The following is a 72,089-nucleotide window of genomic DNA, read 5'->3' on the forward strand; positions in this document are numbered from 1 at the left end:
ATACACGCATGTGCACACACACACAGCAGCTTCTACACCAAGAAATTATCTTGTCCCTGAATAATGACTTAATCATCTTAATATACTCACATACTCCCAATTTGAAAAACCATTTCAGCCTCTCTATCCAGGGACGCTTATGTCATGTCATTTGTATATACAACTTGAACAAGATGTGCTCTATTGCCTTAGTGTGGAGTATCATATCTACTCCCTTAAGGAAATCCAAATATTCCTGAAAAAAAAAACCACATTATAGTAATGCACTTACCAATGAGAACCTCCAATGATTCAAAAAATCTCTGGTTCTGATTGATTCTGTTTTCCAACCCTTGACATTACCCAGTCCTTTTCACACATTTTTTTAACATAATACCTTCTCCAGCATCTATAATTCAAATTTCACTTTGGAAACTTTCTCAGCTGCTTGTGTTTGAAAGTGATGGGTCTCAATGATTGTGGCTACAATGAAGGTCCAGAAGAACTCTAAATTTTGGCTCTTCTTTCTGTGTGTGTAATTCGTAAGGGAGCTCAGTTCAACAGGACAAAACTATGTACTCTACATGGGTAGTGAAACCTCAAGAACAACATTTAAGGTGAGATGTCTTTACCAGAAGGGTGGAGATATGTCACAATGTAAAAAATGTCACTAACTGCTACAATTTAAAACAACCCAGTACAAATATGTGGTTAAGTGGTAACAATATGGTAATTGCTCTTCTCTGTGTTTCTCAATTCCAAGGTCATAAACAAGCCTACAAATCTAACCTAAAACCTACATATCTAAGCTAGATATCTTGTCTAGAACCAAGAATATTTTATTGTGCTGGAACTGTTAGTTCCTAAAAATAGCATCCACCTTATTTTTGAATAAAGAATTCACCATCCCTGAGTTTAATTTGAACCGCATCTTCTTTACCTAGAAGCAAAACACACCAGCCTAGTTGCTCAACTGATTTGCTGCTATTCACATTAACTCCTATTTGTACTCATAAACATATTCCATTATTAGTTCCATTATTAATATTCTTCTGTATGTACATTTCTGTCTTATTGTCCTTTCCACAAAGGCCCATAGATACCAACTCTGGTTGTGCCACAGCCTCACCTGGAACCATCATACATTGCACAATATTTTTCTGGAGTTTTCCTCACCCTTATTTGCCTTCTGGTAATTCAGTAGGTCCTAAGTGTGATATTCATGCCTAGAGGAAAGACTACTTTGAAAAACACCAAAGCTTTTCCTATTCTTTGTGCCAATATACATGACACACCATAAGGGAATGTATTAGTAACTTAATTGCCTTTGTCCTAGACTCAACATCATAGTCTATTTCAAAAAAATGATCCATTTGATATCCTGCTTGAAAGTAGCCACCATAGTCAAATGTTCTCTATTTGATATTGATAGATCCAAATACACAGCCTCACAGAGCAGATAATTAGAATTACAGGACATGGTCATTTTCTATTTGTGATAGATTCTTATAAATAACCCCAAATTAAAGTTTCTCTTTAATACCAAAATGCCTATAATTTCTACCCGGTCTTATGCACATAAATGATAATTGTTAAAATATATAATACCCACAGCAAATATAATTTAAAATATTTAACAAATAGTTACTAATTGCACACAATGACATCAAGTGACAATACAAAGAATCAATAGTGAGGGAATAATTTGGGTGTCTACTAGCATAGAATTTAGGTAGTAACCAATAAATTATCAAGAATAAGTAAATGTGATTTTAGCAACAAACCAGAGGAAATAGGAAGCAAATGATGCTATAGGAGCATGTGATGGAAATACATGTGGATGGAAGGGTGGAGGGTTATTATGAGAAACTTCCCTTAAGAAGCAATGCTTAAATTGGATCTGCAAGAATTGGACAATTATCAAAGGAGCTGGGGTGAAGCAGCGAGATGGAAAGAATTTATGTTCCAAGCAGAGGGATTAGACTAGTAAAAAGTCTGTAGGTGAAAAACAAAATGACAAACTTGGAGAACCTAAGGAAATTCATTCTAGTTCCACAAAACAAACCACATGAGAAGACAGAGAGAACTCGGGTGAGTACATAATAAAAATCAGAAAAAGACATGCTTGAGGAATTTTATCCCAAAAGCAATGGAAAATCACCATTGCATAAAAAATGTTTTTATGCAATGGTACAACAAGATTTGTGATTTAGAAGGAAAATGAGAACACAGGACTTTCCCCATCACTGATATAACAAATTCTGTTGCTTGTAGAATCGACTTTCTCCTGCCATTGAATATAGATGCATTTCTTGCAGTATGATGAACTAGAAATTAAAAAGCCTTCAAACTAAAAAAGCAAACAAACAAAAAACCCAAGCACATTGGGTAAATATAAGAACCATTTTTTAAAAAATACAGAGTAGGTTACAAGAAACTAAACATAATTCAAGAAAATTTGGGAGAAAAAAGTGAAGAGTAATGCAAAAGTGAAGAGTAAACTGAAATCCAGAACTAGAAACACCAAGTCAGTAGTATATATTGTGGAATGTACTACAGCTCTTAGTTAAGAGCCTTAAGCCCTTGCCCCTCCTCCATGAAACTAGGACCCTCAAAAAGAGCACTTTCATGTAAGCTATAAAAAATACAGCCATTTCTCACCAGAGAAAAATTAAAAACTAGAATATCTATCCTCATCTGGCTCACGATAAAGAGGAAAGAAAAATTTCTGCCAAGAATTTGTAACCACTAAGTTGATCTCAGTCAAGTATGGTGTTTGAATTCCCATCGGTTGCTGTATCCAAATCTCTAAAGCTTAAAAATCAATATAAATTATTGCTCTGAGGCTAGCTAGTCTTTAAGGCTGTTAGTAGAACTAAGTGCAAAATTATTCTTAAAATGTATACCCTAAATCCAGGCAACAAAAGAGTGCCTACTAAGGATGGGCAATCTAACATTACAAAGCACATAAGGAAACCATCCACCAAGAGCAAGAATCAGCAGATACTACACACAGCAAGTAACACTCCTTTGAAAAGTATTTTATTGTTGTTCTATTACAGTTTTCCCAGTTTTTCCCCCTTTGCCCTCCTCTGCTCAGCCTACCCCAGCTCCCACAGTACATCCCGACACTGTTGTCCATGTCCGTGGGTGATTCATACATGCTTTTTGACCAGTCTCCTCCCCTTCTTTCCACCATTATCCCAACAGGTAACACTCTTAAGACTTCAGATAATAGAACCATCTTATGCAAAATACTAAATATATTTAAATGACTAAGTATATAAAGAAGGGAATGGAAACCCTGAATAAAAAAATGTATAGATACAATTAGAAAAATCCAGGCATATTTTAAAAAGAGTGAAATAGAATTCCTATGTTAAAGTTTTAATAAAGAGTGAAAACAGAAAATTAAATGAAGCTAAAAGCATGATTAGCAAATTGTTAAAGTGTTGAGAAAGGCACTGAGACAGCAATGGTTATAAACAGAAGTGATGGTTGTATTAGGGGATACAAAGTCAAGGTGGGACTGAGGTCATTTGATTACAATAATGTGAAATTCATCCTGGGAATTATTATGGAGAAAACATTCTAACTCAGTTATATTGTTAGGGAAAGCAAAAATTCTGACTTCTTTAACATTTGTTAAGTTGTGTTAAAATTTTAAGGGTAACACCTAAAAGAAAACATATAATTTTCTTTAAGTGGAAATACATAATTTCCCAATGAATACAGAGATTTAAAAATATAAAGTAAATTTTACCAATCTAATATAATACATAAGAAGGAAAATGTAAGCATAAAAATAGCATAAGATAAAATGGTTAAAACAAATAAAAATTAACATAATTACAATAAAAATAAATGTAATTTTTAAGTACCTAAAATATATGAACCGCAAACAATTGCAGCTGAAAGAATAGAAAAAATACAGCAACTACCATCAAATACTGATAGCAAATATTAATCAAAAGAAAGCAGGCAGAAGACAAAATAGACTTTATGGGTAAAAGAGAAAAATATACAAGTATTATTAAGCATAAAGAGTGATTCAACAATAAAAGGTAATATTCACCAGGAATGTATTATAGTTATAAACTAACTATGTACCTAATAATATAACTTTAAATTATCTTAATTATTACAACAAACTTATAAACTATTGTACTATTATGTACAATTTAAAAATTAAAAAGTTGAATTAAAAGGCATAATTTTCTAAGAATTACACATCTAGTACATGATAGAACAGAGACATACCCATTCATACCACAGTCACTCAAAATTCAAGAGATCATAAAAATATAGAGTTGAAATACAGAGTCGAAGCAACTCTTGCAATTTATAACAACAGCAGAAAATTGTTAATATTTTAGAGAAAAGTATTACAAAATGAATTTATGCTTACTGGGTATCAAGTGACAAGCTGACCTGAGAGAATTAGTGAAGTCCTTTCTGACAACTTGTACAGCAATCATCTCTGCTTCTCAGACACAACGTTCTCTTATATGATTAATCTCCGTGAATACATTACAAGGTCTTGAGTTCAGAAGTCATGGCTTAGATTGTTTGTTGCATCCAGAGCACCTTATAGAATATATTTCACGTGAAATATATATATATATATATATATACACACACACACACACATATATATACATATATATACACACACACATATATATATCACGTGAAGAAGATATTGATATATCTTCTATTGTATCTGACAATAGTAGATAGTCAATAAACCTTAGTTCCCTGAACATCAGAATAGGATGGTAGGAATGATTTTAGGAGTCAGTTAGGTTTGAATGCCACTCTTCTATTTCTGAGCTATGTGATGTAGGTCAATCTCTTTAATTTATTTGATATGTGATTATCTCATCAGTTAACAGCCATACAGTAATACCCACCTTATTGCTGTACATTGACAATAGTGTATAATAGACATTGTCACATAGTAGGTACTCAATAAATATCAATTATACTTTCTCTCCATTAGATGATTGATTTTTTTAATACTTTATTTATTTTTAGACAGAGGAGAAGAGAGGAAGAGAGAGAGGGAAAGAAACATCAATGTGTGGTTGCTTCTCATGCCCTTGTACTGGGGACATGGCCTGCAAACCAGGCATGTGCCATGACTGGGAATAGAACCAGCAACCATTTGGTTCAAAGGCCAGTGCTCAATCCACTGAGCCACACCAGCCAGGGCAGATGATTGCTTTTTATATGGTCTTGATCCTAGAGTTTTATATTTGTCAGGATTCTCCAGAAAAACAGAACCAATAGAGGCTAAGAAGTGCCATAATCAGCCCTGTGTAAGCTGGAGACCCAGGAAGGTCAGTGGTATATAGTTCAAAAGCCTGAGAGCCTGGGAGTCTGAAGGCCTGAAAACCAGAGGAACTAAGGATAGGAGAATATGGATGTCCCAGTGCCATCAGCCATACAGAGAAAGGCCAAATTCAACTTCCTTCTGCCTTTTTTATTAAATGCAGGCCTTCAATGGATTAGTTGATATACATCCACATTGGGAAAGGCCATCTACTTTACTCAGTTAGCCAATTTAAGCACTAATATCTTCCACAAACACTCTCACAGACACACCCAGAAATAATGTCCTTCCAGCTATCTGCACATCCTGTGGCCCAGTCATGTTGTCACATAAAACTAGCCATCACAAATTTATTACAGACATCATATCCAGAGTCAATAAGGTATTGCTCTTGAATCATTCTGAGTACAAAATGTAAAACACTGATTGCATCAACAGTGCAATCTTGGACATTAATAGTAGTCCATTAACACTAAAACAGTTTTCTGAAACATAATTTTCATGGGCATAATATAAATTCAGATAAGATAAAATAGTATTGAGACCACTGATTTTTAGCAAAATGAAGCTACCTAGACAGACAAAAATAGGCAGCTCAGACAGAAAACAAGTACTTTAAAAAATATTAGAGGAGCCCTGGTTAGATGCTTAATTGGTTGGAATGTCATCCCATATACCAAAATGTAGCAGGTTCATTTCCCAGTCAGGGCACATACCTAGGTTGCAGGTTCATTCCCCCATTGGGGTGCATATGGGAGGCAACTAATCAATGTTGCTCTATCTGTCTCTCTCTCCAAAATCAATAAATATATCCTCAGGTGAGAATTTAAGTAAATATTAAAAGAACAAGATACCGGAGAATAACTTTGAAAGGTATAGCATAATGCAACCAGAGGAAAAGTATGCACCAGAAAATACTCACTAGCGTGCTACAGTGGGGAGTAGGAAGTTTTCTGTGTGCACCTATACTTTAATTAGGTACTGTACATTAGCAGATAGTGGATGTAAAAGTTGGGTAATACAATTTACAAATTCTACAAATGGCAACCTGCTGAATAAAAAGGAAATATTGTGCATCTTTTCAACCTGAATTCCTCCAGGTTAAAATTCCCACAGCAAAACCACAAATTCTATTCCAAAAGTGTAAACTGTCCTTGTAATAAAAGAGTAGGGTCCTCAAGCAGTAACCCTTCTGACCTCTGTACCTTTAGTCTGATTCAAAGCCTAAACCAAAATCCAGGAAAGATTATTAATGGTCATGAAAAATAGAACTTAATCTCTTTTATGAAATTACATACTTAGCACTATTGTTTGTGTCATACATCTTTGCCTCCAGCACTTGTCATCACATGTGGTGGGGTTGTTCTTTCAATGAGTGAGAGAGTTTAATTATGTTAGAAGTCAATCTCTATACTCACACCATTTGAAATTCAAGTCAAACTCTGAAATTCATGTTTCAACAAAGAACAAAAATCTTTGAATCTATTATACCAATTGATTTGTCAACCTGAAGAGAAATGTTAAATATTTCCCTTTGGTATCTAATCATTCCTTTTTTTCCTCTGATGAATCACAGATTCCAATTGTCCTTCTTTAGATATATTTTCACCAAAATGTAAGAGGCAAACATTTACTAATGGAATGCCTAGCTCAAATATACTTGAAAAGCTTTTTCTTAGCACCCAATAACAAGTCATTTTGTTGTTCTCTTGCTATGGTTGCTATGCAACCATAGTGAGAGAAAGGGAATTTTCAAGCCAGAGAATATAGGCACATGAATTAAGGTGTTAGGATAAAATTAGTTGAATGTGTATATGTATGTGTAGGCAAATACTGTATAAATTATCATACAGTAATATGCTGAAAGGATAAAGCAATTTTTCTACAAGGAAAAAAATGATCCAGAAGAAGCAGATTTTCCAGTTAGAAGCTCAAAAAATTCTTACAGTTAATTAGGCCTGTTGTTTAATTTGATCACTTCAACTGCAGCATGGGCATAAGGTGCAAAGAAAAGAACAGTGGGTGGACAGTTAGAAGCTAAATTGGGCAGGCAACAGATACCAGTATAACAATCTTTTTTTCTTTTCCCATTGTGAGTAGGAAAAATATAAGAATATATAGAACTAGAGCTTCATACTAAACTATGTGTGACAGTCATTGTAACAAGATGGAATACATGAAATTCATAACCTCACACTTTCAAGCAAGCAAAAAATAAAGACACACTAGAAATATATGTGAGCACAGCCAATGTGATATATGAAGGCAAAAATAAAACAGTGATGTTCAAATAGAAGAATACTTTTCTCTCCTACAGAAATACTTGTAAGTCTCAACTTCAGATGGTCTTCCTCCCTAAAAAATCCCAAAGCTTTATGTACTAAACGGATGTTTTTAAGTTTTTCTGACTTAGGAAAAAAGTAGCACAAGTGAGATTGTGCTACAAGTGAGATTGTACCACCTTTATCAATGCCCTTCACCTAAAGACCACCAGACACATACCTGTAATTGAACAAGTTTGAGTTGATTATTTGCTGAAGTGAGGGAAAAGACATAAGGGGAATTGTGGATCATTTCAGTAGAGGGTGTCAGAAAGAGTCTATTAGAGGATTTGGGCTTTGGTTTGGTGCTTCCAAGGAGAATCTAAGGAAACAGGGGTTCACTTTAGATGTTGTTAGAAAGCAGGGACAATTCTGTATTGGGTATCTCAACAAACCTTATCTATGTAGGTCAGTGTTTTTCAATGGGTGTGCCACAAGAATTTTTAAAACATTTATTACTTGACTATTTAGTCAGGGGCACTGACCTCTTTCCCCTTAGATTGTAAAATTAAAAAAAAAGAATGACAAGAGCCAATATAACAATAGTTATCTGGTGTGAATGAATCAAAATTAAACCTATTTTTTGTCAGATTGGCAAAAAGTATAATATATTTTTGGTGTAACACAGAATTTTGGTAATTAGTTTATGTGAGCCATGAGATGAAAAGGTTAAAAGTAGCTGATATAGGTAGCAAGCAAGAGTAGCACTAAAGCTTTAATTGGTAATGAAGTAGAAGTTGCTCATTTCAGCAAGAAAAGGGCATGTATTGTTTTCATGGGAGACTCAGTGACCTTGTTTCTGTATGTGCTTAAAAAACTATGAAGTGGAGGCTTCGGGTCAATATGGCAGTGTAAGTAAACATGGTACTCACATCCTCTCACACCACATCAAAATTACAACTACAGAACAACTATTATTCAGAACTGCCTATAATCTAGCTGAACAGAAGTCCTACAAGCAAGGATATAAAAAAGAAGCAACATCAAGAATGGTACGAAGGGCAGAGATGCAGAACTGACTGGTCCCACATGACATGTGATAGATATAAATCAGGAGGATATCTCTGCTACAGAGATCCCCCTGTGGGATGAGGGGTTCCAGCCCTGCACCAGGTCCCCCAGCCCAGAGTTCCAGTGTCAGGAAGAGTAGTTCCCATTACTTCTGTCTGTAAAAATAAGTGGGGATTATGGCTGAGTGAGCCTGAGGACTTCTAAAATCGCAGGCAGCTCCACGTAAAGGGCCCACACACAGACTTACTAGTCTGAACTCTCTGAGTTCAAGAGCTGGGTCACAGATCAAAAGGCACTAGGGACATATGGGGAGAAACTGAATTGTCTGGCACCAGGATGAAAGCATGAGGCACAGCTTTCTCCAAGACAAAAGTGCTTGACAGAGCCATAGGTCCCTTTCTGAGCCCTCACCACACACAGCCAGTAGGTGAGCAGCATATCTGAGACTCTATCAACCTGGCTATCCCTGTCTGCTCTGGTGATTCCCTTAGACTTCTCCCCACTGATGTGCAGGCCCACTCAAGCTATTCCCAATGGGTTTTCCATACAAATGGCCTGTCCTGGGTCATACTTCCACTTTTCTAAAATCTCTCAGACAACAGCATCTGGCCTCAGCAAGCCCCATACCTCTTGCTAAGTAGCCCCATGCCTAACAGTATTGGCAGCATGCCTTGGTTCACAGTTTGACCTCTCACAGGTACCTTCAAGCCTAGCCCAAGTAGCAGCCATTTGCAGCTTACTTTGTAGTTCATGCTGGGTGGCCCCAGGAAGACCACAAGTGGTGACTGATCTGGGCCTGTACCTCCCAGGAGGCCCCAGAGCCAGTGTACCTGATATACAACTTCAGACCACATCAAAGCACCACCCAACCACCTCCACAAGCAGCACAATCTTCTTCTTCAGACTCAGCAGTGGCACCAGAGCCCCACTAAAATAAGTCTTGCTCCATGGGGTGGGTCTCTGCATAGCTGGTTCTCCATAGTGGTCAGAGCCAGTCCTTGTAGCCCATTGATCTATGGTTAATCCCTCCCATTGACAGGACAACATCATTCAAGTATCAACAATAACAGGTCAGTGCCCATGGCCCTCACAGTAGATGTGCTCAGAGTGCCAATCCTTGGGTGGCCAGAGAGGCTGTACCAGAGGACCCTATAAGACACCTACTATGTTAAGCCACTCTACCAAGTTCAGAAGATGTAGCAGCTCTACCTAATACATAGATACAAACACAGAGAGGCTGCCAAAATGAGGAGGCAAAAAACATGTCCCAAATGACAGAACAGAACAAAACTCAAAAAAAAGAACTAAACAAAATGAAGACAAGCAATCTACTAAATTCAAAACATTGATTTTAAAGATGCTTGAAGGCCTTAGGAGAATAGTAGATGGGCTTACTGAGAATTTCAACAGCATAAAAAAGGACATTTATACTGCAAAAAGAACCAGTCAGAAATAAAGAAAGTATACAATAAGTGAAATGAGGAATAATTTGCAGGGAATCAACAGCAGAGCAGATGAAGTTGAGAATCAAATCCATGATTTGGAATGTAAGGAAGCAAAAAGCACCCAATCAGAACAGTGAAAAAGAAAAAAAAATTAAAAAAATAAGGGTTGTGTAATGAGCTTCTGGGACAACTTCAAGCACACCAATAGTTGAATCATGGGGGTGCTAGGAGAAGAGAGAGAGCAAAAAATTGAAAATTTATTTAAAAAATGATGAAAAACTTCCCTAACCTAGTGAAAAAAATAGACATACAAATCAAGCAAGCTCTGAGAGTACCAAACAAGATAAACCCAAAGAGGTCCACACCAAGACACAACATAATTAAAATGCCAAAGCTAAAGACAAAGGGAGAATCTTAAAAGCAGCAAGAGAAAAGCAGTTAGTTACCAACAAGAGAACTTTCATAAGACTGTCAGCTGATTTCTCAACAGTAACTTTGCAGGCCAGAATGGATTGTCAAGAAATATTCAAAATGATAAAAGCAAGGACCTACAACCAAGATCTGTCTATCCAGTAAGGCTATCATTTAGAATGGAAGGACATATAAGGAGCTTCCCAGACAAAAAAAAAAAAAGCTAAAGAAATTTATCACCACCAAACAAGTTTTATATGAAATGAAAAAGGATCTGAAGAAGAAGAAAGGAAGGAGAAGGAGGAGGAGAAAGAGAAGAAGCAGAGGAAGAAAAGGAGGAGGAGGAGGAAGGAAGAGGAAAAGAAGATCAAATAAATACATATCTATCAAAAATTCAATCTAACATACAAGGCCACTGTAATCAAAACAGCCTGGTACTGGCATAAAAATACAGGCACATGGACCAATGGAACAGAACAGAGACCCCATAAATAAACCCAAGTCTCTACAATTAACTAATATTCAACAAAGGGGGCAGCAACATAAAATGGAGTAAAAATAGCCTCTTCAACAAATGGTTTTGGGAGAATAGGACAGCTATGTGCAAAAAAATGAAACTCGAGCACCAACTTAAACCATACACAAAAATAAATTCAAGGTGGATAAAAGATTTAAATATAAACCATGGCACCATTAAAGTCCTAGAGGAGAACACATGCAGGAAAATCTCAGGTATTTCATGCAGCAACATTTTTACTGATATGTCCCCTATAGTAAGGGTCATAAAAAAAAGAATAAACAAATGGGATCGCATCAAAATAAAATGCTTCTGCATGACTAAAGAAAACAGTATTAAAATAAAAAGAGAACCAACCATATGGGAAAACATATTTGCCAATGATACCTCAGACAAGGGTTTAATCTCCAAAATATATAAAGAACTTACACAACTCCACTCTAAGAAGATAAGCCACCCAATTAAAAGATGGGCAAAGGACTTGAACAGACACCTCTCCAAGGAGGACATACAGAGCATCCAGAGACACATGAAAAGATGCTCAATATCGCTAGCTATCAGAGAGATGCAAATTAAAACCACAATGAGATACCACTTCACACCAGTCAGAATGGCCATCATAAACAAAGCAACCAACAAGTGTTGGAGAGGTTGTGGAGAAAAGGGAACACTAGTGCACTGTTGGTGGGAATGCAGACTGGTACAGTCACTGAGGAAAACAGTATAGAATTTTCTCAGAAAACCAAAAATGGAACTGCCTTTTGACCTGGAAATTCCACTGCTGGGATTATATCCTAAGAATCCTGAAACACCAGTCTCTAAGAACCTATGCACCCCAGTGTTCATAGCAGCACAATTTACAATAGCCAAGTGCTGGAAGCAACCTAAGTGTCCATCAGTAAATGAATGGATCAAAAAACTATGGTACATTTACACAATGGAATTCTATACAGCAGAAAGAAGGGGCTCCTACCCTTTGCAACAGCATGGATGCATCTGGAAAGCATTATTCTAAGCAAAATAAGCCAGGCAGTGAAAGACAAATACCATATGAACTCACCTTTAACAGGAACCTAAACAACAAAACAAGCAAACAAAAAATATATAACCAAAGACACTGAACTAGAGAACAGGCTGACAGCGACCAGAGGGGAGAGGAGAGGGAATTTCAGGGGAAAAGTGGAAGGGTCTACAGGAACAAGTATAAAGGACACATGGACAAAAACTAGGGGGGATGGAAATGGGAGGGAGGTGGGGAGGGATGGGTGGGTGGGCTGGGATGGGAGTAAAAGACAGAAAACTGTATTTGAACAATTAAAATAAAATTTTAAAAAATTCAATATAACAAACAGGCAGAGCAGAAATAGACTCATAGATACAGAGAACATTTTGATGGTTGCCAAATGGGAGGGTTGTTGAGGGGATGGATGAAAAAAGTGAAGGGATTAAGTACAAATTGGTAGTTACAGAATAGTCATAGGGTTGCATTGTAAATAAAGAACACCATAGAAAATACAGCCAATAATATTGTGATAAATATGTATGGTGTCAGATGGGTATGAGATTTATTGGGATGATCACTTAACATGGGAAATAATGTCTAATCACTAGGGTATACACCTGAAAATAATACAATATTTTATGTCAACTGTAACTGAAAAATTTTAAAAAATGATTTAATGGAAAGTTGTGAAGTGGCCTTGTTTGATGTTGATATCTGATGAGATGGTTGATGAAGTGGCCTTATTTTTTCCCACTCAGTCATGGTCTTGGAGTGGTCTTGTCTGATGTTGATATTTCATGAGATTTTTTATGTCCAGGGAGGGAACCCCTGGCTGTATTTACTAGGCCACTTCAAATAACTCTGAAGCCTATAGCTGCATCAAACTAGTTTCCTACTGTCAAGAGTTTTTTTCTTTCTCACCTCTGAATATTTTAGGAATAATAAATCTTTCACTTAATTGTAAAGTTAGAATGTATGCACAGACCAGGCTTAAGATCTTTGGGTACCATGTTAAATTTACTACAGGAGCCAAAAGTTTTACTGCCACACACTGCATGGCCTTCTCTCACCCACGCTGTCACAGACTTGTTTTCCTGGAAAGTAACAGTCTTGCCTCAGCTCAGTAGCCAGAATGCCCATAAATATATGTGACAAACACACCCCTACAGATTAAATTACTACAACAGTTGTCATTTATGTAGTCTTTCTTATTTGCAAAAGAGATTTGTGGATGCCCTAAAGAGATCAAAGGACTTTCTGAAAAGCATGGAGTAATAGAGCAAAAACAAACAAGTCAGTCTTCTTCTGAGCTGAGGATCCATTCTTAATGTGTTTACTGTTACATTTATATTAATGAGCATATAAATACAATGTTCAGAAGAAGACTTACTTGTTTTTTTTTTATATATATATAAACTAGCATTAAATGGCATGGTGGCTGAGAGAGCATCTCTGAGGACAGGCCACCTGTTTGTTCACTACTCAGCCACATATTACTTTTGTGAGTTTGAGAAAGTTGTTTCACCTCTCTGAACCTCCATCTTCATATCTGTAAAATGGAATTTTTAATTGTGTCTACCTCATAGGTTTGTTTCACAGATTAAACAAGCCAGAATAAGAAAAGAGTTTAGAATAGTGCAGACTCACCATTGCCATTTATTAAATGTTAGTTACTTGTTCTGGGCTGAATTGTGTCTCTTTCTCCTCAAATTCCTATGCTGAAGACCTAACCCCCATTCCCACAGAATATGACTATATTGGAGATAGGGCCATTAAAGAATTAAGTTAAAATAAGGCCATAAGGGTGGGCCCCGATTTAACCTGAATGGATCCTTATAAAGAAGAGAAAGTTTGGACATTCAGAGAAACTCCAGAGACACATGTGCCGGGAGAAAAAGCCATGTGAGGACATAGTGAGATGACAGCCATGTGTAAGGTGAGAAGAGAGGCCTCAGAAGAAAGCCAACCTGCTGACACCTTGATCTTGGATTTCCAGGCTCCAGAATTTGAGAAAATAAATTTCTGTTGTTTAAGCCACTCTTTTTGTAGGATTGTATTATGGTGGCACAGCAAACTAATGCGGATACATTTTTAAATGTTAGCCATAACTAGTTGATGTGTGGGTCACCGGCCAGCAGTGATCACGGAATGGTGCGGATGGCTCGACAAAACGCGAGAAAAAACATGCACAGAGACAGACTAGTTTCTGTGGAGAAGTAGGGACGGAATGGCCACCCCCTCTAGTGGGGAGCACGCCAATTTACCATCCAAACCTGCTTTTATTGGGCTTGTTTTGCATAATAATTCAGGTAAAGTACAGTACTCATTACGAGGAAGTAAGGAACAATAGATAACAAGGAACTCTGCGGGCCTATGTTGAGTCAGGGCCAAAGAGCTGTAAGACTTTGAGGAACAAACTAACTTCCTCCTTGGACCCTTCTCATTCAACTGAGAGCATTCTAAACAAAGAAGGTTTCACAGTAATTTACATGTTCTTTCTTGGCCTGATCACCTGGGCAATCCGCCCTTTTCAGCACAGAGCTGCACCACTCTGTCATTGTTTCAGGCTTAGCTGGAGCAAGGGAACTAAGGCAACCAAGAGATAAGGAGATTTTCTCCCAGATGATGAGAACTCAGGCTATGTCAAAGCCAAGGAGACAGGGTCCATCACCAGCCCCCAAAGTCCTTCTTTTGGGGGGCCTCTCATGTGATCGTGCCTGTCTTAGATCATTTCCCCCTTGGGGAATCTTACCTGTCTTTGGCTAACTGACCAAGCTTTGGGGTTCAGTTATGAATGAAGCAGCAAAAGCGGTGTTCCTGCCAGAGAGATAAGCTTTTGTCTCCTTGCTGGCTTATGGTTCCAAGGGCGTTCCCTTAGCCTTAGCCTAGGTGGGGGTTTCAGCTTCTGATACCAGGCAGGGCGGTTCCCAACAACTAGTAGCAGAACAACCCAACAATCTCCAGTTGCCACTTCTTGAAATGTGTATAAAAGATATTAATAAGATATTGAAAGAGAACATAAAATAACTTTTTCCATTTTTAAGAATAGCTGACTTTTCCAATTTAACTGTTGATATTTGTCAAAGCTTCTTATACATATGTCTTTCTGTCTTCACTGATACCACTTTATCTAGCACTGTATATAAACATATACATTTATTACTTCATACATTCTAACTTGTATGTGCTAAACTCCACATAGAGAGAATACAGGGAGATTAATCAAAGAATAACAGAAAGGTGAAAAAGCCATAAGTAAGTCTCTAACTAAACTGGAAATGAGGGCCAGAAAATAGTCAAGCACCAGGAAGAGATTCCCCCTTATGTTAATGCTTTCACTTTGGAAATTAGCAAGACAGAGTAAGGAAATTCTTATTTGTGTCAAAAGAGGCTGTGCTACAGTAGAGCCTCCTACTACACACCACCACATACCTTAATTCACTGGTCAGGTGAGACCAGGACGCTTATGTCTACTCTGGACATAGGTATTTGTCCATGCAGATCATTAGGAATTCTCAGTCTGTCTAGCAACAAAATGTTCTTTCAATATTGGGATACCAGAGAACAGTCACTTCTAATGAAGCCTCTCAACCATGCAACCATAAGTCACCTAAAACAAGTCCAGCTTCCCCACATGCCTGCAAATCTATCTTGCTTTTTACATTTTTTTTATTGATTTTAGAGAGAAAGAAGAGGACATATCAATTTACCCCAGCCAGGAATTGAACCCTCAACCTTGGCACATCAGGATGATACTCTAACAAACTGAGCAATCCAGCCAGGGCCACAAATCTCTCTTTATTCTTTACTTTTCTTTGCTGTTCTTCGATGTCCCTTCTTTCCCCAAGCTCTTAAACTGTACTTCTACTTTCACTGTACATTCTGCAACCTCACTCCATTACTATTTAGAAAACATAAATGAACCTTGAGTTCAAGTCACCAAGTTTGAGAATTGTTCTCTCTAGCTAGCAGCTGTATTAAGTCCCTTCTATCTTTCAATTTATTCCTCTGTAAAATGAGGAAGAAATGACTAGGAAATAAATTAAGAACAGAAATATATTGCATAAAAATATAAAAAATAATATTGTATAGAAAAATATATAGTAAATATATTATATACAAAAATGATACATTACAAAAATATATTTAGAAAAATAAATTATGTACATTGCATTTTAAAAGTCATTAATTTTGTATTTTCATCAGTATCTATATAAATCATCAGAGGTACAAAAACTTTTAAAGGAGGGAAAACAGGTAGACTATGGAATACTTTGTATTCTTTTAATCACAAGTGTAAGGGCAGTAAAGACAAGAGTAGCCAAGAACATTTGAGGAAATTGATTCAGTTTGGTTAAGTTCTCTAGCAAAATTGCAATGTACATATGCCTCTCCTTGTTGTCTTGGCAAGACAACAGCCCCACTTTTTTTATGTTATAACATTGTAATAAGAAACATCAAAAGTAAATAGAGTAAGCATTACGAAGAGATAGAGCTACACATGATCTAAATGATAAAATAACTGGAGGAGTGTGAGAAAGATTGTATTGCCAGAACTGATGTCATTACAGGGAAGAGTATAACCCAGGTAGAAATGAACTAACTTGAATCTGTGAACTTGAGAAAGCATCCGAACCTATCCCTTCTCTCACTGAATCCAGTCAAATCAGTATTATTTAGTCAAGACTGTTGTAATAAAGAGAATTGACAGTAACTGGGTAGCTTAAAGAAGATAAAGACATGTTTAGCTGTCATCTGATAGTCTGAAGTGAGCAGTCCTGGTCAAAAGACTGTGCTGCTCCAAGCAGTCATTCAAAAACTGAGGTTTCTTCCTTCATCTTCTTGCACCATTCCTAAGTGCCTTGTCTTGATCATATGATTAAAGTCGGGTCACTAACCCATTATGAGTGCATCTGGCTAACACACAGAAGAAAGCATGGTAGTGCATGCCCAGGACTAAGTCAATAAGTGGCACGCATCTCTTCCATTCACACACAGTTAGAGAAAATTTAGTCACCTAACTTGGAAACACCACTAGCTGGGAGGTGGAGAATGTAGTCTGCCTTAATATCAAGGCAACAAAATTATGCAAAAACACTAAGAACAATGAATGGGAATTAAACATGTATATGTATCTACATTGAGTGTTTAAAAAATTCTGTCAGTGATTGTTTTCTCTCTGAATAATAGTGGATATAGTCTACCAATTGGTAATTCATACAATAATTCTCAGAATTTCCTAAAAACAATATAGGGCATATTTAATTTTCTAGGGGAAATGTGTGATGTACAGCAGTGTGGTGATGGTGATTGGAGGAAGGAATAAGGGGACTAACATGTCCCCTTATGGGGCCCTTTAATGGGAAAAATACAATAAAAAATTAAAATGTAATTTTTTAAAAAAATCTGTAAAGTATTAATTATTACCACACATTTGGTATATTTTATTGAAATAAATTTTGCAATTATTTTATCTTACCTAATCATGTAAAAACATAATTTAAAATCTATTTTACACAATTCTAAATCACTTTAAATTATGTGCTCATTTTACATGTTGCAATAACAGTAACCCAAAAGAATAGTTTTCATTTTATAAATTCAGTTCAAGATATATTTTTGTGGTTACCTAGGTAATAGTTGCCATAGCTCTGGAATACATTATCAGTTTAACATTATATCACAATTAGTGCAACACTATAGCTTCAGATCACTATTTTAAACACAGTCATAAATAAATGTGTTAATATTTGCATTGTTATTTATTAATGCCAAGTATGCCAATTTATTCCTTCGCCTTATAATATACTCTTCAAGAATTTTTTAAAATTTCATAATTGTGTATATGACTGTATATTGCTTTTAAAGATGGGAAAAGCTACAGAGTTGAATTTCTATACAAAAGAAATGTCACGTATGGTGTCAGATGGGGACTAGATTTATCAGGGTGATCATTTCATAAAGTATATAAATATCTAATCACTGGGTTGTACCCCTGAAACTGATATAATATTGTATGTCAAGTGTAATTGAAAAATAAATTTAAAGAAAAAGAAATTTCAGGTACATTTATGTACTATGAATATATACAGAACCCCAAAACTCCAAAAAAAATTTTAATATGATATTCAGTTCTACTTATTAGGTCAACTGTCATAATTATTTAACCAAGCACATTCTCTAGGAAAAACAAAAAATAAAAAAATAAATAACCTTAATTGACATGTATAATTCCTAGATCCTTAATTATTGGGTTATACTTCATTCTGAAGTATTTAAAAGTTTTGATTGGTGTCCTGCAAGGCCTAAATGATTGCCTCTTTTACACTGTTTGGTAATTTTCAATCAAGACATAGCACTGCATACCAGAGTAAGCAAGAGCCCAACAGCAGACTCCCAATCGAACTCCACGTCTGAAACAAGCTCTGCGATTTTGAGAAAATTACCTGAAGCTCAGAGCCTCAGAGTTCTCATCTATAGAGGACTTGCATAGGATCATTTTTCAGTATTAAATGAAATAATTTATGTGGAAACAATATAATAATAATAGTATGGATGAGCCCAGAGCAATTGCTATAAGTTAACTACCAATTAATGTTACTTCCACTGGTCTAATAATCATTGCAGAAATGTAAATTGAATGCTGTTCCAAACAAAAATGTTTATACTATAATTTATATAGATATATTTAGCTGTTGGCATCCCGGGTAAAAACTTTTGCATTAGAAAAATTCATATAAATCTTTTTACCAAAGCAGAGTATTTATAAAGATTTTTGTACTACCTAACAGTAGAGCTTGACTGCCTTCACCAGCTCACTCAACTATATTTCAGATCTCTCATCTGTTAAGAGCAAAACATAGTCCAAAATGCACAATGTATAGTGTCTCTTTAAAAAATTCCTTATAGGGTTAAAATGTAAACACACACATGCATCTTTGCATTGCTTCTCTTATCTCAAACTCCAATTTCCTTTTTCTTAACCTTGATTTCAAACGAGGCTTTCCTCACTGCTATTGCTATGAAACTGCTCCTGTCAAGGTCACCATTGATTCCCTTCATATCATTTCCTATAGTCAATACCCCGTCCTCGCCTTACTTGATCCCTCAGCAGCATTTGACATAGCTGATCATCACCTCTCTCTCTTTTTTTTTTTAATATTTGGCTTTCCAGGATACCACCTCTTCTTGTGCTGTTCTTCTTTTGAGTCTGACTACTCCTTCTCTACCTCCTTTGCTACCTCCTCCTCTTTTTGTTTCCTAATTGTGGACTGCCTTGGGGCTTAATCAGAGGTAAGCTTCTCTATTTACACTCACTTCCATAGGTGATCTCATCCAATCTCTTTGCTAGAAATTTCATCTATGCTCCAACTCCCAAATGTAATCTCAATTATACTTCTCTGAGCTTCGCAATATTCTTCTTAACCTGTTTACCTGTCAACTAGAAATCTAATACAAACCTTAAACTGAACATATCTGAAACAACTCTTTATCTCCCCACTAGGACCTTAGCTCTGTCCCTCCCTCATTCTTCTCCTCCCCTCACATTTTCTCAGTTCACAAGCCAAGAAGTCATCCTTGACTTCACTGTTTCCTCATCTCCCACACTCAGCCCATCAGAAAGCCAAGGCTTAAATATGTATTTGAATCCTACCTCTTTGAACAACTACCACCACTAACAACCTAGTGCAAGCCACAATTCTCCAATGTAACTTATTAAAATGTAAATCAGGTCATAGTACTCTCCTTTTCAAAACCTTCCATAATATTCAGAAAAATATCCTAACCATTGCCTTTAAGTTTCTACTTATGTTCTTAGCCTATCTTCACAATCTCATACTACCTCTTTTTTGCCAACTTTCTTCACTTCAGCCACACTGGGTTGCTCCAGGTGAGCACCATCTCACCTGCTGTTTGCTTTCCTGAAATATCCTTACCCCAGATTCTCAAATGGATTGAGGCTATCTTCCATGTCTCTGCTCATTTAATTTCTCATCAATGGCCTTCCTTACTATTCTGTTTTAAATAAGCTTCCCACATCACTTTCTCTTATCTTGGTTTTATTTAAAAAGATATGGACAAAGAAACAGACTGAAAGTGACCAGAAGGGAAGGCACAAGGGGATAATGGTGAAAAGGAGAAGGGTCTAGACAAGGGACACATATGAATGACCCATGGACAACAGTGTGGGAATTGACTGTGGGAATGGTGGGGGAGGGGGTGCGAAGATGGGTGGAGTAGAGCAAAGAGGGAAAAATTAGGACACCCGTACTAGAATAACAATAAAAAAAGTGATTTAATAAAAAATAAATAAAATAAAAACAGAAATGCTGTCCTCAGACCACCTTTCTGTTGCCCAGAAATAAGGAGTGGGGCTAATAGCCTCCAGCCATTAATGCCTTCAGGACCTGACTCAATTTTACATACAAATAACAACTCTTCTCTGGAGACCTCAGCCAACAGCTAAGCAACAGGCCAATACAACAACCTAGGCACTTCTAATGAGAATATTTTGTGCTGGAGTGCCTCATTGGATGGGTAGATATACTTATTGTCAGGTGCATCATCATGGCTGACCTCTGCCCAGTGCCCCTTCCTCCCTTATCTTTTTATTGGTGTTAGTCCTCTACAAACTTCTTCAGTCCTACATCCATTTCTGTGTCTACTTTCTAGAAGACCCAAAAGAAAAAGCAAATTATATTACATATTTGTTTATTGCATCTCTCCCTCAATAGAATGTAAATTTAATAAAGCAGTAAGTTAGTCTTTTCTCTTTTTTAATAATTTTTTACTGTTATTCAAGTATAGTTGTCTCCGTTTTCCCCACCTCCATGTGTCCTCTGCCCCACCCATCCCCACCTCCTACCCTCAAACCTATGGCTTTGTCCATGTGTCCTTTGTCCATGTGTCCTTTATACATGTTCTTTGACAGCCCTTTCCTTATTTTACCCCATTATCCCTCTCCTCTCATTTGTCTGACTTATTTCTCTTTGCTTACTACTCTTTAGGTTCACCCATGTTGTCACAAATGGTAAGATTTTATTTTCTATGGCAAAGTAATAATCAATCATATATATATACCACATCTTCTTTATCTAATCATCTTTTTTTTAAAGATTTTATTTATTTTTAGAGAGGGAAGGGAAGGAGAAAGAGAGAGACAGAGAGACATCAATGTGCGGTTGCTGGGGGTCATGGCCAGCAACCCAGGCATGTGCCCTGACTGGGAATTGAATCTGCAACACTTTGGTTTGCAGCCCGTGCTCAATCCACTGAGCTACGCCAGCCAGGGCTATCTAATCATCTTAAATAGACTAATTCTTGACTTCCTTTTCTCATCTGTCACTGCACACCAGCCACATAATCCTTTCTTCTATCCTTAGAACATTCCCATTTATATTTGCAATTTTCTCTGCTTGAAATTTTCCAATTTTCCTTAGGACTGGAGCCTTCTCATCCTTTATCTCTCAACTCAAAAGTCATCTTCTCAGATAAGTCTTCTACTATTGCATCTTTCATACAGAGACTCTATGTCATCATTGACATAGTTAATTCCTCTGTGGTATTTATTACACTCTGATATTACTTTCTTTATTATCTCCATTAGGAAGTAGTCTCTAAAAGGAAAGAATCTTTTCTATCTTGTCCTGTCTGTTTTCCAATGTATAAAATGGCACCTGATATACAATACATGCTCAATAATGAATAAATAAACAAATGAATGAGTGAATGGATGAGTGTTATCTATGACTATATAACCAACTAAGAGTTTAGTGGCTTAAAACAATAAAAATTTATAATTCCTGATGACTCTGAGGATCAGGAATATAAGCAATGCTCAGTTGAGTGGTTTTTCTGTTCTGGATGATATGGACTAGTTTCACTCATACACAGTGGCAGTTAACTGGGATCTCATCTAAGGTGGCTTCTCATCCTTCAGGGTGTCTCTCTATGTGTCCTCTAATCACTCAAAATGTGTAGCCTGGATTTCTTTATGTCATGTCTGCTGGTTTCCAAGAAAGAGAAATGGAAGCTGCAGTATCTCTTAAGTTTTAGTATGAAAATCCCAGAATGTTACTTCTACTGCATTTTATTGGTCCACTGTATAAGTCATAGTCTAGCCCACATACAAGAAGAGAGAAAATAGTCCCCATTTCTTAGACTCTATGTATGTACAGTGAAGGGAGAAATTATTAACAGCCATATTTGGAAATCATACCCCATATAACTCAGTAAATGGAAATGCTAACATATAAGGTATGATGAAATTTTTAAATAGTTATTGCCACACTGTTTACAAATAGGCTTCAATAATATTGTTCTGGTGTTCGCCATAATTCAATAGGCCTACTTCTCTTGGATGATTCATACTCTGATTCTTATAATTCAATGAAAAGGAAGTTTCAAGTCAAAGAGGAACAAAGCTAAATCAAATGTCTTCATCTGTGTTTTAGTGCCAACTAAGCATCATATGACCCAATCTGATTCCAGATTTCTAACTAAAGGTGGGAGCCTTCCTCTCTGAAGCTTCTAGAGCTCCAGAGTCATTCAAAGGTAAATGAGGGAAAAGGAGAAGAGGTGTTCTGATCTGTTATTATTTTTCCTGGACAGAGATTCATGTTTCTGATGAAATCCAGCCAGCATCCCTAGGCTTCTTCCCTTTAGGCCTCAAGCAAATTCTTTTTAGAGAAGCTCAGCTAAGATCTAAATCCTCTTCTCTCCATTAAGTAAAGTAGGTCAGCAATTTTCCTGAACAATAGAATGGGCTTTAGGTTTGTTATTGACTCTTCTAATAGAAAAGATGAAGAAGATGTTTATAACAAAGATCTCAACTTAGTGCACATTAGATTCCACTGGGAAGATTTTTTAAATTAGCAGTGTCTATGCCCCAGAGATTTTCACCCTATTAGTTGGGGGTATTTTCTAAAAATTACCCATATGTTTCCCATGTGTAGCCTGGTACAAAAACCTCTACCTTAAAGAAAAGGGTTTGGTGACAATTAGAAGGCTTCACTTATAAATAATATACATAGTGCTAGTTTCCTCTAGTCCATTACAAAAAAAAATATACAATTGGAAATAATTGGGTATTTTCCCAAAATTTCTCTATAACAAATATTTATCACTCCTACCCACAATGTTTGAATGTGCCTAATAATCCACACACTACCAGCATTACTCATTAGCAATTTTCTTTTGTTTCCTTTTATTGAACTAAGTAAGTGGAGACAACTTCAACATTGTTCCTATCTGAATGTCTTGAATAATTGCTAGGATTGAACATCTCACTTGTTCATTAGATATTATGTTTGCCTTAAATTACCTTTTCATATTTTTGCCCATTTTTTAAAATTGAGCTGTCCATCTTTCTTTTATTGTTTGTATAAACTAGTTATATGCATAATATACATTGTCTTTTGTATATGCTGTGTGTGTGTGTGTGTGTGTGTAAGTGAAGAAAACACTTCCTCAGGTTTTTACATTTTTTAACTTTTGCATCATGTTATTCTTTTTTTTGTATTTTGTGTAGTCAAAACTTTCAGGCTTTCTTTTCTTATTTTTTATCTAGAAAGGCTACTCACAATCCAATATTTTTTTTTAAACTCCAGATTTCCTAATGTGTTTAAGTTTTCACATTTAATATTTAATCTTTATGAAATTATTTTAGTATATTGCAAGGTAAGTAGATACTTGTTCTCTGTTAGTTTACACAACACAAATATTTAACTTACCATAGCACACTTCCGTTTTTTAGATACATTTTTAAATTATAAATGTTTGTATAGTCTGATCATCTAAAATTATACAAGTTGATTTTAAGGATATTGAATCATGAAATATGAATCATTCTAGCTATTTTACTGTGACATTCAAGGAAAACCATTTAAATAAGAAATGAATTTTAAAAAGTCCTCTCATTCTAAAATGTATTCATTATATCTGGAACTTTGACACACACATAGTTTAGAGATAATTTAAATCCTCCAGACTTGGATTTTAGAATTGAAAAATCAGAAATATTACACTCTGCACTCATCAATTCTTTGTAGTGCTAATGTGATTATTAATTTATTGTGATCCAGTTAGGTTAATAAACTCTAAAAACAAAACATATGTGAACTGTTGCTGTAATTAAAAAACAACATATAGCCCTGGCTGGCGTAGCTCAGCGGATTGAGCGCAGGCTGCGAACCAAAGCATCACAGGTTCGATTCCCAGTCAGGGCACATGCCTGGGTTGTAGGCCATGACCCCCAGCAACCGCACATTGATGTTTCTCTCTCTCTCTTTCTCCCTCCCTTCCCCTCTCTAAAAATAAATAAATAAAATCTTTAAAAAATTACTTTTAAAAAAAGAAAATATATAGTAAAAATATATAGAAAATAATATACACAATAATTATTTTGCTCCTTTAATTCTTTGCATTAAGATCAATGCTGCAAATCTTTTGCTTGTGATAAAGCAATGCAACCTTAGCAAGTTAATTAATTCTCTAGGTCTCAATTTCCTTACCTCTAAATTAGGATAATAATATAGTTTTCAAAGTGTTGTTGCAAGCAATTAGTAAAATAATACATGAAAAGTGCTTAGCAAAATGCCATATGTAAAGCCAGCACTCACTAAATGATAGGTGTTTTATTTTATTACTATTGTCATCACCTAATATATATTATGTGATCTTCTCATTGTTTTCATAGGTAAATTCAGCCTAGTCAGACTTTGTTCCCACCACTCCATGATATTGCTTATGTTAAAGTAACTTCCATGAAACCACATCCCATGTACCCCTTTCTAGTCTTGTCTTAAACTATGCTTCTGCTCTTTTACTATGTTTACTTTACTCTTCAGTCTTATCTCATTTTCACTTCTTATCTCATTATTTCCCCTGTCCTCTCACCACACTGTCTGTCTTTTTTATGATGCTCCTCTGTTGAACCTCTGTTGAAGTACTGAGGTGCTTCAAGGCTCTATTTCATCACCTTCTCAATATTCTCACAAAGTAACATTTCTAGTTAATGTCATACAATCCATGGCTTTGCATACCAACTAAATACTAATGGCCCCCAAATCCCTATCTTCAACCCTTTCTCTTTGGATCTCTAGAAACTAACTTTCTTCTACATCATATCTCTGCATACATGGCAGATGAATATTTCAGGCTCGTCAAAGAAAAATCAAAACTTCTGATATAGCTGTCTAACCACATCTCAACTGCATCCTGTCCAAATCATCTCCACTCCATAATCTAGTATTACTACTTTTTAAAATGTAAGTCAGATCTTGCTTCATCCTTTCTTAATACCTTCTAGTGGATTCGCATTGTACTTTTTATGAAATCCAAATCCTTTACCTTAGTTTGCAAAGGGCATTCCATAGTCTGGCTTTTTTCTCTCTTTGCCATTATTTAATAATCCCCTTCTCTTGTCACCTATACTTCAGCAACATTGGTTTTCTTGGTATCTTTAAATTCAACATACTTCTAAATTTTCCCAGACTGTCATCTGTTTATAGAGGATGATTTCAAAGTAGCCGCAGAGTCTCTGTATTATGAGCTTCTTTTTATTCATTGGAATTATACATTGTTGGCTTAATTGCCTGTCTGTTTATTTCCTCCCACTAATGTAAGTTTCATAAAAGTAAGGATCTTTTTACCTTGGTTCATATTCCAAAGAACAGAGCTTAGCATTCAATAAGAATTTGTTGAATGTATAAGCAAACATTAATCCTTTTAAGGCAGAAAAATCAAAACTTAAAGATGAGCTAGTATAAAATATTTCTGGGGAAAAGTTATGAGTAACCACTTTCCTTGAAACTTTGCATACTTTCTGTAATCAATTTGAAATGCATTTGTCAATCAATTAATGTTTATGGATTTGCTAATTAAGTGCTGTTCAGAAACAAACAACAAAACATGAAGCATGATCCCTATCATGAAGTTTTCCACTTACATGCGGACATAACTGTACACACGAAAAGTTTAATACCAGACAGCAAATAGTAAATGCTAGAAGAATGATACAAATATGAATAAGGAGAAATAGCCTAAGATTCTAATGTATTTATTTCCCAGGATTAGTACCAGGAGTACTTATTTTTGTGTTTTTCTTCATTGTTGAAGTACAATTATGTTTTTTGAAGATTTTGATACCCAACTGAATATGTAATCTGATAACAAAATGTTGAGAAATTCTAAAAAACTGTATCAGACCATTCAATAAAAACGAAATGTAAATGATGCTCACTAAGAAAATAAAATTAAATTGAACTCATTTTCAGGAGAATTTTCCCTCTGAGACAGAAGGAAAAATACTTGCATTGTTTTCAACAGAAATTGACACATTTTGGGGCTTACTTGAAAGCTAATTGTGTGTTTTATATTTTTAAATTTAAAATAAAGAGCTCATTGTGTATTTCTAACTGCTGAGATTTCTATCATATATGGGTGTTTCCAAAAATATATTTTTTTCCTCTATAGTAACTCTCTCCACAGTTTTAACTTGTAAGGTGAGTCTAAATAATGCAACTGAAATACAGTGATGTCATTTTAAAAATATATAGTGTGGATAAGTTCATCAGAGGAGTTTATTCTTTGTTAGGAAGGTCTGAGGTAACATAAGGTCCAGTGCCTTAGCAGGAAAAAAAAAAAAAGGATGCTGTTTAGGAGGAAAAGGTCACAGAAGAGGAAGCTGCAAAAATGAATGCTAGCAACTTCATGCTTTTGAAAACAGCCAGCCTGGATATCCAACAGCAACAAAGTTCTTTAATTACTCTTGGAAGAAATAGCAGGGAGGGTCAAGTTTAAGTAGAGCCTATCAGTAAAAGACAACAGTCTTCAATTCTCCCTGAAAACAACTCAGCAAGATGTAGTCTTGAAGTTATTCTGTATGACCACATCACCATGGTAACCTCCAGCTCAGGCTAGATGATATCTGCAGAGCAGTGAGAACATTCCTTTCAAGCAAGAAGAATGTATGTAGGTCACACACAAACACACAAATCCAGTGCAAGAGAATAAAAGATTCATTAACAAGATTCATTAACAGGTGCAACCATGCTGGAGGCATCCAACATTTGGACAATGAAAACTATTTGAGTCTATTCTTATAGGAGACATGCAAAAATTTAACCCTAGTTACTGAAACTGGAAGCACCTCTGATATGTAAAGAAGGAAAAAAACATAAAATAAGATGTGCATAATAAGGGGATATTTTCCTGGTTACGTAAATCCAGAAAATTAGTTTCCCCACCTAAACTCTCATTTCTCCTCTTCTGGAGATACCAAATACCTCTTCAGAAGCCATGCACATCTACTCCCAGGTATTATGGTGTAAGGCATGACTGAAACATGCTTACACGTAAGGAAGGCTGCACCTCACTCATTGTTAACAATAAGACATGTATCTGTAAGAAGTAAGGAGAGACAAAAAAAGAAATAATAACATTTTAATAATGCTTATTATTTGATAGACTTTAAATATATTTACTTTCTTAATTCATCCATCAACCCTGTAGTATAGGTGCTATTATTTTCCTTCTTTTATGGATGAAGAACTAAAACACAAACAGGTTAAGTACCTTTCCCAAGGTGACACAGCTAACAAATGACTGATGCAGAATTGCAATCGTGATAGTCTAACTCCAGAGTCTGTGTTTTTAACCACTATGAAAAGACTATATCATCAACATAGAATTCCTTTTTTAAGGTAGAAAGATAAAATTTCTCAAATCTTCTGTTGTATTAGTTATTACTGCATAACAAATGGCTTAAAACAATAACCATTTATTACTTAAAAGTTTCTGTGAGTCAGTAATTCAGGAGTAGCTGATTGCCAATGGGGGACTGTCAATCATAGCTGTAATTTGGATTTCTTGGATTAATGTAAAGCAGGGCTGGGACTAAGGCAAGGCAAGTGAGGCACCTAGGGGGCAAAACTTAAGGTGACACTGGTTCTCAGGTGCCGACCCTGCATTCACTGACCCAGAGAGTGAGTACCTTTTTATAGTTTGCTCCCTAGGTGTCTCGCTTGCTTTATCCTAGTACCAGCTTTGGTACAGAGGATAAACACTCTTCCATGTTTTAATTACTATCCTTCCTATTATTTATTATTACTATAGCTTCCTATTATTTATTACTATAGGTACTCAGGAGCTTCCCAGAGTAAATTCAAAACTGGTCCTCATACACAGAGGCAAGGACAGATGGAAGAAAGAGGCAGGCCACTCCATAGTAATAGGTGGCAGGTTTAATAAACAAGGGAACTTACATACCAGGCTTATCTTGGGTGATCACAAGGTGAATAGATCTCCACACCCAACTGCCAGAATCTTAAAGATTTATAGAGAGGCTGTAACAAGATTCAGTTCTATATACCATCCATATGGTCTCAACAATGCACTGCTCTCTCAAGACTACATTCTTGAACACGACTGCTACTGTGGGAATGGTGGGTGGTAAAGAGCCACCAATTGCCATGTCCAGCTCATGGGTCCCTGGGTGGTCACATCCTTTTGATTACTTTCTCCAACAGTTACAAGTTCAAAGTCATCATTTACTTAACTAGTGGAAGTTTTATCTTATAATTTTGCTTATTTTAAATTTTAAAAATACTAAGCTCACTATGTTCTTGTCACAATCGTTAGTGATGCATTTTATCTCTAACACAAGAGGTTTCTAACTGTCATAGTTGTATAACCTGTCCTAGAGGGCTAGAATGGAAAAGCTTTTTAAAAAGTACAGTTTCATGAACATGTTCCATAAACATTCTAACATTGTGATATTTGACTTATATTTATGCCAATTTTTCTGGGGTAGTGGCTCACAATCTTTTCTTAAAAAAAGCTAAAACTCTTTCTTCATCACAAATTACAGCATCACTTTTTTCGTATTTTGGGGTGTTTATTTTCATTTGTCCTACTAAACTCAGGCATCATTTTTTTCCCTCAGAAGCAAATCATACACTTCAAGAAAGCACTGTATTTTCTATTACAATAGCCAATACTCAGAAGAGCAATTTAAAAAATGGATTCAAACTACTGGTTCTTCCACCCACAAACATGTATCAGAATTACTTGTGGAGGTTTTAAACATATTCAAGTCCAGGCCTCTCTCTTGGAGAAAGTTCCCACAGGGGCAGAACCCAGGTGTTTTTCCAAAGGTCTCCGGACAGCTCTAATATTTCCCCTGGTTGAGTCACTGATTTTAGGTCAACTGGGACACTTTGGGGGTTTGGGCCCTTTGAGGATGTGGGGAGCTTTATTTTGCAGTTTTATTAGCTGTAGTGAAGAACTTGGCCTCTGGCTTTGGGACATCTGTCTTAGGTCTTTTTTCCCCAGGGGAGAGTTTATTTCCTTCTCTACCTCTTGTTTGATTTTTGGTTTCTTCCCTGGGCACTTAACCTGGAATCTTGAGCTCTGCTGCTTTCAGGGTCTCCACAGTTGGGAAGGCCTTCCCACAAGGTTTGTGGGGATCAAGACTCTTTTTTTGGAGACTTCTTTCCTGTGATATGTTTTTGTATCTCCATGTTTTTTTTTGGCAGGAGTTTTTCCTATTGGGACCAGTAAAAGAATCCCATCGCCTGGTTCATCTTGCACTTTATTTTGGGCTTTTACTCTGCAAGCCTCTGTCTGTTCAGGCTTAGGGTTGTCTGTCTTCTGGGGTCCGTGTACCCTCACTGGAGGACCATTAGTTTTATGCACTGCCTCCTCTGTAGTTAGGGCTGATGCAGCCTTTCTATCCTGTTTCATAAATCTTCTATTTCTTTTCATCTTCTTTTATGTTTCATCATATGCTTTTTGTCTTTGTATTTTCTTTGCTTCATTTCTCCTTTGCTTCTTTTTTTCTTCTGGCTAGGAGTACACACTTCTTTGGCTTCATCCTGACTGCTATCAAATGAACAAAAGATGGGAAGGGTGACTGATCTCTCCATTTTCACTTGCAAGACTTTCACACTCTCCCACTCTGGCAATTTCTGTGACAGCAACCATGCTTCAATGATGTACTGACCCTGCATCCCAATGTGACCAATGCCCACAGTGCTATGAGGATGACTTACAGAGATGTTTAAGACAGTTCTGCCTACCGATCCATGGATCTCTCTGGAAAGATTCTTGGCTTGAAGGTCTACAGGTACTGGAACTTTCTCTGTCTTACAGAAATGTCTCCCTGAGGTGTGAGGTTAATAGCTGCCTGAGTCTTGCATCAGTTAAAAAGAAATTGAAAATACCCAGAAAGCAGAGCTTGGCCTCATAGGCTTTGTACTCCTTTTTTATGAAGTTCAGAGGGGGATAATCTGAGAATTGGTTGTAATTCCATGCTTGTTCAAAAGCTTCTTTTAAAAATGTTCTGTCTTTTCAGGAGCTACATTGGGTTCATCCTTAGTAAATAAATAGATATCTGCTGAGTCTGATTGAATACCATGAATAATGGAATTTTCCATAATACTACCATTTAAAAATTTTTCAATTCTCATTCAAAAGCAAGCAATTCATCCTTTCCCTGGACCTGGAATGTGCCAGCAGAGTTTCCACGGCCTTCTGATCTGCCCTTTATCCAGCTGTTTCAGGGACAGCCTGGGTCTCTGAGATCCAAGCTGAGGCTGCAGGTGCGGGTGAAGCCGGCTCACTTGGGCAGACTCACATGCAGAGCCCCACTCGGTCTTCATTTTTAAATGCACGAGTGTGGTTTTATTACTAGTTGTTGTCCAGCAGTAAGAATGAGCACTGTTTTATTTCTTTAATGTTATATAGTTAATAAATATATAACTAATATATATTTATATTAATATTTATATATAATAAATGTAAAAAGAGATTTACATAAAATTTTTAAGTACACTTAAAATTAGTAGTGATGATGTCTAAACAAAGAAAACACCAATGAAAACAACTTATCTCTGCTTTAACATATCAATTTCTTTTTCCCCCATTTTTTCCTAATCATGGCCTATTTGTACACAATGAATCCCAGTAAAGATATACTTAATTATTTTTCACTTATATCCTAAAAGTTTCTCTATGTATTATATACTAAACACCTCTTGATATACCTCACCTTGCCACACAATCTTTATAAGTATCATTTCATATACTATTTCTAAAAGCTCATTTCAGAAAATTATAATTATATGCAAGTATAGGGAGACTGTTATATTGTAGTAAACCCTTAGTACCATCACCCAGCTCTGACAAGTATTAGTCAACTAATAAATTCTAAGTCAGAAATGATTTTGAAGAGATGACTTATTTCATCTCTTCAAACATCATTAAATTATAAGATTAGATCTCTAACTTGCCACCTACATTTTTAGGCCATGTCACAACTCCATAACAAACTTTTACTAGGTTCCTGGTACATAGTGAGGCTGCTTGGAAGGACAATTTTCGTGGACAAGAGCTGGCAACAGAGACTGAAATGAGCCAAATATCTTTGAGTTGCCAACAGACTAGACTGAATTAGAAAATTCCAGACTGTTATATATTTTTAATTGGATTTAAAACAAATTAGAAGAGATTGAAAATTATCTTACATTGATTAAAAATAGTAGCTTCAAGAATATCAATTCATGGTGATTTGTTTATGTTTTCAATTGCTTAAATCATTGTAAAAAAGTATTTTTAAAGAAAAAAGTTATAAGTTTGAAAAATAAGAATTCTGGAGAAAGTAATAAAAATCCAAAATGTATTTTGTTAACTGAAAACTAGATAGAGGAACTGTTGGCCATTGAGTTCAATTAAGTTTCAGATAAGAAAGTCAGAAATAGCCTTGGCTGGTATGGCTCAGTGAATTGAGTGCTGGCCTATGAACCAAAGGGTCACTGGTTTGATTCCCAGTCAGAGCACATGCCAGGGTTGTAGGCTGGGTCCTTAGAAGGGAGCATGGGAGAGGCAACCACACATTGATGTTTCTCTCCCTCTCTTCCCCTCTCTCTAAAAAAATAAATAAAATCTTTTTAAAAGTCAGAATTAACAAATCCTTAACAAGCCACTCTGGCAAGAAGCTAACTTTTGATTAAATGTAACAACACAATTATACAGTAAGGGAGTTTAATTCATAGGGAGATACTGGACAACATCCAAATGTATTATTTATTTCTAAGAATCTAAGAACAACTTAAATTGCATAAGATAATATTTTAAACAGCATAAAAATAGCAACTTGAAAACCGGTAGCAAATAGTGACCCTTGGTTGATGCTTAAGTATCAAATATCAGGACAAGTATGGCAATGTAATTCACACTAGTGTATTTTTTAAATTTTGTTTGAAGTATGGCAAAAATTTTCCATTGCTGATTTGAGTGCACAGATATACAAGATAGGTAACATGAAACTCACAGTACAGAGAGAGTTGATAGCAGTAATGAAAAGAAAACTGGACCAGGTATCAGAAGATTTAGATACCAGCATCAACTTTTTCTGTAAGGGCTTATATCTTTGGACCTTAAAATCTTTCATGTAAAAAGTACTAAGCCAAACTAAGAGATGATTAAGCTAAAATTTAAAATAAGATTCTCTAGTATATGTACTATTAAAAGATAATTATTAAATTTAAATGGTAGTTCTTTTTAAGCCTCTATTTTAAAAACAGAATGTATAGAAAAGCTCCATAGTGACAAAAGTATTACCTATCTGTCCTAAACTGATATTCAGATGGGGGTCAGGGAATGAGGTCGGGAGAGGTATATGTTACTGTATGATAATATTACTATATGACATCCAAACAAGTTTATTCCAAAGAAAAAAATTAAAAAATATACTCAACATAAGTCATTCTAGCATAATTTGCCAATTATTAAATTTGTATTAACACATGTTACTATACATTGTTTATGTAAATCCAATTAATATTCTCCATTTTGGAATCATCACTACATAATGAGTTCAATTAGTGAAATTTTGTGAAACAATTGTGACTGGCCTACATTATTTGATATATTTGGGGACAAGGCCTACTTCATCAAAGATGCTGATCAATGGTTCTCAAAATACTTTTTCTGGTTCAGCTACCCGTGAACTTTTAGTTTTTCTTTTAATTTAATCTTTATTGTATTTTTTTAAATCACCATTTAGCCTCCTTATACCTCCCTCCCCCCACCACTAGCTGTCATCTGCTGTCCATCTAGGAGTCTGTCCCCATTTTCCTTATTAGTTCAGTTCATTCATTAGATTCCACACATGAGTGAAATCACATGGTATTTATCTTTCTCTGACTGGCTTAGTTTCACTTAGCATAATGTTTTCCAGGTCCATCAATACTGTTGCAAAGGGTAAAATTTTATTCTTTTTTATGGATGAGTAGTGTTTCATTGTGTAAATATCCCACAGTTGTTTTATCTACTCACCTACTGATGGACACTTGGGCTGCTTCCATATCTTGGCAATTGTAAAAAATGCTGCAATGAACATAGGAGTGCTTATGTTCTTTTGAATTAGTATTTTAGGTTCTTTCAGGTATATTCCAGAAGTGAGACTGCTGGATCAAAATTATATATCAATATTTTTGGATCCTACTCCCATATCTAATAAATCAGAAATTCTGATAATGAAACCAGGTTATCTGAATTTTAACAAGTTCACTGGGTCATTCTGAGGCACACTAAAGTTTGATAACCACTGCTCTAGATATGTTATGTAAGAATAAGTTTAATACAGTTTAGGTGCTTAGAGAATCATTGAGAAGACTATAAGAGCAAGCTCTGAACTGGTCCTCCAGAAATAAAGAACAGGATAGAAACAACCCACTAGGGAATTACTACTTCAGAGGCCACTACTGGAACAACAGATTTCGAGGACATCTTCTGTAACTGCAGAAGTTATCAGGATGGTGAAATTAAGAAGACACCATTACTACTGCTACATATGTGCTTCTCAAAGCCAGGAGCTGGAGAGAAGATCGTGAGAAGCAGTTTCAGAAGTACCTCTGTTTCCATGACATTGTTTCTTGCAGAATAATACTCAAAGGAGATAGAAAGATTGCTTCTGCCTCCCAATCTCACACCAGTGCACATGACTAATAAATCCCACTGTTGAACCAGAAACATAGCTACACAGGTATAACTTAGTGCTAGCTTTGCTATTTAATGAACAACATAGTTAAATCACTACCTAGACATTATCCATAGTGTTCTGAAGTATGGCCCTGGAATTATCATTTCCTTTAATCACTATATTGAAGCATAATATAAGAAATACTGAGAAGGGACTTCCAGTCAAGATGGGGGTGCAGGTAGACACGCTTCACCTCCTTGCACAACTATAACAAGAATTACAACTAACCTCAAAACAAATTGCACCCAGAACTGCCAAAAAATCAAACTGTATGGAATTAAAGGATCATATGGAACTGCAAGAATTTAAAGAAGCCACATTCATCCAGACAGTAAGGAGGAATAGATGCAGAGTTGGTACGGAGAGGGCAGCAGCAGTGGAATGAGTAGTCCCATATTCACATGTGGTGGCTAAAAATCATGAGGGATACCTTGGAAGGGAGCAACCCCAGCCCCAGGCCAGGCCAGACCACACACCCCAGTGTTCCAGCGCCAGGAATATAAAGCCCCATAATTTCTGGCTATAAAAAACAGTGGGAGTTGGGACAATGGAAGAAACTGCTGGTTTCTCAGGAAACTCCATTTAAAGGGCCCAAACAGAATGTATGCAAACACACCCACTCTGGGATTTACCACCAGGACAACAGCTAGAAGGGTACCAGTCACATATGGCAAGTGGGTGAAGTAACTGGAAATGGAGCAAATGCGGAGCAAACCTCCAGAAGCCAGTCAGTGGCATTGTCCAATAACTGAGCCCTCTCCCCACACAGAGCCACAAAGTGGTAAAGTAGGTGCCCTTCCCTGGCAATTATCTATGGTCCCACCCCATACAACTTAACAGGTGTGCTAAGACAGGGAGTCAAAGCAGTTTTACCTAATACACAGAAACAAACACAGAGAGGCTGCCAAATTGACAAAACAAATAAATACGGCCCAAATGAAAGAAGACAACAAAACTCCAGAAAAAGAACTAAACAAAACAGAGATAGCCAACCTATTAGATGCAGAGTTCAAAACACTGGTGATCAGGGTACTCAGAGAACTCACTGAATACAGAAACAATATAAAGGAAGAAATGAAGTTTACACTAAGTAAAATTAAAAACATATATATATCCACAGGGAAACAGTGAAGGCAAGGATGCTGGGATTCCAATCAATGATCTGGAAGTTAAGGAAGAAATAAACATTCAACCAGAACATAAATAACAAATAATGGTTTAAAAAAAGTAGGGGTAGTATAAGAAGACTCTGAGAAATCTACAAATACCCACATTTGAATTATAGGGATGCCAGAAGAAGAAGAGGAAGAGCAAGCAGTTGAAAGCTTATTTGAAACAATGTTGAAAGAAAACTTCCCTAATTTAGTGAAGGAAACATACATACATCTCCAGGAAGCTCAGAGAGTCACAAAAAGTTAAACCTAAAGAGGACCACACCAAGACACATCAAACAAAATGCCAAAGGTTAAAGATAAAGAGAGAATCTTAAAAGCAGCAAGAGAAAAGCAGAGAATTACATACCAAGTCCTAGTTTCCATAGGACTATCAGCTGATTCCTCAAAAGAAACTTTGCAGGCAAGAAGGGACTGGCAATAAGTATTCAAAGAGATGAAAGGCAAGGATCTACAACCTAGATTACTCTATCCAGCAAACCTATCATTTAGAATGAAGGACAGATATAGTATTTTCCAGACAAGGTAAAGTTAAAGGAGTTCCATTATTACATTAAATGTTAAAGATACTTCTTTAAGAAAAAGAAGATCAAAACTATGAACAGTAAAATGGCAACAAACTCACAACTATCAACAATGGAATCTAAAAAAAAACAAAAACAAAAACAAAAACCTAAGCAAACAGCTAGAACAGGAACAGAGTCGTAGGTATGGAGATCACGTGGAGGGTTATCAGCTAAGATGGAAAAGCAAGAAAAGTGAGGGGAAAGGTGCAGGGATTAAGTAGCACAAATGGTAGGTACAAAATAGACAGGGGGATGTTATGAATAGTATAGGAAATGGAGAAGCCAAAGAAGTTGTATGCAAGATCCTTGTACATGAACTAAGCTGGGGTGGAGGGGTGGATTGCTGGAGGGAAGAGGGCTACTGGGCAGAGGTGAGCAAAGGGTAAAAAATCGGACAATTATAAGAGCATAATCAATAAAATATACTTAAAAAAGAAATACTGAGGAAACAAAGGTTTAGAGCAATTAAAATTTTTTAAAGATATACTAATTTTCACATGTCATTATCATTGTGAATTTATACACTTGCATATTTATTAGTTAAACTAAGCAAGTAAAACAATCCCCAGCTAAACCTTGGGAAAATACATTTAAGCAATTTACATGAAGATGCTAGATAGAGATAATAGATGAATAGATAAATAGCAATAATTTAAATATGCATACTATGATGCTTTAGTTTTCATACACTATAATTGAAATAGGTAGAGTGTAATATTATAATGGGGTGCAGCCAGGACACACAAAGAGGGATTTCTAATGGGTTCCAGAATTTGATGTATCCAGGAAATATAAAAATACAGGATATCTCCACCCCTACAAGTCTAGACCTCGGGCTGGGACACATGGAGCAGGGCCATTGAGATTTATTTTGCATATCAACAGTTGGTCAGCTTTATACCTGATATGCAAAAATGGTTATTTTACACATCTATAACAGCTGGCTAACTTCATGGATATGTTAAGTAGCTCTGGCCATGCTTTGAACCAGGGAGATGGGAGTGACTTCAACGCACGATGTAGCTGGGAGGCAGCTCCCCCTGGTTACAGGGCCTGTGTGAGAGCTTGGAGATGGTTTGTTCCACACCATGGGGCCACTCCTGCCCAGACTAACTATGGCAGCCAAGAAAGGTTGGAAAAATACGGGAGTGTTAGCAAGTGTAGCTGATTGTGGGATGAGTCAGAATTGGGGTTGCAGAGGAAGATTCACCCAGGGATTTAAATTCAGCTGTGGCAGCCATGCAGGTTGAATCATGTGGTTTAGGGAAGCTAACCACATGGTTTGGGGGTCAGAGAGGGGGGCTACCTTAACCACATGGCTTAGGAAGCAGGAAAGCAAGATGTAGCAGCCATGCAGAGCTCTCTCTTAGCAGTTTAGAAGAATGCAGGAGAGATGTTGAGAGAAGGAAAGGGCTGAAAAAACTCATGCTAGTAGGCCATGAGAAGATCTCAGTGAAATAGCTGATGGTGCTGGAAACTGAATCAGGCCTGACAGCTGAGCACAGATTTCTGGGAAGAACCGGGAGCTAGCTGACCCACAGACTTCCTGAGATACAGTACCACTGACTGGTCTGACTGGGCAAAGGGGGGGAAGGAAAGACTGTGAGTGTTTTAAGGGACTTTGAGTATTTAACAGCAACATTCTGCCGTTACCCTAAATCTGTATGACTTTTGAATAAATAGTTCCTTTTCTTTTCACCAAACTCTGGCATTGAGAGCCATCACTCCTAAGGGTGACGGGCAAGACAAACATAGTACAGGGGTATAAGGAGCCATTCCACGTGGCATGGGGAATGTAGCCCAGCCCCTGATTCAGAAAACCAGCAGGGAGTGAGGTCAGTACACGGGACCCACACCCATGGATAAGTTCTCCTGTGGGGAATCAGGCCTGCATTGTACCTAGGCTGGTTTGAGGCTTGCTTTTTGATAAAACCCCTTCACCCTGAATTGAAACAGCAAATGTTTACTGCATATCTTTAAAGTAACTTCCTAAAATCTATGCTAAACCTCCCAAGGACTAGTGCAACCAGTTCAACCACTTTTTCCCTTGCATTTGTAATATCCTTTTTCTTTGATGTACTTAGCAACATCCTCTATTTTGTTATCTGTAAAATGTAACCACCTAAAGCAAACCTGCACATAGTAAAGGAGAACCATATGTGCCCAGAAAAGCAATAAAATCCTGTCCAGGCAGGAGTCAGGGCCCTCTCTCTCACTTAGAGAATGGCCATGCCATCCCTTTTTTCCCACAGGACTTCTGTAGTCCATGTGAATTTGTTTGTTCTATCCACAACACACGAACCCTGCAGGTCAGGGTCTGCATCACAGGGAGACCCCAGGAGAGAGGAGTCCATTTGGTAACAGTATCTTGTCCCCTCCATGGGTCCATTCTGGAACAATATGTTCATTTTCATATGAAGAAATTGAGTTTCAAAGTGACAAATGCTATAGGTCATAGCTGAATTAATAAGAGAAAGAATGCATTAATATCTTCTAACTCGTAGGTAATGTCTATTCCAACAATTATAATGCACTGTTTATATGTTCTCTGTGAATTCTTACAACAGCAACACAGCATGATAGAAGAAAACACATACTGAGCTAGAAACAGGAAAATGGTGTGAGTGCAGGGCAAACAGGAACAAAGCAGTGGCCTAGAGCGAAGTTTTAAATGACAGATCAAATTCAAAGGAAAATATGCAAATATAATACAACTCCAGGTATAATTATGTATTAGTCAAAATAGGTGTGGCTATGTGCTAAGATAACAAACAACCTTAACATCTCAGGTTTATTTCTTGCTCCATTGAGGGATGCCTGGGGACCCTGATCTGGCATACCTTTGTTACAGAACAAACAAGGGGGAAAACCACGCGGCCTGGACAGAGTGGGGACTCTCCCTTCCCGCAGCCCTGAGAGAGAGAACCACGCGTCTCTGGCAGAGTGGGGACTCCCATGGCCCTGGGAGAGAGGACCATGTGCCTTTGCCAGAGTGGAGACCCCCGCAGCTTTAGAAGGGGGAACCACCACCTGGTTTTAGCAGAGATTCCGGCGACTCAGCTGAGGGTGCCGGGAAACCAGGGAGGTCTCCCAGTTGAGATGGCGTACTAACTGGGAAGAACCAGAGGACTGCCTGAGCCATGGACTTCTATTTCCTTTCCTGAGATACGGTACTCTGGACTGGGCAAAGGGGGAAGGAAGGAAGGAAGGAAGGACTGTGTCTGTTTGTGGGTGTTTTAAGGGACTTTAGGATTTTTGATAAAGACATTAGGTCACTACTTTAAGTTTGTATAGCATTAAATAAACATTTCCTTTCCTTTTCACAAATCTCTGGCATTGAGAGATGTCTTTCCTCTGGCGGCGGACGTGATAGACCTGGGGGCTTTTTTTTTTCAATAATAGTATATCATCCCAGGCCCCCCTTGTTTGTTCTGTAACACCTTCACTTACGAATTCAAGCTGATGAAGTAGCCAGTGACTGTAACATTGTTCATCATTAAAGCAGAGGAAAAGCACACTCTAGAGAGTCTCTTTCTGGTATTCAAATGACACACATCACAACTGCTCACACCTCATTGACCACAATAAGTCACATGGTCTCACCCAACTACAATGGGGCCTGGAAGTAAAATCCTATCACATGCATGCAAGGTGGAAAGAAAAAATATTTGATGAATAGCATTAATAAACACCATATTTTTGTCAAGGCCAAATTAATAAAAATATCTTTATCAAAAACTTAAAATTAAAGGTCATAGACAGCCATTTAGGGTAGATGAAGTAATGTTGATATAAACTTGGTATTTGTGAGTAAACATTTTGCCATCATAGTCATAGAGAAGCAGAAAAAACCCAGTTTACAAAGAGAGACACAGTAAGGAAGATACTCAGAGCTAAACAGAGAAAAGTGACAGATTATAGCTAGGAGTTCTGATGGCTTTCTTGACATTGGCTCTAGTCATAGGAGAGCCCTAGCTGCCCTGTGTTTCACTGGACAATTTTCTAGTTTTTGTAAATTCACTCCAGTTGGTTCCTGTTGTTTGCAATAAACAGAATTTTAATTAAAGCAGTGATAGTAATTATTTCCTTAATGTCATCTATTGAGTAAAATGCAATGTACAGTCTAACATAATATAGTACTCAAATAGTCTCTCACATCAATGGGCCTTATTTTATTTTCCCTGTATAAAACATAATGATGCAAAAAAAATATTTTTAATTTACAATTACTAATACAATATTAGAGAAATGGATGTGTGGTATTAGATAATTTGGATATTTTTCTCAATGTTAAAAAATTAAATCATATTCATCTAAATGAATACCAATGAAAATAAATTGCCAATTTACAGTGTTTTTCCATGATAGAAACATATAAAAACATTGTAACAGATTTTTTAAGAGCTGAAAAAGTGCCAAATGATCAAGCATCCCCATCTAAAATTTAAAATATTAAAACAGAGTTCACATCAGCCAGAAAACAAATTATTAGAATGTATAATGATATTCAGAGAAATGGAAGAAGAAAACATTTAAAAGTGTTCACATCAAACAAAAGAAGTTCAAATTCAGAACGAAATGTGTTATTCATACCAAAAAGTAGAATATAAAACAAAAAGTTTCTAAAGTTCACCCTGGCTGGTGTAGCTCAGTGGATTGAGCACGGGCTGAGGACCAAAGTGTCTCAGGTTCGATTCCAAGTCAGGGCACATGCCTGGGTTACAGGCCATGACCCCCAGCAACTGCACATTGATGTTTCTCTCTCTCTCCCTATCTCCCTCCCCTCCCTCTCTAAAAATAAATAAAAATAAAATCTTTAAAATAAATTTTTAAAAAAAGTTTCTAATGTTCTTAACATGATTCATCCAGAACAATTTCGTATGGACGATTCATGTCTTTGAGCGCAACTCTAATGCTTCCATACATTCTCAAGTGCAGAGTAACAATTGAGGCAAACAACCCTTTTTCATTGTTCTTAACTTTATCTGCAAGAAAATCATTTGATTCATATTGTGAAAAAGGTAAACAATCATGATAGTCCAAACTGTCAGTTTGGTTTAAACATTTCTGAAAAGATGAAGTAATTTGCTAAGACTTGCCAACAGTATGCCAACTACTTTAGTGCATGCTTGAGTAAACATGAAACAATATTTGGATATACTGACTAATGATAAGATTTTGTTATATATTTATAAGATTCTATTCAAAAATGTTTCTCTTAGTATGAGAGCCAATAATGCCTTCAAATATTAAATGAATTCTGAAGTCTGTTTCTTAGTAAATGTAACATAAGAATATGGTATGAATCACATAAAGGTTAAGTTTAATGATCTGAGGTAAAATATATTGCCTACCATAAAATCGTGATTTAATAATCAAATCTTGCTACATAATCCTCTAATTTTTTTAAGTTTTTATTTATTTATTTTTAGAGAGGGAAGGGAGGGAGAGAGGGAGAGAGGGGGAGAAAGAGAGAAACAACGATGTGCAGTTGCTGGGGGCCCGTGGCCTGCAACTCAGGCATGTGCCCTGACTGGGAATCGAACCTGTGACACTTTGGTTCACAGCCCACGCTCAGTCCACTGAGCTATGCCAGCCAGGGCTTATAACCCTCTAATTTTAATAGCAAAACATTATTGCTCACACACAGTATTTAAAAATATTTTTATTTTCTATTTACATAGGATATGAAAACTGTGATTTTCTTATCATTCATATCTCTAGTCTCAAGTAGGTTAAAAAATACTGATCAGCATCAACACTGGCAGACAGAGACCCAGTGGTGAGCCACACTTTGCAATGTGGTGGTATTGATTCATTGTAAAGATAGTTGAGTGTCTACTGGGTGCCAGATGCTGTTTTAAGTGCTTGGGGTACATGATGAGCAAGGCATTTATTTTAGTAAATGCTATTAATTGGTTATAAAAATATCTTAAAACAAACAAAAATATGTTATATAAGTGTTATAAATAAATTTAACTCAGGTAAAATGACAGAAATACAATGTACCAGTATCCCTTGTTGAGGATCCCTTCTTGGGGATCCCTTGTTGGAACTCTAGTTGGGTGTTCCAACAACCTCTTTTAACCCTCCTCATAACATCAAGATCAAAATATGCAGTTATCTATAAATATAGTTACCATGTGTATACAATAATAACTTCTTCACACAAAACCACCGCTTAAAAATATATTTATGAACATTAGCCTATTTTTTCCTCAAAATGGAAAACAGCAACTTTCCCTCTTTACAAAATGGTGAAAATAAGCCTCGGGGACCTGACATGGCTGGCCCAGGTCTATGTGACACAGGTAGGAATTGAACATAAGTGCACTGAAGAAAATTTTACTGAAATTCTTTGATATGCCAAGCCCGTGATGAATATTACAAAAACAAATAAGGCATAGCCCTGAATTAAATGTCTTTCATCTAGGATATGTTTCACTGTTCTTAATCCTTGGGTAGAAGCAATCATGCTTCTAACTAAAATTAACCTAGAAAAATATCTTACCATTTGGAAACACATGAGCCTGGGAATAAGTCAGAGGCTTAGTCTCAGCCATGCTTCCTTCTAGTAAATGACTGTCTCACTTCCACAAGCCACCAGAAATTGCATTCAAAAAAAATTAAGTTATCTATCTTAAAATCTAACTTTTCCTTTTATAATTTACAAACATTATCTAAGATGAGTGAGAAAAAAAAAAAACAGAATGAGCTCAAAAGAGCACATTGGCAGAGACTTCCTTGTATCCCAAGCATGACTGACTGACATTTGAAGACTAAGGCGTGGGTTCCATAGCCCCAGAGGTCACCAACAGGGACAGGACCAGGAAGTGGCTCTTTTTACCAGTTTAAATGTGATTTGCTACAAGTAGTTTCTTGGGATCATTGGTGTGTTAAATGGCTTCTGGAGAATTGGGCTTATTGAGAGGTAATCAAATAGATTTCCCTAGAGCTACACTAGATAGCTTTTCAAAGCCATGAAAGGGGCTGCTAAATTCCTAGAGGTGTCATCTTTTGAGTGAGATTCAAATGGAAGTGTGCATGTTGGTGCTAAAAGGCCTAACACTGGCTAACATCCACAGCAGGACAGAACAGTGAGCAAATTTAGGAAATTGCTTTCATTTATGCTTCCAAAAATATAGGTAAGGTCTGCAAATCAAGTTTTTTCTTGCTTCAGTGAATGCATGTTTATTAATACATTCAAACGTATCTTTTTAAAAGTTAATTTGACTTCACTGTACTTTATACCCAGGGAAATCTCTTATGTATCACTAGTCAAAACATTACAAATTACATGAAACAGCATTTAACTATTAGAATGAAAATATTAAAGGGGGAATAATTCCCTAATTATTTATTTTAATTCTCTATTTTACTTTCCTCCCAGAATTATCTAATGGTTATGATCTATTACTTTGAGAAATAAGTTTTTTTCCACATAGGTCCTCAGTTGTTGGAGGAGGTTATCAAGAGGATGTGACCACTGGTTGACTCTTCAGCTGAACCCAGGAAATCAGAGACCCCTTACTCCTCCGCTTTCTTTAGAATGTACATTCGCCAACTGTTTCCATAGTACGAGTGATATTGAACAATATAGCCTTAAGAGAACAATGTATTGTTAAGACAATCTGGATGATATTTGTGACTAAACCTAGTTAAGGCTTTTATATAAACATTTAAGATTCTGGCAGGTGGGCGTGGAGATATAATCATTTTGTGGCCACCCAAGACAAGCCTGGTATATAAGCTCTTTGCTCATTTAACTTGTCACCTACCAATATGGAGTGGCCTCCCTCTTTCTTTTGTCTCTCCTGGCCATCTATGCATGGGAGCCAGTTTCAGACTCCATCTGGGAAATTCCTGACATTGCAAACCTGAACCAATACCAGTCAATCAAGGTGCAAGTAAATAGGAATAAGACACCAGAATCTCAATAACAGTTAATTTCACAATTCCCTCTAAGGCTCCCATCCAAACCTGGCACAGTCTGGTCTCTGGCATGGAGCCATGCTCAGAGGACGTGGCCATGTATGTGACATGGAGCTAGTATTCTGTACATAGAGGATATTAATTCTTCAGGTAGCCCCAACACAAGGCCCCTGTGAAAGCATTTACTCCTAAATTCAAAACTGATATCCTCCCAAATTTGAACTCACTGGTTAGAGTGCTTGGCACACAGGTAGCATTCAATGAATACCTGTTTAATTAAATTAATCAATTATAAGGTAAAATTACAGGATCCCAACAAATGTTCATAAAAGTAAGCAAAACAGGAAGAGTCAAGAAAATATGATAAGAACTTCCTATTAATTTGCTTTTGATAAATCAAAATGTTCAATATGCTAAAACTGACAAAATTATAAGACTACAGGGGAGTCTAAGGGTAGTTTAGTTCCACTCTGTTATTCTCAGAAAGGTGGATTTCTAAATGTTCCAGCATAAAGATTCATCTTTTCTAGAATATCTCCAGGGACAAAGAACTTCACATTCCCCTGAGCATATTGACATAAAAATTTCATGAGGATAAACCAAATGGTGTAGATTAAAAAAGATGATTAACTACCATGTCATTCTGAAACTTAATTTTTCCTACTTTCCAATAAATCATTTTGTTGTTTGTATTTAATTTTTATTATTTTTCTCATAATATGATAATTGTAAATATATAAATTAAAATGTATTTTTTGTATAAATTTTGGAAAACTCTGGAAATTTAGAAAATAAAGATAAAGCACCTGTATTTCTATCAACCAGTATCCCAGCATTAATTTTTTTTTAATATTTTGGTTTATTTCTCTCTGGTCACTTTGAATTTACAAATTTAAATAATATTGGGATTATTTACTCTGTGTCTTGCATCATCCTTTCTTAATTAGACATTACATCATGAACATTTCTCAAGACTCTAAACCATAACCAAACTAAGACTCTTGATAGCACTGTTACAATATAACCTGTTATAGTGTGTTTAATGGTGACCCCTCTCCTCAAAGATATGTTTTGAACCTGGGAAAAGATTCTTTAAAGTGAAGGGTTCTGAGATGAGGATCATCCTGGATCAGGATGGGTCTTAAGTCCAGTGATAAGCGTCTTTATGAGAGATTAGGAGAGAAGATGCAGAGAGCTAATATGAAGACAGAGGAATAGTGATGCACCAAGGACTGCCAGTAGGAAGAATAGGCTGCACTCTCCTTCAGAGTCTTCAGAAGGAGCCATTCCTGACAACACCTTGATTTCAGACTCCTGGCCTCTAGAACTATAAGAGAATACATTTCTATCATTTTAAACCATTCAACTGGTGGTCATTTATTTCAACAACCTTGGTAATTAATACACATGTGAAAAGACCATGATTTATACAACAATTCCCAGATACAAAAGACTTTTTACCATTTTTTCTTTTTCTTTCATACATAATGCTGAAATGAATATTCTTTTTGTACTTACTTATTTTTATTGTTTATACTATTATAGTTGTCCCCACTTTTTCTCCCTTTCCCCACTTCTACACAACCCCCTCCCCCTCCCTCAGTCAATCTCGAATGAATGTTTCTGACATTCACTCAGTCATTCAAGAAATATTAAACACCTACTATATGCCAGGTATTCCTCCATATAAAAGAAACAGGACACCAGAAAACAAGGCACAAAGATTTCAGTCCTCATTGAGCTTCCAATGAACAATATATGTGATAAACACAGAAGCTGTAGAGTATGTAGGAAGATGTCTTGTGCTATGGAATAAATTTTTTTAAAAAAGAACAGAATAAAGGGCTTGGGGTTGAAATGGTAGAATTTGCAATTTCAATAGGAAAGGTCTTATTGAGAAGCTGATGCTTGATTTAAGGTGGGTGCAGTGAGGGAGTTTACCTACATAATTAACCCAAAAAGACTTTCCGGGCAAAGGAAAAAGTCAATATAAAGTTCCAATTTCTGAATATGTCTTTAGGATAAACTCCTAGAAATGGAGTTACCAAGTCAAAGTACATAGACATTTTTAAACCTTTTGATAAATATCTGCCTGCAAGATTGTATCAGATTACACACCATTGGAAATGCATATGAGTAATAAATGACTTCCCCAAATTTTAACACCATACATTATTGCTTTTAATTGCAAATTTGGAAGACAAAGGCAAAACCAAAAACCCTTCATTCTTCAAATTTGCATTTTGGGTAAAAGTCTATTTTTTTCATGAATCTAATAGTCATTTGTATTTTTCTTTTAAGAAATGTCCATACTTTGAAATGTACGCTTTTAAAATATATATTAAATGGAGAAAGTTTATTCTGTAATCTGTAACCTTTAATAGATAGTACAAATGTGTTTTCTCCTTTGGGGCTTGCCTTTTAAGTTTGCATTTATTTTGACATGCAGAAATATTTTTAAGTTCATGTAGTAAAATATATCTATTTCTTTCTTTGAAGTAGTACTAATTCACTTTGAAGTAGTGCTCAATTATTTTTATCTCCAGGAAAAGATGGATAACCTGGTATATTTTTCTTTTTTTATAAATCTATTTTCAATTGAGTATATTTTCTACGAATACCTATAACTTTTCATGAAAGATGACTAGAAACTTAATTAAAAGTACTTAAATTTTCATTTCTTGCAAAATTCAAAGCTCAAATGCAAACTAACCTTAGGCTAAAAATGAAAGCATGGAAAATTCAGCAGTAATAGTTAAAATATATATCTCTAGATATTTATTTCAAAATTTAGTTCTGGCTGTACTACAAAGTACATATGTTTAAAAAATACTAGTTTTAAAATAAATTTAAAAATTATTCTAATATGTATTTTATAATATTTAATCTTATTTATAATTTATTATTTTGTGTAAATATATATATGCATATATATTATATTTTACAAGCAGATAATATATACTGAAAACAAACAGTACAAAATGTGGAATGAAAATGAAATGCATATATCAAACTCAGAGTAATAGAATTACTTTGATAGAGCATTAAATTTAACACTAAACTTCCTGGCTGAAAAATATTTGATACAACACAATCAGGCCTACCTCTGCTATCACATAACAAGTGGCCCACAGGGCTTTTGTAACCTTTGCTTAATTGATTTACTCCTACTGAGAGGTTCAGGGAAGCATTTGCTACTTCATTGCAGTCTCCATCATTCTGATACTGATAAATACCAGACAACAGCAGGCTGCAGAGAAAAACTGCCACTGGCATAATGCGGCTTTTTCAAAATATCCAATATAAATTAGCACATTTATAAGTTTCTACTAAATTGTCCACCACCTTTTAGCTTTTCATAGTTTCATTTTTTCCCAATTCCTTACATTTTAAAGACATAAGTACTTCAAAGATGTTTAAGAGTGTTATATATTAAATACCTTCATCTCTATGTATATGTACATTCTACCATTAGAACACTGTTCATACAATGAAAACTAAGTGACAAAATAAAAAACATTTAATAACTATTCTACAATCATTACTCTGAGTTTTCCTGAATTCGATTTTCAAAATACGAATCACATTTACTATACACCATACATTATTTCAAGTTTATGTTATCTGCACTCTATACATAAATTTATGTCAAAAATTTTCCTCATTAAAAAGGCAATTTAGGTTATCTAAACTATGTGACTTATGGAGAACCTATAAATATTTAGGTAATTTTTTAAATTATGTAGCTACAAAATTTGATCAGCAAATATATTTGATGGAATAAATGTTTTGAATTTTTTTTTAAGATTTTATTTATTTATTTTTAGAGAGGGAAGGGAGGGAGAAAGAGAGAGAAAGAGAAACATCAATGTGCGGTTGCTGGGGGCTATGGCCTGCAACCCAGGCATGTGCCCTGACTAGGAATCGAACCTGTGATGCTTTGGTCCTCAGCCCGTGCTCAATCCACTGAGCTATGCCAGCCAGGGTGAATTCTTAATTTTATTCCATAAATTAGTAAAAGAACACTTTTTTATTATAGATGATTTTTAAATCCTCACAAGTAAAACAGTGCCTTGCACTCCCTCTGCTGGCTTCAAAGAGAACTTTAACTTTAAAAAGTTTCACTTATTTGTATAATAATCCAGTACAGAAAAACAGAACTAGCCCTGGCTGGCATAGCTCAGTGGATTGAGCGCCGGCTTGCGAACCAAAGTGTTAGAGGTTGGATTCCCAGCCAGGGTACATTCCTGGGTTGCAGGCCATAACCCCCAGCAACCGCATAATTGATGTTTCTCTCTCTCTCTATCTCCCTCCCTTCCCTCTCCAAACATAAATAAATAAAATTTAAAAAAAAATTAAAAAAAAGAAAAACAGAAGAACTTAGAAACATTTTAAATGCCACAAAATTAGTTAAATTATAACAGTAATTGAATAAAGCATATTTATCTTCATTCACAATTAAAAATCATACTTCAGGGTTATAAAACTGAATATTGAAAACTATTAACATAAAATCACATTAATCAAAACTATTTTGAGATTTAAGCACATTCAAAAGATCAGTGTAGAATATCATCTGGGGACTTCTGACCAAGATGGAAGTGTATGTGGATACATTTTGCCTCCTTGCACAAACAAAAGAAAGACAACAAAAAATTTAAACAAACAAAAATAACCAGAACTGCCAGTAAATCAAACTGTATGGAAGTCCAATAACCAAGAAGTTAAAGGAAAAACATTCATCCAGGTCAGTAGGAGGGTTAGAGATGGGCAGCCAGGGTAGAGAGTACTCGCAGCAAGGCAGCAGCTGGCAGACAGAGCAGTCCCACATCTACATGCAGATAAACCTGGAGGAACAACTGGAGAGTGAGACAGAACACACAAGCCAGGGTGCCTGCAGAGGGAAATAAAGCTTCAAAACCTCTGACTGAAAACACCTGTGGGGGTTGAGGTGGCGGGAGAAACTCCCAGCCTCACAGGAGAGTTCATTGGAGAGATCCACAGGGTCCTAGAATATAGACAAATGTACCCACCCATGAATCAGCACCAGAAGGGCCCAATTTGCTTATGGGTAGCAGGGGAAGTGACTGAAAGCCCCCAAGGGCAGAGCAAGCAGCATTGTTCCCTCTCAGACTCACGCACATACTGCACCACAACGCAGCCAAGTGGGTTGCCCCGCCCTGGGAATACCTAAGTATCTTCCCCTTACTACATAACAGCTGCACCAAGACAAAAAAAATATGGCCCAAATGAAAGAATAGATCAAAGCTCCATAAGAAGTATAAGTAAGTGATGAAGAAATAGCCAACCTATAAGATGCAGAGTTCAAAACACTGGTAATCAGGATGCTCAGAGAAATGATTGAGTATGGTCACAAAATAGAGGAAGAAGTGAAGGCTATGCAAAGTGAAATAAAGCAAAATATACAGGGAACCAACAGTGAAGGGAAGGAAACCGAAATTCAAATCAATGATTTGGAGCATTAGGGAGAAATAAACATTAAGCCAGAACAGAATGAAGAAACAAGACTTCAAAAAAATGAGGAGAGCCTTAGGAACCTCTAGGACAATTTTAAATGCTTCAAAATCTGAATCATAAGGCCAGAAGAAGAAGAGGAACAGAGAGAAATTGAAAACTTATTTGAAAAAATAGTGAAGGAGAACTTCCCCAATCTGGCAAAGGAAATAGACTTCCAGGAAGTCCAGGAAGCTCAGAGTCCCAAAGAAGTTGGACCCAAGGAAGCATACACCAAAGCACATCGTCATTAAGTTACTCGAGATTACAGATAAAGAAAGACTCTTAAAAGCAACAAGGGAAAAGGACACAGTTACCTACAAAGGAGTTCCCATAAGACTATCAGCTGATTTCTCAAAAGAAACCTTTCAGGCAAGAAGGGGCTGGAAGGAAGTATTTGAAGTCATGAAAGCAAAGTACCTACATCCAAGGTTACTCTATCCATCAAAGCTATTATTTAGAATGGAAAGGCAGATAAAGTGCTTCCCAGATAAGGTCAAGTTAAAAGAGTTCATCATCACCAAGCCCTTATTTTATGAAATGTTAAAGGGACTTAACTAAGAAAAAGAAAAAGATAAAAAATATGAACAGTAAAGTGACAACAAACTCACAACTATCAACAATGGAACCTGAAAGTACAAAAACAGAAACAAAAATGAACTAAGCAAACAACTAGAACAGGAACAGAATCACGGAAATGGAGATCACTTGGAGGGTTATCAGCGGGGAGAGGGAGAGGGAAGAGTGGGAGAAAAGGTATAGGAAATAAGAAGCATAAATGGTAGGTACAAAATAGACAGGGGAGGTTAAGAATAGTATGGGAAAAGGAAAAGCCAAAGAACTTACATGTACAACACATGGGCATGAACTAAGATGGGGAATGCTGGTGGGAGGTGGGGGGTGGGCAGGGTGGAGGGGAATGAAGGGGAGAAAAAATGGGACAACTGTAATAGCATAATCAATAAAATATATTAAAAATCAAAAAAGATCAGTGTAGAGAGTAGACCATCCAAAAGTGTATTAGAAATTTAATGAATGATGAACAGGACAATTTACTTAAATGGGGAATAGGGAGTTTGATAACAATGCGTACTGATATAATTAGTCATATTTCTGGAAGAAAATAAAGATACACCTCCACTTCATATTCTTCAACAAGATGGAAGATTTAGAAGTCAATGGCCAGAGACATAAGAAAAAATGCTCAACATCACTAATCATCAAAGAGATACAAATTAAAACCACAATGAGATATCACCTCACACCTGCTAGCATGGCTCCATCAATAAATCAACAAACACCAAGTGCTGGTGAGGCTGTGGAGAAAAGGGAACCCCAGTGTACTGTTGGTGGGAATTCAGCCTGCTGCAGCCACTGTGGAAAACAGTGTAGAGTTTCCTCAAAAAATTAAAAATGGAACTATGTTTTTGACCTAATGATCCCAGTCCCCAAACACCAACTTAAAAGAATATATGCACCCCTGTGTTCATAGCAGCATTCTTTACAACAGCCAAGATATGGAAACAGCCCAAGTGCCCATCAGTAGATGAGTGGATTAAAAAAGTTGTAGTACACTTACACGGTGGAATACCATGCACCTGCAAAAAAAAAGAAGGAAATCTCACACTTTGCAACAGCATGGATGGACCTGGAGACTATTATGCTAAGTGAAATAAGCCAGTCAGAGAAAGATAAGTACTATGTGATCTCACTTATGTTTGGAACCTAAGGAATAAAATAAACTGACAAGTAAAATAGAAACAGAGGCATGGCAACATGGAACACATGACAGTTGTCAGAGGTAGGGAGGGGAAGGGGGACTGGATGAAAGAAGGTGAATGGATTAGCCAAAAAACAAAAATGCATAACCCATAGACACAGACAATAGTGTGGTGATGGCCAGAGGGAAAAGGGGTGGGGGCAGGGTATAGATGGGCAAAGGGGGGGGGGTGAGGGGGATGGGGACATCTGTAATAATGTCAACAATAAAAATAAAGTTTAAAAGGTCATAAGAGAAAAGGTAGTCTTATTTAATAACACATATATTGTCGTAGAAAGTCAAAACCATGAGCGAAGTCAAAGGCAAGTGATTGGGGCCAAATATGGCAACAGATACGGTAGATAAAGGCATGAATTTCCTGATATACAAAACATTTTTATAAATTGGTAAGAAAAAGAAAAGAACCCTAATAGAAAAATAAGCAAAGTTTTACCACTAAGGAAATTCATAGAAAAAGAAATCCAAAGAGTCAATAAGCGTACAAAAAGCTGCTCATTCTCTCTAGCAGTCAAAGAAAATGAAGATGAAAATAAAATGCATAGTAAGAATTACAAACCATTAATAGAATGGTTATCTTAAACCATGTGCTAATTGGAAAAAATTAAAAATACAATGCAAGCTGCTGCATTTTTTTTCATTATGAGTATTCATTTTAGAGAGAGGAAGGGAAAGAGAGAGAGAAACATTGATGTGAGAAAAACAACAATCAATTGCTTCCCACATGCTCCTTGACCAGGGATTGAACCTGCAAACTAGGTATGTGCCCTGACTAGGAATCAAACCTACAACCTTTTGGTGTACACCACAGACTGGTTCTGGTCCGTGCCTGTAAGGATCCCAGTGCACAGGAGGTAAACTTGAATGCAATGTGCTTGAATCATTCCCAAACCATCCCCTGACCCCAGTCTGTGGAAAAATTATCCTCCACAAAATTAGTCCCTGGTGCAAAAGAGGCTGGGGAGCGCTGGTATATGGGATGGGATGACACTACAATCAACTGAGCCACCCAGCCAGGGTTGCTGCAATCTTTTTTTTAAAAAAAGTATTTGGCAATATCTATAAATCAAACACACACACACACACACACACAACTTTTGATGAAATAATAACACTCACAGAAATCTATTCAATAAAAATAAAGGTACCAAAGTACCAATGTCTAAGACCATTTAACTAGTTCCATTTAATGTAATATTGGTATATTTGTAAAGGCAAAAACTAGGGAACATTCAAATATCAATTAAAGATAAAATATATGAATCTATTTTGGTATGATTCTATCATGCAACTATTTAAAGGGAATATATGAGGGGGGACCCAAGAAAACAGAATTTATTTATAAAATATTGTGTATTTATTCTTACATGTTTAAACTTCAGTCACCTTCAAAGTATCCTCCATTTGATGCAATACACCTATGAAGACATTTTTTTCTACTGCTCAAAAGAATGTTTGAAATCATCAATTTTGATGCCTTTTAGGCTTCTGCTATTTTTTGTTTCACCTGTAAAACATCAACAAAACATTTCCCTTTGAGGACTTTTTCATCTAGCAAAACAAAAAAAAAATAGAGAGCATGGGGCACTGGGGTCATGCTGTTTTTTGGTCAAAAACTGCTGAACACTCAGTGTGATGTGGGCAGGTGCGTTCATAAATCACCCATCACGAAATGGGCAAATGTGTTGAAAAGAGTCTTAAGATTTTTTCACTGAAGCCAAATGCTGGTACCTTGTTACAGATGGGTTCCTAGAACACTCACCTACTGGGGGAAATGGGGAGGCTCCCCTGTGGACACAGAAACAATATAAAGGTGGTGGGGCAAAGTGGTAGGGCATCTGTAATAGTGTCAACAATAAAATAAATGATAGGAAGAAATAACACAAAGGACAAGTTTTTTGAGGGTTGATTTTTTAAGTAATTCTTTCTTCCCTATAATGGGTTTGTTGAACATAAGCTTATTGGATGTTACTTGCTAAATGATTAGGCTTAGTAATTGAGCCTACCTGTGTCTACCTTGAAGATTTACAAGATCTATTACAGATGACAAAGCAATGTTTCATCCATCGAAAAAGTTCATCACTAACTGGAAGGATTTGTTGGGTCAGTCTGAACTTGCAGTTGTTGATAGCAATGCAGTACAGTTGTATAGGTTTAAGAAATTGTTATCTCAGTGAGCTACCTCTATCACTAAACCTCTGGTACAATGACATTCAAGTGATGATTCTATGTCAGAGCGGACAAAATTCCTTATGGTCACTGGATTAGAGGGAAACCACAGAGACTAATTGACCTCTCAGGCACACCACCTACCCAGCAGAGGCAGCTAAATGCCATAACCCCAAACTGGTTAAATCACATATACAGCAGAGATGCTTACATGGTATAACCCTAAAAGGAGCATCACACAGACACGCCAACCAGTCCACTCTAATTGAACCCAGACAAAGTTGTCTAATGAACATCATTGGGAGACCTTGTTTTCCTATTGCAAACAGAGATGGTTCCCAATGTTGTGGTTACAGAAAACCAACTCCTCCTTCAAACTTCTCTTATGAGAGCCTTCTATATTTGCTCTGTTATTGTATATATGTATAATTTATTAGTATATATTATTTTATTATCTATAATATTAATACAAGAGAAAAAGAGAAACTAGTAGAAGGAGCTGGCTTGGTTTGATGAATGTTATCTGTTCACAGCAATGAAGAAAGTAAAGTGGATCTGTAATATCATCCACTCCCTATTTATCATATTTTGCTGTCTATAATGTGCACCTATGTTTTTGGCCCAAACTTTCAGGAAAAAAATATTTTGTTTTAATTTCTTAATTAAATTTGTTATGTTTTTATATTTAGATAGTTGTTTTTTGTATCACAAAGGAATTTTAACATTTCTTTACGAATGTACTATTGTACAAAAAATTTTATGTAACAAATAATTATAAAACATAAGAACTGATACAAGATATTTCAGGTACTACCCATGTATAATGCACATCCTTATTTTTCTGTCAAAAATTTAGGCAAAAAGTGCACCTTATATATGGCAAAATATGGTACAACCTTAGGAAAAAGTGTTTTGGAAATTCTATTTGAGTTCATTACCATGGCAGTAGGTTTTGAAGGTTACTTTTTGTGCTTTTAATAATAGATTAAAATCTGAATTCATTTAAAATATTAGCATATTTATATGAATTGCATTTTTTAAGATTTTATTTATGATTTTTAGAAAAAGAGGAAGGGAAGGAGAAAGGGAGAGAAACATCAATGTGTGGTTGCCTCTCATGCACTCCTACTGGGGACCTGGCCCACAACTCAGGCAAGTGCCCTGACTGGGAATCAAACCAGTGACCTTTTGATTCACAGGCCAGCACTGAGTCCACTGAGCCACACCAGCCAGGGCTGAATTGCATTTTATGCTTGCATATTGAGAGCAGTGGTTTGTATATCTTTTGTTCTAATCTATATATAATTTGATATAATATTAATGTATCATCTTTAATTATAAACATTGACAATAACCGTTTCCTTTAGTAAAAAGTGATAAACTAAGACAAAATTTGATTATTACTATCTTGCCCTCCTTTCCAAGCAACTTTAGTTTTGGAATACTTTAATTAACAAGTTAATAAAAAATCAGAGAAGAAAGCTTACAATATACAACAATCCATTTCTAGCCCTTCAATTTTTTTTAGATATATTCTGTAATATGGATTAGCAAAATTTATAATTCTGGACTTTTATATATTCTTTACAGGGTATACACTCCAACACCAAATCTAAAGTTTTATCCACATTCTTTCATTTGATAGAAATTTTTTTACATTAGGGACCTAGTGAGCCATCCATGGGAGCCATGATGACGACTCTTTGATGTACCTAAAGGTTTAGCAATGGTGTGATATGTACCACTCTAAAACTCAGTAGCCACTGATCTCATGGGAAAGGAGAGAGTCTGCAGTATTCTGCTGTCCCAGCAATTACTGAAACTGGGAAACATTAATAATTTATATAGATTGTATTAGAGATAAATATGCTTGAATCATTAACTTACACATTTACAGTTTGACTAAGGATGGAATCTATATTTAGAGCTGTGATTATAAAATTATTATTGTTTTGTCATTTTGAAAGAAGCTGTTTAAGAATTTGAAAACTAGCTTAGATATTCTATGTTGGGACACACTGAAGACAACATTTTTGAGTTTGGCTTCTGAGACTGTGAAAATGGGATAAACTGACTTAGAATTAGGCATTTAAATAGTTGTAAATACAACTTTTAAGCTTCCAAAAAAGAAGGGTCAATTAACTGTACTCGTGTACATTTATTTCATACAAATTTCATGGAAACAATTGTAAATGTAATTTAGAAATGGGAACATATGAAATAAAATACTGCTTAATTATTTCTTCAAAGTCACACAACAATTTTGGTTTCTCAGCTAGAAACAGAAACTCAACTTCCTAACATTCACCTGAAGCTCTATATGGGTAACTGCAGAAATTCCATGTGTGAAGTTTCAATCAATACAGATGTATTTAAGCCCTTTTTTTAAAGAATATATTCTATGGCTTATGCTATTATAGTTGTCCCATTTTTTTTCTCACTTTTATGCCCCTCCTCCAGGTAGGCCCATTCCCTCCAGCATCTTTTCCCTCTTAGTTCATGGCCATGGGTTGTACTTAAAGTTCTTTGGCTTCTTCATTTCCTGTACTATTCATAACATCCCCCTATTATTGTACCTACCAGTAATGCTTCTATTCCCTGTATCTTTTCCCCATTCTCCCCTTTCCCACTTGTCACTGATAACCCTCCATGTGATCTCTATTTCTGTGAATCTGTTCCTATTCTAGTTGTTTACTTAGTTTGTTTGTTTTTTTTAGGTTTTGTTTTTTTAGGTTCATTGCTGTGAGTTTGTTGTCATTTGACTGTTCACAGTTTTTCACCTTCTTTTTCTTAGATTATTCCCTTTAACATTTCTTGTAATAAGGGCTTGGTGATGATGAACTCCTTTAACTTGACCTTATCTGGGAAGCACTTTATCTGCCCTTCCATTCTAAATGATAGCCTTTCCAGATACAAAAATCTTGGATATAGATCCTTGCTTTCATCATTTTGAATACTCCTTTCCTGCCCCTTCTTGCCTGCCAGGTTTCTTTGAAGAAATCAGCCGATAGCCTTATGGGAACTCCTTTGTACGGAACTGTGTTCTTTTCTCTTGCTGCTTTTAAGAATCTCTCTTTATCTTTAGCCTTTGGCATTGTAATTTTGATGTGTCTTGGTGTGGCCCTCTTTGGGCCTAACTTCTCTGGAACTCTCTGAGCTTCCTGGATTTGTATGTCTATTTCCTTCACCACATTAGGGAAGTTGTCTTTCATTATTTTTTCAAGTAAGTATTCAATTTCCTGCTCTTCCTTTTCTCTTCCTGGCACCCCTGTTATTTGGATGTTGGAGCATTTAAAATTGTCCCAGAGGTCCCTAACTCTCTCCTTGTTGTTTTTTTTTTAAGTCTTGTTTCTTCATTCTGTTCTAATCGACTGTTTATTTCTTCCCTCTGATCCAAGTTCATTGATTTGAGTCCCAGCCTCTTTGCCTTCACTGTTGGTTCCCTGTATATTTTTTCTTATTTCACTTTGTATGCACTTCACTTCCTCCTTTATTTTGCAGCGGTACTCAATCATTTCTCTGAGCATTTTCATTACCAGTGTTTCAAAGTGGACCGATGTGGTGGGCCTAAGGTAGGCAGCAGCTGCCCACACATGCTTCCACCAGGTGGCCCCACAAGGAACCCAGCTGCAAGCTGTGTCCCTGGAAGGAAAAGCACATAGGTGAATGAAGCACAGGGTCCACAAAGCATGGCCTCCTGTGGTGCCACCTGTTCCCTTTGTGGGAGGTCAGAGATGGTGCAGGGAGGTCTGTGTAGCATAAAAAATGGAGGATTGTTTTGAGGGGAAATTTTGAGTGCAGCGTAACAGGGTTACATGGTATTGGGGGTAAACAGAGCCCACACACTAGCAGATCTCCCCCTCCTGATTTTAATCAGATCAGGGGTGTAATGATAGATCTGGAGCTACAAGCACACTGTCTCATGTGATCTCTCTGTCATCACTGCTAAAACAAAATATACATGGAAAAAGGAAAAGGCTCACCCTCCTGGTGCTGTGGGTAAGGGTCTTGTGTGGGACAATTGAAACAGCCTCCTGAAATGTCAGGGTGAAGCCTGCTCAAAGTAGGGAGCAGTACTGAGTGGATGCCCTAACTTTTTTTATCATTAAATTCATTTTGTTGACTTAAGTTCTAAATTAAGTATCCTATCAACTCCTGTCAGTTAAAGGAGTTAGTGTTTGTGAAGCACTTAGTATAGTGCTTGACATTGTTGGCTATTGTTTTCATAACAATTGTTTTCATTATTGAAGCTAATGTTTCACCTACTGAATTCTGATAGCTTGAATGTAGAAACGTTTCTCAGGGTTACTGGAGAGTGATCAGGGCAATGCTGATTGGTTCAGTGTGCTTGCCTGATGGGTTTAATAGGCACGAGGAAGAAAGGTGGAAATAGCAGCTGGTGCACACTGTTGTGTGTTCTGGCCAAACATCTTACATTGACATCTTCTCTAAATGAAATGATCTCCAGCCCAGTACCTCCCTTTAGTGATGTCCCCAATACACGTGCATGCCCTCTAGGAACTGTGGAAGCTGCATGCCTGTCAGTGGAGCAGGAACCCACTGGTTTGCAAAGGTGGGGTAACACTAACATGGTTTCACTGGGGTTGGGCCTGAGGCCTGTCACTCCACTTATGAGAGCCACCTCTGAGCCATCATGGGGGCACCCATGTGATCCCACTGGGATTTAGAGACTCGACTGATAAGCCTTGGCTCCAGGCCTGCATCTTAGCCCAGGAGGGAGGGAAGGCCAAGGCTCTCTGGTTCATACAGATCCACTGCCCTCCTGGGCCTTGGCCTGCAGACATTCATAATGTCCAGGAGTGACTCTCCACCACTGGACTACTGGCAAGAGAGGTATAAGCCAGAGTCTCCAAGACTGAGATCCTTTTAGTCAGGTTGCCTATTCCTGAGCCACTTAGCTGTGAAGGACTGACCTGCTCACTTGCCCACTGCCAGTATCCACAGTCCTTTGCTGTTTGTCCCAATCTGCTCAGAGACTCTAATTCCAACTGCCTCTGGGCTTCCTGCCCCTTCTCCTGTTCATAGAATCACCTCCAGCCTCAGTGAATCAAACAAAGCCAGCCTTGCCCTCCCTGTGTGGATGAAACCGTCCAGCAGTATCCATCTCGGCTGCAGATGCTCGTGGAAACACGAGAAAAACATACACAGAGACAACCAGGTCCTGTGGGTAAATAGGGACAGAAGGGCCACTCTCTCTAATGGAGAGCGCCATGACCACTATCTCTAGTGGAGAGTGCGCCGTATCTATTCCCAAGCAGATTTTTATTGAGAATACAGACTTAGTTTGTGGATTCACAGTCTGGCAGAAAAGATCAAAAGAAGTAAGTGACTTACAAAGGTGCAGACAGAACTCCCGCTGTGATTCTGGGCAGAGATTGGAGTTTTATCATATGAAAGGACTTCAAGTTCCAAAGGTTTCCTGTCTGTGCCTTTAAACTCCAAGTTAATAACATCCTCCAGCAAACAGATCTCACAGGATCTTGCATATTCTATGTCTCAGGCCAGATCACCCCAGGAGTCTGCCATTTCTGGTCTGGGCCACCCCTGCAGGCCTGAGTTAACAGAGAAGACAGAGGCAGCCAGGAGACTTGGAATGCTCACAAGGACTCAGGCTTTGACAAAGCCGAGGGGGCAGGGGTTGATGTCCATCACCCCTTCATATCCACAGCCCCGAGTCTCTTCCCTTAGGGCATTCCCACATGATCGTGTCTCTCTTAGATTCATTCTCTTTCTTAGAGAATTGTTACCTGTCTTTGACTGCTGATCATACAAGGGAGCCAGGCATGAGAACAGGCAGCATTCATGCCAGGGAAATAAGTTTTGTCTCCTTAGTGGCTTCTGGTCTGGAGGTCTTTCATTCAGCCTGTCACAGGGGGTTACACCTTCCTGAGACCAGGCAGGGAGGTCCCCAACATCCCTGTATAGCTCCCTATACTGACCACCATGCACCCTCTCACTCAGGCTGCACTGCCTGGGAAATCGTTGCCCACCCTGCTGGTTAAATGGCCATCCTGGTTTGACCTCCATGGGCCCCCCCACACCAGCTTGCACAGGCCCGCTGTGGGACACTGGGAGCCCTGGCTTGAGGCTGGGGCCTTGGCTAGTCCTCTTCACTGCAAGCGGTATCAATCTGTCTTCTTTTGAGAACAGAATACCAGGCTTCTGTTGGAAAGGGCAGGCTCTCCCCCCGGCACCCTGGGCAAATGCCAGGGTGTCCCTTGGGTCAATTCAACCTTTGATGATGGCTGTGAGGGGAATAGTCTGGCAGTGATTACTGGTAGAAAACACTCCTTTTCTCTTCCCTCTCCTCTCTTACGTTACATAACTAGCAGGGTCCCCGCTCATCCCTTTTTCCAGAGTGGTGTGGATATACTGCTTTTGAAATAAACATTCAACTACTCTGACCAACTTCTTTGGTAGGGAAAAACAACTTCATATGTCTTTGCATGAACTAACTAACCATATAAGTCCTTCCTGGAAAATGTCAAATGCAATCCTTGGTCGGGGCGGCATGTTCCTGCTAATGAACCATGAAGGTCTGGGCTTTTCCCATCCTTTTCCAGCAGAATCTGTTGACCCAGTTGAACACTCTGGGAAGCCCTTCTGAGCCAGTGACAGAGACAGTGCAAGACAGAGAGAGCTCCAAGGGAGGAGTGGCTGCAACATTTCACGTTGTATCAGGAGAAGCAAGCAAAGTCTTATTTTTGTTTCCCAAATAGGCTCTTTGTATCAGTATACCTAAATTAAGAACCAGCTGTCTAAACATAGAGATAATTTGATGTTATCAGAACTGTTATTTCTTAATTTTAAAACATCTGAATTTTACTGGGGTATTACATTTATTTTGCTAGTGTGCATATGTAGTATATTTTTCATTTTCTCTACACCCTTTCATATCTTCTCCAAATCTCCCCTGCTGTGTCACAGCTCTGTGCCTTTGCTTCTGCTCATCTTACCACCTGGAACACCACCTTCTCCTCCAGTGTCCCTCCCACTCTCAGTAACCAAATTTTTACTCATTCTTAAAAACTCAACTCAGATGCCCCTTCCTCCAGGGACTCCCTCACCCTCCCCACCCTAACTTAAGGCTCATCCCCACTGATCTCACACACCTCATGCATATATTTCTCTTCCTCCTACCCATATTTCAAATAAAATTTTAGCTACTGTGTCTTTATTCCCTTCTAGACAGTAAGCTGTTTGGGAATAGTGACTGCATTTTAGTCATGGTGGCATTCCTAACAGTGATCAGAAAAACCCTGACACAGAAGAGGCTTGAACTGGTATTTCTTGTTCTGCACACTGACCCCTTTACTTTGCCCACTCTAGACCTCCCTTCCTTGAGAAGAAACTGCATGCCCTTGGGCACACCTGCCATGAAATGTTCTCTTTTTTAGAGTGGCCGCTGTGCAGAGCTGCTCAGCAAATGTGGTTTTGTCATATGTACACTCTATTGTCTGTATCAGGAGTTCTGAAACTTTTTAGTCTCAGAAACTCTTTCTAATCTTACCCATCATTGAGGACACTAAAAATCTTTTGTTTATGTGAGTTACATCTATTAGTAGTTACTAAATTATAAATTAAAACTATGAAATTAGAAAACTATAAGGTCCCTTTAAAATAATAAGCTCATTACATGCTAATGCTAATATTTTTGAAACAAAAAATTTAGTAAGAGTGGCATTATTTTGTATTACGGTTTCTCAGCCTTGGCACTATCTAAAGCTTGGACCAGATAATTCTTTGTTGTAGGTTGGGCTGTGCATTGCAGGGTGTTTAGCAGCATCTCTGGCCTCCAACCTGTAGATGCTGGTAGCACTCCCTCCTCCCAGTTAGGACAGCCAAGCAATTCCTCATCACCTGGGGGGTGGATGAGGACAACATCACCCTGGTAAGAACAGGTATTTTATATTTCTGCAAGTCTTTTAATTTCTTAATAGAAGACAGGTCAATTTTTATTTCTGTTTCCACATTCAGTCTGTTGCAATGTGTTGTTTTGACTGATGTATATGAAGAATTACAGCTGTACACAGCTATGTAGTTGGAAAAGGGGAAATATTTTATTAACTTTTAAAAATACTTGTGCATAGCCTTCTTTGATACTACAGTGAAACTCAGGAAAAAAGTGGTTTCTTAAAGGTTAGTTGTGACATGGAATCTGAAATCTATTAATGATCTTTTCCTGTTCTATAATATTAGAATATATTACTTTATCTTCAACTTTGAAGGGATCTTTCTTCTTTTGTAGTATTATATATATTCCTTACTTGGGAAATGTTTATGGAGCTCTTTTCAATGTTAACACATCTCATTATACAATATAAAAGAAAATACATCTTACTATTAATTTCATTAGAAGAAAATTAAGTGCTGGAAAGCTATCAAGGTCCTAAAGGCAGATGCAAATTTTTGACAAATCTATTAACATAAATACCACATGAAGAAAACAAAGAATAAAAGTTATATGATCATATCAGTAAATGCAAAATCATTTTGATAAAATGCAGCAACAATTATAAAAACTATCAGCTAAGTGGGAATAGAAGGAACATACAATATGACAAATACAGAGTTGAAAAAAAACTCAATGGGGAAAAAGCTAAAAGATCAGGAATAAGACAGGGATGTCCATTTTCACCACTCTTCAGCAACATGGTACTGGCCACAGCAATCAAACAGGAAAAAGAAATAAAAGGCATTCAAATGGGAAGGAAGAAAAAAACTGTCATTATTTGCAAGCAACACGCTACTCTTCATGGAGAATGAAAAGGATTCAACCCAAAATCTAAAACTGATCAGTGAATTCAGTACAGTATCAGGATACAAAATAAACATTCACACATCAGTTGCATTTTATATACCAGTAACTATAAGAGAGGGATCCTAAGAGAACAATTATTCACAATTGCACCAAAATAAAATAAAATAATAAAGTAAAATAAAATAATAAAATACCTAGGAATGAATTTAGCCAAGGCAGCCAAAAACTGGGAAGCATGCATGATGGGCAGACAGAGAAGTCCAAGAGATGCCTATCAATTAAACTCAAAGAGCTGGAAAGGGAACTCACAGTACTCTAAGAGAGTAGGGAAATCCCTCACTTCTTTTTCTTCCCTTGTTACCTCACACTGCAGCCCCCACACAAGCTCCAATGGAGCACTGTGGGAATCTATAGGAGCACAAACTCTGAGGGAGGAAAATCTCTCCACTTGAAAAAGCAGAGGCCCCAAGAGGATGGGCAAAGCCCCAGCGCTTTACTTCCTCTTTTGGCTCTCATGCCACACATGTGGCTGCCATTGCAGGGTAACTAAAGTCCCAGCTTTCTGGTCAGACAACAGAAAAAAGGATCCCAGGAACTATAAAAGTCGGAGCTCATAGAGAAGCAGGAGCCTGGGCAAGTGAAAACTCAAAGAGCAATGGCAATGAATTCAGAACTGACACTGAAATAACAGCACACCCACAGCAGCAAGTCACAACCTGCCATCTGAAGATGAACAGGTCAATTGCCTTCTAAAGCAAAAATATCGGCATGCTTCATAGGATTTAAATGAGACCCAGAGTCACATAATGTAATATTTAAAATGATACAATCAAAAATTACTTCATGTGTGAAGAACCAGGAAAACCTTAACTCATATGGAAAAAAACCATTGATATGCCAGTCAAGAGGAAACAGATGCTGGAATCATCTGATATAAATATTAAATCAGCTTATATAAAAAATAATCCAAAAAGCAACAGTGAACACCCTTGAAATAAATACAGAAATAAAAGTCCAAGCAAAGAAATAGAAGATATAAAGAAATACTGTGAAAAATTGTTAAACAGAGAAATACAAATTTAGTAGACTAAGTGGCAAAACAGAGATGGCAGAGTAGTCATTGAACAAAGATCAATACAAATTATCTAATCTGATACACACAGAGAAAACTGATTGAAAATGAACAGAATCTTAGGACCTCCTGGACAAGAACAAAAGGTCCAACATTACTGTCATCAAACTCCTAAAAGGAGAGGAGGAAGAATATGGTGCTGAAAAAAACTTGAAGAGACAATGGCTAATAACTTTCAAAGTTTGTTAAAAGACATAAATATAGATGTTTCAAAAAAATTTAGTGAACCCCAAACAGGCTGAAATGGAGGTAATTCATGCCAACGCATCCTCAACTGCTGAAAACTAAAGACACATGTGAGACAAATAAAGATATTTGCAGACAAAGACTGAAACATTAACTATTAACATATCCTCACTGAAGAAGCCATAAAGAAAGAAAAGGTAATCTAGAAGTGGGGCGAAAGCTATGAGAAGGAAAGGTAAACCAAGGCATATGTAAACATAGAGGTAAATCTGGATAAGTATTGACTGTATAAAACAACATCAATAATGATGATGGTGTTAAAGACCAAATTTGGGGATTGTAAAGAATGTGAAAGTAAAACACTAGACAATATTAATATAGAAAATGGGAAGGTGCAATCAGAGTTAAAGCACTCTGCGATCCTGCCATTGCTTGCTGGAAGGGAAAAGATTATCCTTAGGCTTTGTTAAGTGAAATATACCTGTTGGACTTTATAAGTAACGAATCAGATGTTGACCCTGCCACAATGGAGGGAGTGTCCAGGCTCTTAGAGATGAGGAGAGTGACACAAAAATAATGTAAATCCAAGGTTCAAAAACTAAAAAGTTATAGATGCCAGAACAGCAGCACTGTGAGCAAGCTTCTCTCATGTCAAATCCCATCATGTCAAAAGTTCTATGTTCTGTAAGGAGGATAAGATGTGGAGAGAATAGGTACTAGTCTGGGAAGTTCAGGTTTCTGAGCCTTTGGGTTCTTGAGACCAGGCTCCTAGCATTCTAGGGTCCCTGTGTTGTTTGGAAGGAGGCTGGAAGTCATGAGGTCTCTCCACACTCTTCAAGTCTGCAGGAGAAGATCCTGGGAGTCAAAACCAATTTCTTATCAGTATCACCTTTTTTTCCTTCAGTGGCTCCCTCAGGGAACTAGTGACAAGAGAAGAGTGGATGAGTGTGTGCTGGGCACACCTGTAGGTAATAGGGGATGAATTTGGGGCCTGTCCAATGCACTGCTTCAAGTAGCCACGTCTCCTTTTTTCTGCCTCTCAGTGATTTCAGCCTTCCACCACAGTCCTGTAGCCCTGCCCCAGAATCCTTAATTCAGCTTGAACAGTTCATCTGCAGCTCCAGCCCCTATTGTTCCCAACTACTCCCAGGGACTTAGGCCCGTACATCATTGAGGAGTACATGCAGTTGCTCAGTGATGCTGCCAATGAACAGCTTGATGTCCTCTCTGTTCCCGTGGTGGGTGATGTTCTGTAGGGCCTTCACTGCCTCTGCCCTTACTCGCCACTCGTCATCCTTCAGGAGTTCTTCCAAGAAAGGGACCAAGGTCTTCAAAGTGTCTGACTATTTGGAAGAAGGTACAGATCACTTACCACCTGCAGATCATGCAACACTTCAGGGACAAGGATTTATATGAGAAAAGAGATGTTGCCTAAGAGAATCAGACACAGGGGATCAAGGAGCTGGATGCACTGAGGACATGGAAGGCTGGTGCTCCAGGTATATGGGAGGCCTGATGGCCAGGTTGTATAAGTCTACAGACTGCATGCTCTATGCCCTAGAATGAGGGGTGGGGAATGAACTATGCCCTGAGTAACTAAGAGACCCAGGGGAGGTACATTAAATGGTTTGGAGACTCACACTGGATTCCCACTTGGTCCCCCCAGTCTTACTTTTCCTGAGTGCAAAGCCAGGTTAGTGATCTCAGATCCCAATTTCCTTCATGGTAAGGTCAAGCTCCTTGATCCACTTAATTAGATTGCCTGCTAAGTCTTTCCCAGGGACTAACTACCCACTTCTTTCTCTTCATAATTACATGCAAGATACTTTGCAGCAGAAAATCCTTGGAGGGCTCATGTGGAGGGAAAGCTGTTCCTTAGATTCACATGGTTCTCCATAGTGTCCAGATCAGTGCTGACTGAATTCCTGATCTATTCCAAAGGGTCTTTTCAGAGGGTCATTTTGGCACAAGATATCATCAATAAACATTCCATGAGCTTGCTTGTTTGCAATCCACAGCCTTACCTTTCACAGAAGTCTATGCTGCCTGACACCCCAGGGAATCAGGGTGAATCCCCCAACAATGCCTACACTCCTGCACAGGGTTGTCATTAACTGGGGAATTGGTCACCCTCATGGACAGCACTTCAATTATGAGCTCAGAATTACAATGCTGGGCCCCGCAGGACCAGAGAGAAAATTTAGCATAAGCCTAGATTTTAGGGGTGAGGATTAAATCCAGCTGAGGAGAGGGACTTGGCCAAGGCCTTCTGGCTGGTTGGCGACAGAGCCAGGAGAAGAGCCCAGGGCTCCTGAGTTTCAAGGCAGAGCTCTTGCTGCAGCACCACGTTACCTTCTGCAAATCTGTGCCTCGCTCTTGGATGACCGCGCTCAACAACCGGGCTGAAGCCAGAGACAACTGGGCCCTGCTGCTGCTCAGTTCCTCCACAGCTGTCAGTGCCAGGTTGGTGAGCTGGGGCTGGGTGAAGAACTGTGCGAATGCTTGCAACAGGGTGGGATCAGGCTGGATGCAGGGGTCCCCTGTCTGAGACAGCCTGTGCCATTTCTCCTGGTTTGGGAGGGCTTCTCTTGGGAAGATGATGTACTGGTTGAGAGGTGGGTGCCTCTCCTATTCCTGCTTCTGTCCTCCCCTCTCTCCTTGCCACCCCCAACAAAGAAAGAGCCATTCACAGAGCAGCAAGGAGGTTTTCACACACACACCTAGTGAGGGCAGTTCAGTGGGAACTATGGTACCACAAATCCACCTTGCAATCAGGGCCTTTCTCCCATTTGTGTCTGAACCACCACCCCGATTTATAGAAAGGAGGTAGCAATGTCACCTGCTCTCTGGGTTCTGTGCTTGTTGAGGACATGCCTGGCTGAGGGCCTCAACCTCTGGTCCCTCTTCTGGTAACAAAGGGTTGGGGGAGGAATAGTAGAGTGGAGCCTGCTAAACTGAATTGGGCTAGGTCCTCCTGACTCTTAATTGTTCTCCAGCAAAGAGCCAGGCAAAAAGAAGGGATGACTGAATTTCCATTGTGCAGATATGAGAACTTGAACCTCCAGGAGGTTAGGTGTCCTGTTGGTGCCTTCCCCCACCCCACCAGGGACACAGGAGATGTGACAGGGCTGCAGAATAGAGTAAAAGGAGTATGATCCTTTGACCACAAAATCCTGGTTTTAAATTCAGTTGTCTCTTGTGAGCTATGTGACATAGGGGAGGTTCTTGACTTTTCAGAGTCTGTTACCTCACCTACAAAATGAGGATAATAAGTTTCACCTAAGAAAGAATGTCTGGGATTGAAGCAAGAAAAGGTATATAAACTGCTTAGTTCCTGGTCATGAACTAGGTGCTCAATAAATGTTGCTTTCCTCCTTTCTTTGAACTACATTTCTCAATGAGCACCTGAAAGTGTGCTAGGGCTGCCCCACTGCACACCATCTCCCAAGAGGAGATTGTGGTTATCTCGTCTACTTAGCCAGGAGAGAGGAGATGGAAACCTCCCTATTTTTATCTAATTTTTTAAAATATATTTTACTGATTATGCTCTTATAGTTGTCCCATTCCCCCCTTTATTCCCCTTTACCCTACAGAGCCCTTCCACCCCCATTCTCCCCTCCTTAGTTCATGTCCATGGGTCATGCATACATACAAGCTTATTGCCTTCTCCATTTCCCATATTATTCTTAACCTCCCCGTGTATTTTGTACCTACCATTTATGCTTCTTATTCCCTGTACTTTTTTCTGCATTCTCTCCAGTCCCTTGCACACTGATAACTCTCCATGTGATCTCCATTTCTGTGATTCTGTTCCTGTTCTAGCTGTTTGCTTACTTAGTTTTGGTTTTTCTTTTTTTTAGGTTTGGTTGTTGACAGTTGTAAGTTTGTTGTCATTTTACTGTTCATAGTTTTGACATCATCTTTTTCTTAGATGTGTCCCTTTAACATTTCATATAAGGGCTGGGTGATGATGAACTCCTTTAACTTGACTTTATCTGGAAAACACTTTATCTGCCCTCCAATTCTAAATGATACCTTTGCTAGACAGAGTAATGTTGGCTTTTCATGAATTTGAATACTTCTTTCCAGCCCCTTCTTGCTTGCCAGGTTTCTTTGGAGAAATCAGCTGATAGCATTATAAGAACTCCTTTGTGGGCAACTCTCTTTTCTTGCTGCTTTTAAGATTCTCTCCTTATCTTTAATCTTGGGTAATGTAACTATGATGTGCCTTGGTATGTGCTTCCTTGGGTCCAACTTCTTTGGGACTCCCTGAGCTTCCTGGACTTCCTGTATGTCTATTTTCTTTGCCAGATTGGGGAAATTCTCCTTCATTATTTTTTCAAATAAATTTTCTTCTTCTTGCTCTACCTCTTCTCCTCCTGGAACCCCTATGATGTGGAGGCTGGAATGTTTAAAGACGTCCTGGAGGTTCCTAAGCCTCTCCTCATTTTTTTGAATTCTTGTGTCTTCATTCTGTTCTGGCTGAATGGTTATTTCTTCCTTCTGCTCCAAATCATTGATTTGTGTCCCAGTTTCCTTACCTTCACTGTTGGATCCCTGTACATTTCTCTTCATTTCACTTTTCATAGCCTTCACCTTTTTCTATATTTTGCAAACACACTCAACCATTTCTGTGAGCATCCTGATTACCAGTGTTTTGAACTCTACCTCTAATGAGTTGGCTATCTCTTCATTCCTTGGTTCTATTTTTGGAGTTTTGATCTGTTCTTTCACTTGGGCCATATATCCTTGTCTTTGCACAACTGTTACCTTGATTTCAAATGTGTTGTTGTCTTTTTTTCGATTGTGTGAGGATGCAAAGTGTATCTATTTACACCACCATCCTGGCCAGAAGTCATCCAGCAACCTCTCCTTGACCATCCTGCCTCTAGTTTCACCATTCTCTCTGGCCCACAATATACTTTCTCTTGAAAACTAATCACTGTCTATCCTAGGAGGCAGAGCCATCACATGAAGTGTTCTTGACATTTTTCTGGATCATGGATCTCTTTTAGAATCTAATAAATGCTATGGGTCCCCCTCCCAAGAAAAAAAATATTTAACAACCACATGTATACCCATGATAGCTCTACAGAATTCCAAAGGGACTCCCAGAATCCCTGGGGTCACATGCAAAACTTCTCTACCACATGGAAAATCAAGACATGCAAGCATGAATTCAGCATCATGAGTGTTTTTGTTAGCCCAATTGTTCCCCAATTCACAGTCTTTCCCTCATGAAATGGCCAAGATGATCCTTCTGAATCTATCCAATGGGGTAGATTGAGAAGGGGACTCTGGAGGGAGGGTTATAAGGTTGAGTTGACTTAGCCTGCAAGAAAGATAACAGTGAGGATCAGATGAGAAGGGGCTGAAAAACTGATAGTAGCCAACGTTTCTCCCCCCTTGACTAAGGATTGACTAGGGAGAGAAAAAAATATATGAAAGAATAATATCAGACAGAATATCATGGGTAGATATGTTGCTGTTAATCAATTTCCTCTAGTAGGGAAAGTAGGCAAACAGCAGGAAAGAAGTTGTGGACTCTCTTAACTCAAGCAAAATAGGACAGATTTTTCTTGATGTGTCTTGGGTCCTAGAGACATGGAGGTGGGGGATCTGGCCTTGATGACCATACCTGCCATGGAGCACTAAGGCCAGAGAAATAGAGTCCAGGTGGGATTGTGCCACCACCAGTTTTAGAGAACAAGAGCCCTCTCTAAGCTTTTGTTTCACAGAGGAGGTTGCTCAAGTAGACAAGAAGTCATTTGGTTAGGATTTGAGTGCACTCTGCAAGGGCAGGCTGGGGCCTTGAGCACTGCCACAGTTTTGGAGCTGTGAGAGAGAGGAGACAGGCCTACCTGGCTTTGATGAAGCCCTTGACTCTGGATCCCATAGGGGCACCAGACTCAGCTGAAAGCCCTGAATGCTCAACTCCTGTTCTGGAAGAATGTCCTGATTTTTCAAAGCACACACCCTTTGGCGCTCTACCACTACCTTGAACTTGAGCTTATCCTTGCTGCATCAAAAAATTTTTTCAAAAATATTTTGAAACCACACATAGTAGAATTAGAGAATTCTATCTGGAAAAAAAAGTCCAGCCATTGTTAATATAATGAGAACAGTTCCCATGAGACCAATATAACCTGGCAGTCAAGGAGAGTAGGCTGAAATGTGTATGCATGAACAGTGACCACTTCACTGTATAGTCAGTGGGGATGGTAGACACTGTTGAGTAAGCTTGTGTACTGTGTGGCCTTTGCATTCAAAATGCTGAGAGTAGAGCAATGAATCTACATCCAATTTTGCATTAAGCTTGAACATTCCTCCACAGAAACTATTTGGATGATTCAGAAGGTTTTGGGGGATAATGAAATGAGTGCAGCACAAATAAAAGTGCAGCACAAATGCTTTGAAGATGGTTGAGAACTTGTTGAAAGTGATCCATGTTCTGGAAGGCCTGCAAGAAGCAGAATACCTGAGGATGTTGAATTTATATGGGCATAATCAACAAAGATTGGTGACTGACAGTGTAAGATAAAGACCACGTTCACTGAGTTTTTAGATTGGGAAGGTGTTGTCCATCACAAGTACACCCCCCACACCAAACAATTAGTAAGGAATACTACCTCAATGTTCTTTGTTGGTTGAGAGATGCAATATGATGAAAATGGCCACAGCTACAGGCAACTAGTGATTGAACCACAAAAACATGTCTGCTTGTGCATCACATCCTGTGCAGTTTTTTGGGGAAACATCAAATCACCAAGTGACTCATCCTCCCTGCTGTCAAGATTTAGCACCCTGTGACTTCTGTTTTTTTTATTTCAATCCTTTGAATTTTTTAATTTTTTAATATATTTTATTGATTACATATTACAGTTGTCCCATTTCCCCCCTTCACTCTCCTCCACCCTGCACACCCTCTCCCACCCACATTCCTCCCCTTTAGTTCATGTCCATGTGTCGTAAGTTCTTTAGCTTCTACATTTCCAGTACTATTCTTACCCTCCGCCTATCTATTTTCTACCTACCATCTATGCTACTTATTCTCTGTACCTTTTCCCCCTCTCTCCTCCTCCAACTCCCCTGTTGCTAACCCTCCATGTGATCTCCATTTCTGGGGTTCTGTTCCTGCTGTAGTTGATTGCTGAGTTTGTTTTTGTTTTAGGTGTGGTTGTTAATAACTGTGAGTTTGATGTCTTTTTTTACTGTTCATATTTTTTATCTTCTTTTTCTTACACAAGCCCCTTTAACATTTCATAAAATAAGGGCTTGGTGATAATGAACTCCTTTAACTTGGTCTTATCTGAGGAGCACTTTATCTGTCCTTCCATTCTAAATGAAAGCTTTTCTGGATAGAGCAATCTTGGATGTGGGTCCTTGTCTTTCATGACTTGGAATACTTCTTTCCAGCTCCTCCTTGCCTGCAAGATCTCTTTTGAGAAATCAGCTGACATTCTGATGGGAACTCCTTTGCAGGTAACTGTCCCCTTATCTCTTGCTTCTTCTAGGATTCTCTCCTTCATTTTTACCTTGGCTAATGTAATTATGATGTGCTTTGGCATGTTCCTCCTTGGGTCCAACCTCTTTGGGACTCTCTGAGCTTCCTGGACTTCTTGGAAGTCTATTTCCTTTGCCAGATTGGGGAAGTTCTCCTTTATTATTTGTTCAAATAACTTTCCCACTTGTTGCTCTTCCTCTTCCCCTTCTGGTACCCCTATAATTCAGATGTTGGAACATTTAAAGACGTCCTGGAGGTTCCTAAGCCTCTCCTCATTTTTTTGAATTCTTATTTCTCCATTCTTTTCTGTTTGGTTGTTTCTTTCTTTCTTCTGGCCCACTCTATTGTTGTGAGTCCCAGTTTCTTTCCCATCACTAGTGGTTCCCTATGCACTTTCCTTCATTTCTCTTATTGTAGCCTTCATTTGTTCATCTAATTTACAACCAAATTCAACCAATTCTGTAAGCATCCTGATCACCAGTGCTTTGCACTGTGTATCTGATAGGTTGGCTATCTCTTAGTCACTTAAAAGCATTGGCTCTGCGGCTTTGATTTGTACTTCCATTTGAACCTTTTTTTTTGGTCTGGTTGCACCTGTTATGTAGTGATGGGTGGAGCCTCACATATTCTCCAGGGCAGGGCAACCCAGTCGCTGTTGAGGTACAGGGAGAGACTCCCAGCCTCACAGGAGAGTGCATTGGAGATACCCACAGGGTTCTAGAATATACACAAGCCCACCCACCTGGGAATCAGCACCAGAAAGGCCCAGTTAGCTTAGGGGAAGCAGGGGGAGGGACTGAAATCTGACAGAGAGGAGCAAGCACTATTGTTTCCTCTCAGACATGACCCCCCCCCCAGCTTTTTGGCTTTTCCTAAAACTAACATTGTAACTGGAAAAGACACCAGTGTTCAGGCTGCCTGTCACTACCAAATCCAATAAGCAATGACAGCGATTGAATCTTTTATGGGTGCTTTATTCAGATGGCCGGTGATCTGAGAAGATGGGGAGTTCATACCCTAACAGACCATCTTGCCTTCTCTTTCCTGGCCAGATCTTTTATAAGGGGGTTGGGGGAGGGCAAACAAGAGTCAGCGAGAGTCTTTGAAGTTCGCAGCTACAGCACGTGTATCCTGGTCAATTAGCTGTCTCCAAGTGGGAGGGGTAGTCACCTGCTTCTTCCCGGTACAGATGTCTCCAGGTGGTAATCTCTAGCCGCACCCCAGGAGGTCAGCTGCTTTTTCTCAGGTGCCAGATGGGCCTTATCAGTAGTTTCTGAAACAAAAAGCT

General features: G+C 37.8%; 1 pseudogene; it reads right to left on the reverse strand.

Moving 5' to 3' along the window:
* Positions 1–29,222: 29,222 nt before the first annotated feature.
* Positions 29,223–30,684, reverse strand: LOC123817012 (annotated as a pseudogene).
* Positions 30,685–72,089: the final 41,405 nt, after the last annotated feature.

This window comes from Phyllostomus hastatus, unplaced genomic scaffold (genome assembly GCF_019186645.2).
Source record: "Phyllostomus hastatus isolate PE091 unplaced genomic scaffold, TTU_PhHast_1.1 phas_contig_1121, whole genome shotgun sequence".
Taxonomy (NCBI): domain Eukaryota; kingdom Metazoa; phylum Chordata; class Mammalia; order Chiroptera; family Phyllostomidae; genus Phyllostomus; species Phyllostomus hastatus.